The sequence below is a fragment of the Oryctolagus cuniculus genome, chromosome 4 (assembly GCF_964237555.1).
Source record: "Oryctolagus cuniculus chromosome 4, mOryCun1.1, whole genome shotgun sequence".
Classification (NCBI taxonomy): Eukaryota; Metazoa; Chordata; class Mammalia; order Lagomorpha; family Leporidae; genus Oryctolagus; species Oryctolagus cuniculus.
The window spans coordinates 78,293,507-78,362,989 of NC_091435.1; the positions used below are offsets into that span (position 1 = coordinate 78,293,507).

The 69,483-nt window shown below is 45.8% G+C and overlaps 1 protein-coding gene and 1 long non-coding RNA gene across 2 annotated transcripts in view; one reads left to right on the forward strand and one right to left on the reverse strand.

Annotated features, from left to right (window-relative positions):
- Positions 1–8,725, reverse strand: part of LOC103350539 (uncharacterized) — a 9,598-nt gene extending 873 nt beyond the window's left edge. Inside the window, exons 1-3 of the long non-coding RNA XR_518504.4 lie at positions 8,573–8,725; positions 1,051–1,328; positions 1–111 (exon numbers count right to left, since the gene is read on the reverse strand). The exon at positions 1–111 is cut by the window's left edge and continues 873 nt beyond it. This is a non-coding gene — a long non-coding RNA (uncharacterized lncRNA). The remainder of the gene's footprint in view (positions 112–1,050; positions 1,329–8,572) is intronic.
- A 21,012-nt stretch (positions 8,726–29,737) lies between these two features.
- On the forward strand, positions 29,738–60,301 carry CD86 (CD86 molecule; the record flags this gene model as incomplete). The annotated part of the gene is given in 8 exon segments (NM_001082208.1): positions 29,738–29,787; positions 44,256–44,591; positions 47,329–47,631; positions 50,656–50,802; positions 58,727–58,772; positions 60,047–60,072; positions 60,074–60,079; positions 60,082–60,301. Coding segments are annotated over 8 exon segments (976 nt in total), but the record flags the coding sequence as incomplete, so codon positions are not given.
- Between the last annotated feature and the right edge of the window lie 9,182 nt (positions 60,302–69,483).

Consider the following 69,483-nt stretch of genomic DNA (forward strand, 5'->3'; position numbering starts at 1 on the left):
AGCAGAGGGAAGAGGCCCACCGGAGTTAACGTTTCTCAACACCCAGCAGAAACTGCGGCATGTTACAGTCTATACAAGGGCTCATCAAAAAGTTCATGGAAAATGTGTATTCTGAAAAAAAAAAAAAGATACATGAATTTCAAAACTTTTCCCCCAAATGAACACTGTTTAATTCCATTTTCTCCAAACTTTTTGAAGCCCCCTCCTACAACCCCATTTAATCCTCAGCACTGCAGGGGACAGGGGCTGTTACTACTATCCCTGGTTTTCCACACGTGAAAACCAAGCCTTGCCCTGCCACACTGCTGGGAACAGGACCAGGATTCCAAACGCCAATGCGACTGCAGGCTCAAGCCCTGCACACACACACTCCCTATGGTGGGAGATCAGGGAGGGAAAGATCATTTCTAGCAGCAAGAAAGATGCATGGATGGAAAGATTTGTGCTTGCAGAGAGCTGTATTGGGTCAGGCTCTAAAACAAATCCAGGCAACCAACTAAACAATACAGGCGAGAGCCAGGGAGCCCATCTGGGGCAGAGAAAACTAAACTCTGCTGGACTAAACATTGCTGCTGGACAGAGCATAGTCAAAAATGGCACACTCATAATTAGTTGGGTTTCCAGCTCTTCTGGGTGTTTGGTAACAGGGAGCCCACTTTCCCACATAGGAACACCTGGCAAATTTGGCAGAGACCACCCAACTTCAAGTGGGGTAGCAGCTCTCCTCTTCCCATGGGGCCTACTACACTGATTTATAGGACCTACTCGAACCCTGCAGCCATTGGAGCCTGAGAGCCTTGATCTACAAAGCAAGGCAGCCGTAGCTGGGAAGGAGCAATCAACAGAGCAGGCAGGTGGAGCTGCACATCAGAAGCAAATGTGGCCTGGAAGTCTGGACCCTGCCCATCCACCTCTGCCCAGGGGTTCAAAGGAAGGGGCCAGGGAGACAGGCAGGAGCTCGGGAGCAAAGGAGAAGGTGAAAACTGGATGGAAATGGAGAGTTTAGATAGCAAGAAGGAGAAACGGTCATGTGTCCTTCCAGGAGCTTACCCAAGATTCTGCTTCCAGAAGAATTCTCTGGCTTGTTAAGAGTTAGTGGATGCTGGGGGTTGGGGTGGGGTGGTGGGGTGGCATCTATTGGAAGGTTGAATAGTCCCAAACTTTCAGAAAGTTAAAGGTCAAGTGGGCGAGTGATGGTCTATCAAGTCATGGCTCAGAGCAGGATGGAACAAGTGGTTACGGTGATGCCCAGGGACAGGGCTGTCTACTTTCTCTGGGTGTCGTCCATGGATCCTCATAGCAACCGCACAGGTTAGGTATTGTTCTCTCTGTTGAAAAAATCAAGACACTGAGGTTCAGAAAGGGTTAGTAACTCACTCAAGTTTGCACGGTCAGAGTGGACAGACTCAGAAAATGCCAAACTATTCAACATTCAGCCCTAAAAGAGTACTCTGACTTCTGTCTGACAATCTAATCACAGTATTATCATCTAAAATTTAAAACGGATTCAACTCTGTATCCTGCTAACAACCCGATATCACTAGCTGTGTGACTCTGGGCAAGTGGCCTAACCTCTCTGAAACTCAATTTCCTCCATCTGTAAAAGTTTTTAGATTATTGTGAAGATTAAATAAACAAAGGCCTTCGAAGTCCTGAGAATGCCTTAGAGTGTTAGTAGACTGCCTAGCTGATAGCAATCAGTTAACAGTTATTAGCCGTCATAAATGGGGATTTATTGAACCCCTATTCTGCATCTGTTACTACGCTAAGGACCAGAAATGCGATGAGGAGACTGTGGAACAGAAGAATAAGCTATGTGATTTTGGAGTGGGGAAGACAGAGACCCGGTGAACAGAAGAGGGAAGAGTGGTGGGAGTGGTCTGCATTGCACAGGACGGTGGCGGGACAGGCCTTCCGGGCAGAGGGAACAGCTTGGGAAGACATAAGGGGTCTGGAGGCAGGGGAGCAGGGAAGTGCAGACAGTTCACGTGTGACCTCGGTATAAGTTGCGTGAGCTGGGAGATTGAAAAAGAAGAGGAAAATTGGATTCAGGTTGAAAAGGGCCTTGTGAGCCTTGCTAAGTGTGACCACTAGTTCATGAGGAAAGAGCGGTGGATCTTTAAATTATCAGGCTGTTCGCAGCGCAAGACAAAGAGAGGCAGCACGTAGGATGCTTTCATAACAGTGCAGACACGAGGTGACCACGCCACCCCAACCCCAGCCGCCCATGCCTGGGAAGTGCCTGGTAAGGGAGAAAGGGGAGCGACAGCGACATCAACACAAATCGGTGACATCCCAGGTATGAAAATGGCCTGGGCCTTTCGTCCTGACCACAGTCATCCCGAGGGACCAAAACAACAACACAGAAAACCTCTTGTAAAAATAATCTCTCTTGTTTGTATGCAAATAGGCCATGCACAGTGAATATGCAACTCATACCAACCTCTTATATTGTCCAGATGCAATACTTTGTCTCCAGCCCATGATACAGAGGGAACAACCTGGTTTATAAATGGCTGTTCTTCAGAACGCCAGCTCGCACGAAAACTATAGCCCACCAGTGCAATGTCAGCAAAACTCAAATTAAGGCACTTTTGAAAAGAAGCCATCTCTAACAGACCTCATTGAAGGGTAGCAGGAGAGAAACCTTGTTGTTCCAGAAAATTTATTTCAAGTTGCAATGCCTTGGTTTGCTGGTGGAAATTTAGAATCTTTCAGATAAAGATGTGTGAAGGAAATAGTAGGAAGTTGCAAAAATGACGCCTCTGGTTCTGCACCAGCAACTGGAGCCCTCAATCCAGCTGGCTAAATGACCATTTCAAGGGTTCACAGAAGTCTTAGGAGCAATGCTCTTGGTTGCAAAGATGTCACAGGGAGTCTTTGAGAGTACAATGACTTTTCTCACACCGTGTTGGGGAATGGAAGCTTTAAAAAAGTTCAACATTTATTAGTTAACAGGCTTAGTTATATGGGCTGTGTTCTATATGCCACGATCTATTTTATTTTACTTTGCAGTGCACATCTTATTTATACTCTTACATAAATATTTTGCATAAAAAGGTGCTTTCACAGATCACCGAGCTTCCCTAAATCTGAACTATGCTACCGTTTGTTAAAATGTGTTAGTTTTGTTATGTATGACCTCCCTTCCTCTGCACGAATAGGGAAAAAAGAAACATAAAAACTCTTCAAGCAACTTGTAAATATAGAATAGTGCCTCATTTTATTTCTTCTAACTGAGGTTATAAAGGAAATGGCAAATGCTTGGTGGAAGAAATGACAGTTTCTCAGAATACGTGTGCCCTCATGCAAATGGTCCGCTTGGGATTCAGTCTCGGTCTTCGGAATTTATGTTTCACATTCCCAGGTACCACTAAAGAGTGAAAGGATAACACGCTTGGAATCTGATACTTATTTTGAGGTCTGAAAAGGGACATCATGGGTGCTGGTAATTGATTAGCATCCCTTTTTAAACATGTAGTTCTATGTACTTCATGTGTCTTGGAAAGAGTTTTATTCTTTGTTAAATAGTAGGTCGTCTTGTGTTCAAACCATCGGAAGAAGTCCTGGTATGGTAAGACTGTATTGTAAACCCCACCGAATGGCTAGCGTGTAGAATTATTAAATTGGAGGGAGAGCTAAAGGTTGTTTAGCCTACCCATCACCCAGGAGGTTCTCTGTTGTGCTGTTCACGAATGAGAACGCAGATGCCGTGACCATTTAAAATATGAAGTCTTTTATCTCCTGGAGAGGCTTAACCCTGAGACACAGGGCCTGGGGAGGTTTTTCTTTTCTTTCTTTCTTTCCTTTCCTTTTTTTTTTTTTTTTAAAGACTTATTTATTTATCTAAAAGGCAGAGTTACAGAGAGACAGAGAAAGATAGAAAGGTCTTCCATCCACTGGTTCACCACCAGCCCCTGCAGCCTGTCCAGTAGTGACGGCCCTCATGCCACGCTCCTCCAAGAGACTCCTGACTTTGATGCCTACCCTTTTGACAACGTTTCCCCTCCATCTACTTGTTAATATGAGTGACTACAGTCTGTAATCCAAATAAGTGGATTTGCTGCTGCAGTTCAGGTATGTTTTACTAAAACACCATTTCAATTTTGAAAGAGCAGGCAGAGTATTTTGCTATGCGCTTGATAGAATCCTGTAAATCCTGCCTTGAGAACATCAAGGCAGACATGTCTCTGGGTCTGGTTTCCACTTACAGATTTGATCAAACACAAGAAACAATATATGGGCCGGTGTTGTGGCACAATGGGTTAAAGCCCTGACCTGAAGCGCTGGCATCGCATATGGGCGCCGGTTCTAGTCCTGGCTGCTCCTCTTTCAATCCAGCTCTCTGCTATGGCCTGGGAAAGCAGTAGAAGATGGCCCAAGTCCTTGGGCCCCTGCACCTATGTGGGAGACCTGGAAGAAGCTCCTGGCTCCTGGCTTCAGATCAGTGTAGCTCTGGCTGTTGCAGCCATCTGGGAAGTGAACCAGTGGATGGAAGACTTCTCTCTGTCTGTATGTCTCTCTGTAACTCCGTCTTTCAAATAAATAAAATAAATCTAAATATATATATATATATATCACCCCTTTCTAAGTACGCCTGAGTGATGAGTGCGAATTTGCATCATGAGAAAGTGAATAAAAGAAGATACCACAAGGTAGCTGGGAGACAGAAAGAGCCAGCCTGGGGAGAGAGTAGGGTGTGGAGATTGTGAGAATGAGGGTCCCTCTGACCTCAGTGACGCAGCAGCATGCAACATGAATACTGCAGCTAGAACATGTGGATTGCATCAAGAAAAGGCTCCATCTCCTATGTTCAACTTCATAAAATTTGCTTTTAAGATTATAGCCCCCAGCAAAGAGCGAGAAACCCAATACATTTCTAAGAATGTTCCCCCAGAAACCTGGAACTGAAAAGTTTTTTTACAACTTGAGTTGGGCCTAAGAATGCAACTGGGGGGAAGGATCCCATCATGTACCTAAGGAATTGCTGTAAAAATCTATGGTTCTGCACCAAAAAGATGCAGAAAATGTCAAAACAGAGAGCAGAAATACGAAACTGGAGTTTGTTCTCAGTACCACCGTAGGTGTGGCATTTGATTACAAGTGTGCACCAGGGGGAAGTGAATCTTGGGACTGTGAAATTCAGAATGATTTTCTTTCCCACAGTTTAGAAGCCCTCTAAAATGTCACATCATTAATTTAGTCGCTTTGCCAGGAATCAGGGCATGTGGTTAGTATCTGTGTATTTGTTTTTTTTTTTTGTTAATGAACTTTATTTTTAGAACAGTCTTAGATTTCCAAAAAACTTGGGCAGATGCTACAGAGAAGTCCCATCTACTCTCTACTCAGCAGTTCCCCCTGTTATAACCATCTTGCATTGGTGGGCTCTATGTGTTACAATTAATGAATTACTATTGATATATTTTTACAAAATCCTATACTTTATATTGAGATCTCTCTGTGTTGTACAGTTCTGTGAGTTTTGTCAAATGTCTGATGTCACGTGTCCACCCTAAGAGCAGCACACAGGATAATTTCACAACCTGAGAATCTCTCAAGGTCCACCTCTACACACCTGTCACCTCCCTCAGTACCGGGGCAACCACTGATCGTTTTACTGTGTGCACCGTTCTGCCTTTTCCAGAAGGCCATGTCATTGAAATCATACCGTATGTAGTCTTTCCACATTGGCTTCTCGGCACAATGTGCCTCTTGGTTTCCTCCATGTCTTTTTACGCTTTCCTTTCCTCACTGAATGTCATTCTGTTGTGTGGATGCACCACGACATGCCTGCCTGTTCACTCCTTGAAGAGCATCTTTGTTGCTCCAAGTTTTTGGTGATTATAAATATGGCTGCCGGGGCTGGTGTTCTGCCTGTGATGCCAGCGTCCCTTATCAGAGTGCAGGTTTCCGTCCCAGCTACTTCCCATCCAGCTCCCCGCTAAAGTGCTTGTGAAAGCAGCGGAAGATGACCTCATACTTGGACTCCTTGTCACACTTGGGAGACATGGATAGAGTTCCTGGCTCCTGGATTCAGCCTGGCCCAGACCTGGCTATTGTGGCCATTTGGGGAATGAACCAGAGGATGATAGAACATCTCTCTCTCTCTCTCTCTCTCTCTCTCGCTTGCTCTCTCTCACTCTGTCTTTCAAACAAATAACAAACCTTTTTTTTAAAAAAATGTATAACTATTATAAATATATACAGTTTTATTGAGTTTTCAACCAAATTGGATAAATATACACAGAAGCATGGTTGTCAGATTCTAAAGTAAGAGTGTGTTTAGTTTTGCAAGAAACTGCTAACCTCTCCTCCCAACTGGTTTTATCATTTTATTTTGCATTCTTACCAGCAAAGAATGAGAACTGCTGGTGCCCCACATGTGGTATAGGTTTTTGGGTTTTAACCATTCCAAGGGATGTGTCGTGGTATCTCATTGTTGTTTTAGTTTACCATTCTCTGATGACAAATGAGGCTGATCATTTTTTCATGTCATTTGCCACCTGTTCCCCTATGGTGAGCTATATGTTCGGATCTTTTACCCCCTTTTAAAATCAGGTGTGTGTTTTCTTTGAGTTTTGAGTTCTTTGTATATTTTGGATACCAGTCCTTGTTTTTTTTTTTTATTAATTTTTAAAAGATGTGTTTATTAATTTGAAAGGCAGAGTTACAGAGAGGGAGACATAGAGGCAGAGAGAGAAGTCTCCCATCCACTGGTTCACTTCCCAAATGGACGGAATGGCCAGGGCTGGGCCAGGCTGAGGCCAGGAGCCAGGAGCTTCATCCAGGTCTCCCACGTGGGTGCAGGGGCCCAAGGACTTGCTCCATCTTCCGCTGCTTTCCCAGGAGCATTAGCAGGGAGCTGGATTGAAAGTGGAGCAGCTGGGACTTAGACCAGATTCTATAAGGGATGCCGGTACTGCACACGGTGGCTTAACCCGTTATACAACAATGCAGGCCCCGCTTCGTATGTTTTACAAATGTCTTCTTCGCAGTCTGCACTTTGTCTTTTTATTCTTTTTACCAGTGAGCGTGTGCTTATGCTTTAAGGAGGAAGCGGTCTCAAAATACGCTACGGCTACCTCAATGGTGGTGGAAGAAATTCATTGCAACTGTAGGATGCTCTTTCTCAGGTGGTCAGGGAACTATGCACCCCTCAGGGCTCTGCTCAAAGGGGAGAGTCAGGCCCTGGGGACTGTGGCTGCAGACCCTGCTTCATTAGAAGTTGTGCAATGGGCCTTAGAATAAGAGGATGGCCCTGCCCTGAGCTGTGTCACACTCCTGAACTCAGAACAATCCTGCAGCTCAGTTTACACTCACATCCCGGTTCCCCTTGCATGGATTATACTGTCTCAGGTCTGCATTTCTGGCCATGCAGCCCAGCATGTAAGAGAGCCCGCTTTCCTCATTTCCTTTGCGTTCATCCTAACCCTTACATGGAGCCTCCATTCCATTTTGGTCATGCAGGGATCCCCTTCCTGTCCTGCAGCCCAGCCAGATATCAAGACGTCCACCTGGTGCCTGGTCAATGAGGAAAGGGCCCCAAGTGCCTAGCCTGTCCTGGTTACCTGTGGCCCCCTCACTCTCTGATGCCGGGTGGTCTGGGAAGTGTGGCAGCTCCCTGTCCCCGGCCACAGTGGGGAATGAGAATGTCCATGGGTCCAGGCCCCTGAGCTGCAGGCACTGGCTCTCTAGGCCTGAGCCGTCATTCCTGAGATTGTCTTCTTGCTGGGAGCAGGGAGGGAGGGGTGCCTGAGTGCTCCCTGCTCAGAGGAGCCAGATGCCTCTCTCCTGCCTCCCTTCTTACCTCACAAGCACTCTATGGCTTGCTCGCTCACTGCTCGCTCGCTCTCCCTTCACCTTCTAGGCCACCTGCACCCTTTCCTCCATGGGCTCACACAGAAGTCTAGAAAACTCTGACTTTGGATGTTCTCCCTGTCTGTATCAAGAAAGGTCATTAAAAAAAAAAGAACACTAAATAGCATCTCAATAAAAAATGCTGCTGTACTTATCCGTGGAAACTATATTAGCCTCTATTAGAATCACCCAACACTACTGCCTAGAACTCTTTCAGACTGCGTCTCGGCCATTGGTCATGGAGACCATTTGTAGAGAGCAAAGAACACATAGCTGAAAGTGGAGCATCCAGTATTTGGATGTTTGCCTGTGCTTGCAGGTCTCTGGCTTTGCCATCCAGAATGGATCCCGACCACGCAGTCCCCAGGGGCACAATCTCTCAGGCAAAGGCCGGCGAGGGCATCCAGAAAGTACCTGCACCTCACCCCCACCCCTCACCCCCGCAACAGCCATCTGTAGCCGCCACTCTCCCTCCTGCTGCTTTTCCTTGCAGCCTTGGCCTGCTCAGATCAGAGAACATCCGGGAATGAGGCCCTGGAGGAAGCAGCCCCCCCCCCCCCCCCCCGCGCAAATCAGCTTTCTGAGGTTACCAGCAACTTCCTCCTCGCCAAGCACGAGGAACTGCTCTTTTTCGTTGTGCGCAGCCTCCTGCCAGCATTTCACCCCGCGCTCGCCATCGCTGCGCAGCGTCTCCACCCTTGGCTTGATGACATACCTGGAAGTCTGAGGACTCTGGATTGGCTGGGCACTGGCCCCAAATCCTGACACAGGAACCAGAAGGGGGAAGGGGGCAGCGATCTGACGTGACATGCCAAAACAAAGTGGTGGTCAGTCAGCCTCTTGCATCTCTTTAAAGGCTAGTCTGAGCGCTGACTCATGAGCGGAAGTGATGTCACCGCCGCCGGTTCTGCTCTGCTTGCACCGCGAGCCCTCTCTGCTCCCGAGTTATGTTGACCGGCTCAGGGAGAAGGTGCTGGCGGGAGAACTGATTGGGAGGCCTAGAGGAAGAGCTGATGGCACTGATAATATTTAGCTGAGAGGAGAGACCGTAGGGAAATTTATAATATCTGCTTTCAGCTACTTGGAGGGTCTTATAGAAAAGGGTAAAAGAATATATTCCTGCAATTCAAGAAAGCAGGACCGGATCAGCTAGCTAGTACTTATGGAGCTGGGGAGTCAGGGATTAATAGATTTGATGAGATGATTATTTTCAGAGACATTTTTTCTAACTCTGATCAGGCAGTGAGTTTCCTAATAGGACAACTGAGAAAGCAGCGTTAAGACATGAATCTCACAGAGATGACATCAAGGGGGTCCTTGCTAGAGTGAGAGGCCAGCATGGTGATGTGTGAGGCCCCTTATGCCTCACAACTCGCAGTCATGGACTAAGAGAATTCCATGACACTGAGTCACTCCTGGTCTCTGCTGCCGCCCCCCACCCCCACCTTACCATACTTTTGTGGTACAGCACCAAACCAAGATGCTCTAGGCAGAGCTGAAATGAGGAGATAAGAGAAAGGGATATGGGAAAAGGAACACAATAAATCAATCTTTTTCAATAAAATTATCCTATTCCATGCCTGCCAGGATCTGTGCCAGGAATATATATATATATATATATATATATATATATATATATATATATCACCCTATTTAATCTTCATGACAAGCCTATGCGCTATTCAGTGTGGTGCTAGTTTTGTAAGGAAACCGAAGCTCAAATAGATGAAGCAACTTCCCCAAGAACGCACATGTAGTAGTGGAGCAGTGGTTTGAATACAGGTCTTTGATTCCACAGCCCTATGTGATGTGTTATTTTTACTCATCCTTTATTTATGGCAAATGATACTGCTTTCTTAAGTTTTTAGTATTGACACAAAGATTCCTTTTTAAAGAAATTTACTTAAACAAAGTAAGGGAAAAATCTTATATGAATAATAGCAAGAGAAAACTCCTATATAAATAATAGTACAGTCCTTACATGGATATGAAGGGGTCCTAATGGCTAGAATGAAGTTTGGGAAATATTATTCTGAATATTTTAATAGCAGGACTTTCAATTTAGCCTAGCTTATATTTTGACTGCTGAGTACAAGGAAAAGAAGGAATCTTGAAAATTCAGTGAAATATAAATTCATTTCCTGTACTCTACTGGGTAGGTAGTTTCATATTAACAAATACAAAAATGTAGTAGACCACTCAAACAAATATGGTGGGTTACAACTTATCATGTCTACTTTTTCCTTTAAAAATAAAAAGGATTGATTTATTTATTTGAAAAGCAGAGTTAGAGAGAGGCAGAGAGAGAGAGAGAGGTCTTCCATCCACTGGTTCACTCCCAAATGGCTGCAACAGCCAGAGATGGACTGATCCAAAGCCAGGAACCAGGAGCTTCTTCCGGGTCCCCCACAAGGGTGCAAACACCCCAAGCGCTTGCGCCATCTTCTACTGCTTTCCCAGGCCATAGCAGAGGGCTGGCTCAGAAGAGGAGCAGGGGCCGGCGCTGTGGCATAGCAGATGAGGACGCCTCCTGCAGTGCCGGCATCCCATATGGGCGTTGGTTCAAGTCCTGGCTGCTCCACTTTCCATCCAGATCTCTGCTGTGGCCTGGGAAAGCAGTGGAGGATGGCCCAAGTCCTTGGGCTCCTGCACCCACATGGGAGACCAGGAGGAGGCTCCTGGCTCCTGGCTTCAGATTGGCACAGCTCCGACCATTGCGACCAATTGGGGAGTGAACCAGCAGATGGAAGACCTCTCTGTCTCTCTCTCTGTCCCCTCTCTCTCTCTGCCTCTCCTTCTCTCTGTGTGTAACTCTTTAAAATAAATAAATAAATCGTAAAAAGAAGAAGAACAAGAAGAAGAAGAAGAAGAGGAGGAGGAGGAGGAGGAGCAGCCAGGACAGAAACGGGGATGCTGGCGTGACAGGCAGAGGATTAACCTACTGCGCCACAGCACCGGACCCCGGTTGACACTTTCTAAATTAAAAAAAAAAAAAATGTCATTATAAAATCCAGAGGAAAACCCCAGGTGGGACCCCTCCGTGGGAAGGGTGAGGTTTCCAAAATGTGCAAATAGAACAGCTACTGGGAAGGGCTGAGCTGTGTGTCAGGGCCCAGGACCCAGGCAGGAGCCCTAGGGGTTGAGGGACCCTGAATGGAAGGTGCAAGCGTTTACAGATCGGTTTGGGAGGAACTAGAAGGAAGATCTTTGTGGATTTGCTCTGGGACCCCCAGTTTCAAGCCCACTGCGCCTGCTGGACCATATGCCTCCTCAATTCACCATTCAGTCAAGAGCAATTTTAATTTGTCACTTTTAGTTGCTTCCATCCCTGCGGGACAGCTAGCCTTGAGGGAACAGAGGAGGCATGGGACTGCTTCTCTCCTTCTGAACGCAAATGCTACAGATTTCGCAGGCATGTACATATCACTGACACGGAGGAGAGAGCTTTCAGTGCCTGAGCGGCTCAGAAGAGGGTGCTGTGTGCCTGGGGTGGGATCGTGTGAGTTTCTCTGGGAAACTTGCCCCCGTGGAGCGCTAGCTTTGGTGAAATCTAGGGGGCATTCATGTGCCTTTCCCACTTCTGCTGATGACTGGTTCCCAAACGCAAGAGTTCCACTCACTTCCAGGAATCCTGGCTCAAGGTAACAGGAACATTCCGGATTCCTACAGCCAGGACCAGATTAGAATAATCTGCAAATGGGGAAGGCCCGTGTTAATTGCCTCCTGGTAGCACCCACGGAGAGGTGCTTCATGTAGGCCTGGATCTCTCTGCTCTCCCTGGGTGAGGACTGCCCTCCTGCAGCTCTGACTACCTTGGGACATGGCCGCTCAATCAGACCGGCTGCACTGAGCTGAATCTGTAGCCTTGGCTTCGCAGGCTGCAGCCCTTGCTGTCTGTCTGTTAGGGAGGTGTCTTTGCCATGTGTGTGGATGGGGCTGTCTTTGGGGGTTTCCTCAGGGCTTTACAGCCGCTCGCTGTCCGAGGGTGCATTGGTAGTCATTCTCATCAGTGGAAATGCCCACCTGCCAGCAGAAGTTCGCAGGAACCAAGAACACTGCCCCTGTCTGTGGCGGTGGGTCTCTCTAGTCAGTTCCCCTTTCTGTAGCTGAGTTCCAGCCTCAGTCCTGACACTGTTTCTCTTTACTCGGCGCCTCTTGGCGCCTCAGGAGGCACAGGGAGCTGCCGCAGGCTCGCTGTAGCTGATTCTTAAGCCCTTGCTTCTGTGTTCCTTGGGAATGCTGCTGCGCCTCTGTGTCTGGTGTCCCGGAGTTGCAGTGGATGGGCGTCTGTGACAGGTACGTGTTCAGGAAGCTTCTCCACCTGGGGAGCCTGTGCGGCACAAAGCTGCATCTGGGGCAGATGGCCGAGGTGGGGGCTGTTGGCTGCAAGGGAATGGGGAAGAGGGAGGCAGAGTAGGTGCTTAAAACCTTTGCCCAGCAGTGGGCAGTCAGCCTAGTCATTAAGATGCCTGCATGCCTCAGCAGAGTGCCTGCGTTTGATTTCTGGCTCCGGCTCCAGACTCCAGCTTCCCACCAGTGCAAACCTTGGGAGGCTCTAGTGATGGCTCACGTAACTGGGTCCCTGCTACCCACACGGATTCTGTTCCTGAAACACAGGAACCTGGGTTGTGTTCCTGGCTCCCAGCTTCTGCCTGACCCAGCTCTGGCCGTTGTGAGTATTTGGAGAGTGAATCAGCAAACGGGAGTTCTTGCTTTCTCTCTCTGCCTCACGCATATTTTTTTTTTTTAAAGAAAAATAAATCTCTGCCCATGAGGCTTGATTCTCAGACTGACTGTGTTGGATGTGGAACATGACAAACGGTTTCTTCCAGCCAGATTCCTTTATCTGCTTCAGTGAGCTAAGAGGCAGGACAGGAAGGAAATAGAAGGGGCCACTTACCAAATAGCTGCAGCTGCCCTTGGCTTGGGGGTCTCTGGGCGCTGCAAGCAGCTCTGCTCTAGGAGAAACTGTCCAAGGCTGCTGGTCCTGCCTGAGCCATGGTCTCTTCCCATCCAAGTGCCCCATCCTAATGTTAGTCCCTTTTGGCACCAGAGACCAATTGCTCATTTGGAAAGAAATACTCTTAGGTCCAAAAAGAACCCTGGCGGTGGGTTAACGTGTCCTGCACACTGTGAACATATTTGCATTTGCAAATAGGCTTAAAATATCATCCCCACTAATAGAATGTAAGCTTCTGGAGAGACAGGTGAAAAGAATTTTTGGCCCAGGGACCTTCCCAGTCCTCTCAGGTTATCATAACTAGGAGATGACCTGCTCCTCTTACAGAAAACCTCGGTCTTGAGGGCTCTGGCTGCAGACTACATTGAATCTTTCAGCTGCTCAAATTTACCATCCTGGATTATGTCTGCCGTGTGCTGCTGCAAGTATCATTAGTGTTGTTTACGTAAGCTAGTCTATATAGAATGAAGCTTTTATGAGTCTGTCCACTTATGTATTCTGAACACATTCACTGAGTGTTTCCTGTGTGGCACTACTGGGTTTCTAACAGGGAACATGAAAGACACACAGGGAAGCCATCCTCTTGAAGCTTTTCGCCTAGAAGGAAAATCATGTCAGTTAAATAATCACATTAAAAAAGGTTAGCAATAATTGAAGTGAAAGAAAGGTTCGAGGTTAATCGATTAATTACTATGTCTCTATGTCTTTGTGCTTGTTGCCCCACTGTCCATGGATATTGGATGCCCCTTCCTGGATGGAGAATAGGATTAGATTTTGTGGACTGAGGCTGGGGGAGGGGAGAAAATGTGAAAGGTGAAATAAATGGTAAGCCACGCCGGATTCTTCAGGAGAAAAATAGCATGTTTCTAAAACCAGATAGAGGTGGGAGTTGAGGCTGGGGAGTCTTTGGGCCAGGAGAATGAAGCTGTGAGGAGATAGGACCACAGGAAAAAAAAAACAAAAAACAAAAACCAGGTCTGGACGCAGCAAGGCAGACTCCCAGAGTCTGGGCAGGGGCTGGTGATCTACCTTTCACAGCCAGGCCAGGAAGGGTATTTGGGTGGGAGGAAAGATAGGACCATTGTCTGGGCACACAACCCTTTACTGGACCCTTGCCCTCTTACCTAACCTCCTGTAGAAACTTGATCCTGAGCTGTACACTGGAGTATGCCCAGGCTGAGGTTTGGGCACGCTACGCCATTTTGACTCCATGCAAAGGAAGACGAACTTGTCTTTAGCACACTGCACCTCCCCAGCAAGGCCCTGACACCTCAACCCTGGACAGCATCCCATTCCTAACCTGTCCACCTCATTAGGGGCTGTGATTCCTTTCTAGATTCCATTTCCTGTTTAAAAAAATTAACATGAACTTACCTCCTAATGGCTAAACACAACAACAACAAAAAACAGTTCTCCCTTGAAGTTAACATTTGCATTTTAACAGGGGCTTTCAAAAAAAAAATGGCTTAACCCAAGGAATGAGTAATGTGGGAATTCCAAACACCAGCATAGGGCCAGTACATGAAATGGGGAGAAGGGGCTGTCCCTCAACTTGGGCCCTTGAAATACTGACTTTCCTCTCCTTGACCATGATTCTGGTTCTGAGAGAACAGGAACGGGGCTCACGACCAGGATGAGCATGGCTGCCCTTTGGTGAGTTCTGTGGGCCTTATTCCTGGCAGGCAGAGCCCTTGACCAGATGTGCACTGATTTGGAGAGGTACCTCTAAAACTTTGCACGAGACTTACCTCTAGGTGCTTTTTGGCAAGGGGGCTGGGAGCGGGGAAGAGGTGGGGAGGTTTCCAAAACCATCAATCATTTACCAAAGGGGCCGGTCCTTGACTCAGAAAAGGCCTGGTTCTAGATACAAGCGGAATGTTTATGTACAAGAAATATACTGCTGGGGACTGGAGAAGCTAAGGGCTTTCACCAGGCCATCCTCCTTCTGGGCCAATGAGGGAACGAACTCTTAATTTTAGCAACTTTAGCTACCTACATTGTCAGAGGGTGAATCAAAGCATCCTCTGCTATGAATCTGCACAGACATCGCTTCTTTGTACCTGAGCTGTGTTGATGTGGCTCCCCATATTGTGTGTGGAGCACCATATATCTTCACATGTGCGTAAGTGTGTATCAGGAATGTGGTTGCTTGGGCCTGCGTTTGTGGCACAGCTGGTTAAACTGCCCTCTGTGATGCCAGCATCCTATATGTGTGCCAGTTTGAATCCCAGCTGCTCCACTTCTACTCCAGTTCCCTGCTCCTGAGAAAGCACTGGAGGTTGACCCAAGTATGTGGGTACCTGCTACCCATGTGGGAGACACAGAAGGAGTTCTGGGCTCCTGGCTTCAGCCTGTCCCCCCAAGTCCAGGCTATGGTAGCCATCTGGGCAGTGTACCAGTGAATGGAAGCTTTCTGTGTGTGTGTGTGTGTGTGTGTGTGTGTGTCTGACTCTAACTCTCTCTTTTAATGAAATAAATAAAATATTTCAGAAAGTAAAGAAAATGGCTGACTTATTTATCCAATTAAACACAATCAGAGTTTAACAGTGGTTCCTCGGGAGGCACCAGCTTTGAGACACATTAAGCAGATGTCTAGGGTGCAGAGTTGTATGTTATTAGAAATCTGTGGCCGGCACCGTGGCTCACTTGGCTAATCCTCCGCCTGCGGTACTGGCACACCGGGTTCTAGTCCCGGTTGGAGTGCCAGATTCTGTCCGGGTTGCTCCTCTTCCAGTCCAGCTCTGCTGTGGCCCAGGAATGCAGTGGAGGATGGCCCATGTCCTTGGGCCCTGCACCCACATGGGAGACCAGGAGAAGCACCTGACTCCTGGCTTCGGATCAGCGCAGTGCGCTGGCTGTAGCGGCCATTGTGGGGTGAACCAATGGCAAAGGAAGACCTTTCTCTCTGTCTCTCTCTCTCACTGTCTAATTCTGCCTGTCAAAAAAAAAAAAAAATCTGTTCACGACCTGTCTTGGGAAAAACTGTAGAGGCAGGTGGCCATCTTCTAGGGGAAGACAGTAACTCTCTGAGGAAGACTTGAACAGTGCAGTGGCCCAGGCTGCCAACCCTACTGAGTGGAAGTGTGAGTATGAGTGGGCCGAGTTGGAGGCAGTACTGGGTGAGCTGTCCGCTGCTCTAGCAGAAATCCAACCATACAAGCCTGGCGTACTTTGTTTCTGCTACCAAGGTACAGGTCTGAGACCTGGTTTGATCCTGAGCCCACTCCACCTTCTGGGCCACAGCATACTTGCTGTTCTCCATGATTTCTGAGGTTCTGGAGGGCTGTGGTCAGTGCCCACGCCGTGGCGCCTGTAATGCACCACACTGTGGACTGTGGTAACAATGAGAGGGCTGGACTGGGCTGGCGGGAGAGGGAGATGGAGTGTCCAGCTGCTCTCCTTTACCCCCACCCCCACCCCTTCTGAGGAGCACAGTGAGCATCCCAGGAAGGGACTAAAGTTGACAGAGTTTGGGGCGAGCATGTTGCCTAGTGGTTAAGATGCCGCTTAAGACCTGTGTTCCACATCGGGGGTCCTGGATTTGATTCTCAGTTCTGAGTCCTGCTTCCTGTTAATGCAGACCCTGGGAGGATTCCTGCCACCTATGTGGGAGACCTGGATTCCCAAACTCAGCCCAGCCTAGCACTGGCCAATACAGGCATTTGAGCAGTGAACCAGTGAATTAGATCTGTATCTGTCTGTCTGTCTGTCTGTCTCTCTCTGCCTGTTAAAAAAATAGTTTTGAAAAAAAGCAGCAAGGTTCAATCACCCACCAATGTAACAGTTCCTCCTAAGATGTCTGTGTTATCACCCCCACTTTGACTTGAGTAATTCTGGTGACAAGGAGCTTGTTCCTTCACACGAAAGTGCATTTCTTGGTTGTAGCACTCTCTTAAATGTTCATCTTTTGCAGCTGAGCTCTGGTTCCCTATAGCTTCCAGCTATTGCAGCTGCGTTCCCTTTGGTGACAGTGTGCGTGTCCCGCCGTGGAAGGGCCTTTGCATATTTGCCATCATGCACTTGCTGTCCTCTCTTCTTCAGGTTCGTTGCCCCCAGTCCTTGAATTCTTCCTCATTTGACCTAATTTCATTATTCCCTAGTGAATCAAGGTGCCCTTTCACTTGATAAATTCTAATTTGTTGGCGTCATTCAACTATAACCGGCCTCATAGAACGTGACACCACAAGTGATGTGCTCTGATTAGCACAGGGTGCAGTCAACACATTGTGCACTAAGATTGAGTTAATTTTTGGTTAGCCATGCCATGCTAACGTTTGTGCGATGTTTAGAATAAGCTGTCTCTCAAGTGTCACCCATCCCACCCAGTCATTGTTTCAAACTTAAGTACAGGTCTTAGTGCTTGCCCTCACGAGATGCATCATTTCAGTATTAGTCTCTCTTTTCAGGCTTTGTGAATATTAATTGAGCTGCCCAACTTTTTGCTCATTTTTGTGTCACCTGCACATTTGAAAACAGAAGTATGATTTCTATTGCTTTCATTTGTAGTTTTACTAAGTATGTAAATGTGAAAAATTAAACAAAATGGAGACTCCTATAGCACCCGCTGTGGTTATTAGCCTGCTACGCAAGAGTGATTCTTAACACTCAGTTGATGAATGAGTCAAGAGGTCGATTAATCAATGCTTTGTCCTCACACCCATATTTCATCCAGCGCCAGATCCTGCTGACTATAATTGTAAATATTTCTTGATCTAGCCAGAGTCATCTTTTCAAAAGGAAAAGCAGATTAGGGCCGGCGCCGCGGCTCACTAGGCTAATCCTCCGCCTAGCGGCGCCGGCAGACCGGGTTCTAGTCCCGGTTGGGGCGCCGGATTCTGTCCCGGTTGCCCCTCTTCCAGGCCAGCCCTCTGCTGTGGCCAGGGAGTGCAGTGGAGGATGGCCCAGGTGCTTGGGCCCTGCACCCCATGGGAGACCAGGAAAAGCACCTGGCTCCTGGCTCCTGCCATCGGATCAGCGCGGTGCGCCGGCCGCAGCGCGCCGGCCGCGGCGGCCATTGGAGGGTGAACCAACGGCAAAGGAAGACCTTTCTCTCTGTCTCTCTCTCTCACTGTCCACTCTGCCTGTCAAAAAAAAAAAAAAAAAAAAAGAAAAGCAGATTAGATTAGTCCTCTGCTTTAACCTTGTCGGTGGTTCATGGTGCTCTCAGAATAAAGATCAAAATGCTTAACTAACCCACAAGACAAATGTGGCTTGGCCCTGCTGGCCTCTCCGACCCTGTCTCCCATCGCTCTTCGTCTTAGCCACGTTGACCTTCCCATACGTTCCTTTGTGCTTCTTCCTGCCTCAGTGTCTTTGCAAATGCTATTCCCTGAGCTAGAGTCTTTCCCAGCCACCCTCCCAACTTCACCTACTTAGCACCTATTCAATCTCCTCTGTTTAGCTATTGGTGCATTATAAGCTGCCCCCACATTTAGCAGCTTAAAACAATGAATATTCTATTCTCTCAAGGTGTTGCCAGCCAAGAATATAAGCAGGCCTAAGAGTGATTCTTTTGTTCCTTGCGGCATCAGCTGATACCACTTGATGGTACTAAGCTGTTGGAAGAGCTGGCCCAGACATGCACTGTACAGTTTAGTAGCCACTAGCTAGTCTCACGTGGCTACCGATCGCTTGAAACGTCGCTAGGCCTAATTAAGATGTGCTGTAATACTCCTAGGTGTTTTCAAAATTTGGTGCAGAAAAATAATGTATCCCTTAATTTTTTTATTGATTACATGTTGAAGTAATATTTGAGATATATTAGATTAAATAAAGTACATTTAAAAAAACTAATGCCACCTATTTCTTTTTAAATTTTGTTTCATTGATTTGAAAGGTAGAGAGACAGAGATTTCCCATCCACTGGCTCACTCCCCAAATGCCCGCAAGAGCCAGGGCTGGGCCAAGCTGGAGCCAGGCACTGGGAACTCCAGTCAGGTTTCCCATAGGGGTGGCAGGGACCCAATTACTTGACTCATCAGCACCTGCGGCCTCCCAGACTGTGCATTAGCAGGAGCTGGAAATCCAAGGCAAAGCGGGGACTTGAACACAGACGCTCCACCAAGAGATGCGCACCTCTGAAACAATGATGTAGTTGCTATGCCAAATGCCCACCCCTCCTTATCATTTTTTAATGTGGCTTTAAGACATTTTCAAATCCCACTGTGGCTTGCCTTGGATTCTTATTGGCTAGTGCTGATTTAGAACACGAATCCAGTAACTTTATTTATTTATTTATTTTTTAAGATTTATCAGGGCCAGCGCTGTGGTGCAGGGGGTTAAGGCCCTGGCCTGAAGCGCTGGCATCCCTATGGGCGCCGGTTCGAGTCCCGGATGCTCCACTTCCCATCCAGCTCTCTGCTATGGCCTGGGAAAGCAGTAGAAGATGGCCCAAGTCACTGGGCCCCTGCACCCATGTGGGAGACCTGGAAGAAGCTCCTGGCTCCTGGCTTCGGATTGGCGCAACTCCGGCTGTCGCAGCCAACTGGGGAGTGAACCAACGGAAGGAAGACCTCTCTCCCTCTCCCTTTCCCTCTCCCTCTCCATCTCTTAAAAAAAAAGGGTACTTTGGGTCCTTTAAAAAAGATTTATTTATTTATTTGAAAGTCAGAGTTACACAGAGAGAGGAGAAGAAGAAGAAGAAGAAGAAGAAGAAGAAGAAGAAGAAGAAGAAGAAGAAAGAGAGAGAGAGAGAGAGAGAGAGAGAGAGGTCTTCCATCCATTGTTTCACTCCCAAGTTGGCTACAACAGCCGGAGCTGTGCTGATCAGAAGCCATGAGCCCGGGGCTTATTCCAGGTCTCTCACATGGGTGCAGGGGCCCAAGGACTTGGGCCATCTTCTACTGCTTTCCCAGGCCACAGCAGAGAGCTGGATCAGAAGTGGAGCAGCCGGGTCTCGAACCGGCGCTCATATGGGATGCTGGCACTTCAGGCCAGGGCATTAACCTGCTGCACCACAGGCCAGCCCCAAGTTTTATATTTTTAATATACTGTTTTATAATTTCATTTTCTATTAAATTTTAATCTATTTAATCTGTCTATCAGAGAGACTGAGAGAGACAGACACAGATCTTCCATCCGCTGGTTCACTCCCCAAATGCCTGCAACAGCCAGGGTGAGGCCAGGCCCAAACCAGGAGCTGGGAAATCAGTCTGGGTTTCCGATGCCAGTGGCAAAGACCCAACTACTTGTGACATCATCTGTTGCATCCCAGAGTGCACATTAGCAGACAGATGGTAGGAAGCAGGAGTAGACATGCAATGCTGGTGTCCTAAGCAACTTCTTCATTCTTTTTTTTTTTTTTAAAGATTCATTTATTGATTTTGAAAGGCAGAGTTACAGAGAGAGAGGGAGAGACAGAGGCAGGAAATTCCCTTCTGCTGGTTCACTCCCCAAATGGTCACACAGGCCAGGGGTGGGCCAGGCTGAAGCCAGGAGCCAGGAGGTTCATTCAGGTCTTCCACTTGTGTGCTGGCAGCCCAAATACTTGGGCTATCTTCTGCTGCTTCTCCAGGTCATTAGCAGGAAGTCAGATCAGAAGTGGAGCAGCCGGGACTCAAACCAGCTCCCATAAGGGATGCCTGCATCACAGGTGATGGCTTTACCTGCTACACCTCAATGCTGGCCCCCAAGCAACATCTTAACCATTGTACCAAATGCCTGCCCCTCCCTCCCAAATAGCTTGTACTATAAAAGACCAGGTAAAAATTGTTACCACCTTTGCAGACCCTGTGGTCTCTGCCACTGCTGCTCAACTCTGCCAATGTGATGTGAAAGCAACAAAAGACAATAATTAAATAAATAGATCTACATTTCAATAATACTATTTATAAAAATAAATGGGAGCCAGATTTTGTCTGCAGGGTATAAGCTGCCAGCCCCTGTGGCCGCTGACTTGGCGGAGATGGCTGGAAGGCTGAGTTGAGCTGAGACAGTTGACCCCGACGCTTCTACTCAGCATCTGCTGCCTGGTGACCTCAGGGTAGGGGAAGAACATGATAGAACAAGGAAGAAGCCACAAAGCTTCCTATGACCTAGTGTCAGAAGTCCCAGAACTTCCGTGTTACTGCATTTTAGGGGGCAAACATGTTAGTAGGGCTAACCCAGACTCAAGGATAAGACTCCACCTCTTCGGGGGAACAGTGGCGAAGAATATGTGTCCTTCATTCTTGATATCTCAGGGTAGACTGATGCTACCACAGGCTCTCAAAGTGCCAGACACCTCTTTTGTAGTACTTATCATAGTTATAATTTCACTTTTATTTGTATGGTTATTTGATGGTTGTCTTGCTCCTCTACTAAGCTGTGAGCAAGCTCATGAAGAGGAGATGTTCTGGTTTTGCTCATCATTCTATTCCTAGCACCAAACACAATCACTGCCTCAGTAAATATGTATTGAATGAATGGAAATGAATAAATGAACCAAATAACTGTACCAATATTGAGTCCACATTTCTCCATTTGCTCTCAAGCCTATCAAGAGATACTATCTGAAATCTTGTTAAAATTCAGCTGTACTCAATTTCCAGCAATGTTCTTTCTTTTTAAAAAAATAATTTATTTTATTTATTTGAAATAGTTACAAAGAGAAAGGGAGAGACAGAGAACGAGATCTTCCATTTGCTAGTTCACATCCAGATGGCCTGGCTGGGCCAGACTGAAGCTAGGAGCATGGAACTCCATCCAGGTCTCCCATATGGGGGGCAGAGGCCCAGATATCTTCTGCGGCTTTCTCAAGCACATGAACAGGGAGCTGGATCGGAAGTGGAGCAGCTGCGACTCTAGCACTCACTCTGATATGGGATGCTGGTGTCACAACCAGCAGTTTAACTCACTCTGCCACAGTCCTGTCCCCTCTCTCCCCAACAACCTTCTTATTTTGTAGATCATAAGAAATGAAGTAAGTTGGGGCTGGTGTTGTAGCATAGTGGGGAAAACTGCCACCTGTGATGCCAGCATCCTATGTGGGTGCTGGTTCAAGTCCCAACTGCTCCACTTCCCAGTCAGCTCCCTGCTAATGTGCCTGGGAAAGCAGTGGAAGGTGGCCTAAGTGTTTGGGCCCCTGCTACCCACATGGGAGACCCGGATGAAGCTCCTGTCTCCTGGCTTCCACCTGGCCCAGTGCGGGCTGATGCAAGATCTCTCTCTCTCTCTCTCTCTCTCTGTAACTCTGACTTTCAAAATAAATCCTTTTTTTTTTTTTTTAAAGATTTCATTTATTTATTTGAGAGGTAGAGTTACAGAGAGAGGAAGAGACAGAGAAAGGTCTTTCATCTGCTGGTTCACTCCCCAGATGGCCACAACATCCAGAGCTAGGCCAATCTAAAGCTAAGAGCCAGGAGCTTCTTCATGGTCTCCCACGCAGGTGCAGGGGCCCAAGGACTTGGGCCATCTTCTGCTGCTTTCCCAAGCCATAGCAGAGAGCTGGATTAGAAGAGCAGCTGGGACTTGAACCAGCACTGATACGGGTGCCACAGGCAGAGGCTTAGCCCACTACACCATAGCGCTGGCCCCAATAAGTAAGTCTTTAAGAAAAAAAAAGGGAAGTCAGTTACCCTATTCCTCCCAGTACTTCAAAGGTACTAATAGCTGCTGTAAAGACAGAGCTGCAGCTTCTGGTGCTCTGAGAGTGGCTCAGGGCAGCATGTCACCCACTGGCAAGACCCCTGGCAGTTGGTGCTTCTCCAGGACACTGCTCTCCCAGCTGCTGGGCCAGTCCAGCGAGTCTGGCTTGTCCAGCCACTGGCTGCACCCTGAATGCTAGATGGAGGCAAACTCAGTCCCTCCTCCACGGAGGTTGTAGCAGCTTTGCATCAAGGACTCACACATCCCTGGGAGAAGCTAAGTGTTGCTGCCTTCCACTGTGGTCCTAGAGCTTGGATTGGAACTCTTTGTGGACAGTCTGTCTTTCTTTTTAGTACTGTGTGAGGGACGAGGCTTACACAGCTTTGCAACTCCCAAAGCCTTTAGAACCATGCTGATGTCCAGTAAATTCAGCAACTGTTGGCTTGAAAGACTGTGTCAATCAGTCACCTTCCTGGAACACCAGGAAAGGCCAAGCATCACTCCTGGTACCCTGAGTACCACTAATATTCTAGACAAAGTAGTGAGATAGGAACTCTTGTTCTTTGCTGCTCTCTGACTTCTACTTTGGAGACTTTCTCTCCCTTCCTGTTTTATTATCTCTGCACTCCACCATGTCATTCCATTCCATTTCTTTTCTTTCAAGATTTTATTTATTTATCTGAGAGTTAGAGTCCCAGGCAGAGGGAAAGACAGAGAGAAAGGTTTTCCATTTGCTGGTTCACTCCCCAAATGGCTGCAAGGGCCAGAGCTGTGCTGATCCAAGGCTAGGAGCCAGGAGCTTCTTCTGGGTCTCCCACACTGGTACAGGGGTCCAAGCACTTGGGCCATCTTCCACTGCTTTCCCAGGCCATAGCAGAGAGCTGGATTGGAAGATGAGCAGCTGGGACTTGAGCTGGTGCCCATATGGGATGCTGACGCTGCAGGCAGAGGCTTAGCCCACTACACCACAGTGCTGGTCCCAATCCCAACTCCATTTCTGGCCCACGTCCCCTCATCCTGCCTTTGTCCTGCACTAGACCTCACAAGCTCCCCCAGGCCTGAGCTGTGAAAGATATTCCTTCCTTATGCCTCCCTTTGCTGCCCAGATAACTCCTGTTTCCCCAGGGCACTTCCAGGTGTACCTGCAGCTAACCCCATGCCAGGAAGTGGATTGCCTGTCAGGTTAAGCACAGTAGAGCCCTCTCCGTGCCTGGCATGTAGGTGCTCAGGCACCCCTGGGGAATGAATGGCTGCTCAGGACAGAAACTCCCTTGAGGCAGAGGGATACTTTCAGCCCCTCTCCTCCATCTCAGCCTGTCTCTCTGAGTGTCCTACCTTTGGTTCGAGAACTGCTGCTACACCTGGCCCTGGGATGTGTTCTCTCCCTGTTACAACTGAAGCTGGCTGGGAATGTTAAAGAAGGTACGCCAGTGTTAAAGAGAATACAATAAGGCCACATGAGTTTATTTTTTTTTAAGATTTATTTATTTGAAAGTCAGAGTTACACAGAGAGAAGGAGAGGCAGAGAAATAGAGAGAGAGAGAGAGAGAGAGAGAGAGAGAGAGAGGTCTTCCATCTGCTGGTTCACTCCCCAGTTGGCCACAATGGCCGTAACTGTGCCGATCTGAAGCTGGAAGCCAGAAGCCTCTTCCAGGTCTTCTATATAGGTGCTGGGGCCCAAGGACTTGAACCATCTTCCATTGCTTTCCCAGGCCACAGCAGAGAGCTGGATGGGAAGTGGAGCAGCCAGGACTCGAACCAGTGCCGGCCTCATGGCTACATGAGTTTAAATCTCACTCTTCTAATTACTAGTTGGGTGGCCTAGGGCAAGTGTCTTAGTCTCTCTGGAACTTGATTCCTGCATCTATGATACAGGGATGAATAATGTCACCATATTGTAGTGAGTAATAGTGTGGTTAATCATTCACCCAACTCTTACTCCTGTTCTGTGATGGACCAGAACCATAAAGTGAGAGCGATATATGGCAGGTAGTCTTCTTGTAAACATTTGTTTGAGAGAGAGAGAGAGAGAGAGCATGCTCCCATCCACTGATTCACTGTCCCAAATGCCTGCAACAGCCAGGCCCAGTACCAGGAGCCAAGAACTCAGTCAGGTCTCCCACGTGGGTTCACCTTAGCAGGAAGCTGGAACCAGGAGCAGGATCTGGGAATCCAACCCAAGTACTCCAATACTGGGATGCGAGTGTCTTAACCAGAGTCGTCGTCGTCTTCTTCTTCTTCTTCTTCTTCTTCTTCTTCTTCTTCTTTTTGAAACCTTTTATTTAATGAGTACAAATTTCATAGGTATAACTTTTGGATTATAGTGGTTCTTCCCCCCATATCCGCCTTCCCACCCCCAAACCATCCCACCTCCTGCTCCCTCTCCCATCCCTTTCTTCATTAAGATTTGTTTTTAATTAACTTTATATATAGAAGACCAACTCTATACTAAGTAAAGATTTCAACAATTTGCACACACACACATACATAATATAAAGTACTGTTTGAGAATAAGTTTTACAGTTAATTCTCATAGTACAACTCATTGAGGACAGAGGTACTACATGGGGAGTAAGTACACAGTGATTCCTGTTGTTAATTTAACAATTAACACTCTTTTGTATGATGGCAGTGATTACTCAATGCTCTTGACATAAGCTGCCAAGGCTTTTTAGTTCACAATATCCGTCAGTATTTAGACAAGGCCATGAGCAAAGTGGAAGCTTTCTCCTCCCTTTGGAGAAATTCTTTGATGGCCCCTTCTTTCCCCTGGGGTCTCACTCACAGAGATCAGAGATTCTTCATGTAGGTGATGGTGTTGTTGTGTGTGTGTGTGTGTTTTGTTTTGTTTTTGTTTTTTTTTTTGCCACAAGGTCTTGGCTTTCCATGCCTGAAATGCTCTTATGGGCTTTTCAGAATGCCTTAAGGGATGATTCTGAGGTCAGAGTGCTGTTTAGGGCATTTGTCATTCTATAATTAATCAGAGTCTTAACTGCTGTCCAGAACACCCACTCCCAGGGGCTCCTGGAAGCTTCTGGAGTGGGCCTCTAGTCACACGGATGCTACTCGTGCTAGGTTTTTGAACAGTTCACTCACCTCACAGACCTTATTCTGCTCACAGCTTACAGAAGTCTCCTCTCAGAGAATCCTCCTGTAAATTCCTAATTTCTTTCCTCTCCCATTCCCCTTTTCGCGCTCTCCCTTCAAAAGCAAGAGGTTGCGCTCCAGAGTCAAGCAGGACTTGTGGGTGTGGATGTGGATTCAGTCCTCAGGGAGCGTGGCATTTCTGCTCTTCTTCAGAGCCAGCACCACCGGAGGAACTGGGACCTGATCCAGTCCCCCATCCTCACGCACACATGCACCATGGCTGGAGTTGACAGAAATCCTTAACCCGCTGCATTTAGACTTCAAGAAAGAGGATGGTGTTTGTTGTGAGGATGTTAGCACATTTCAGTAGGATCACTGGCAAATTCAGTGTCCGCAGGGTGTCCCAGGCTGGTGTGCTGTTTGCACCTTCATGTCCCCGAAATTTACTGGAAGGACTGTCACTCCTGGGCCAGCCTGGGATTGCGAGGCGGAATGTGACTGTTTGTAAATCCTGGAAGGGCTTTGGCAGAACGGTGTGAGGCTTTCTTGGGAGAGTTGCAGAGGACAAAATCAGCAGCAAGGACAGTAAGCAAAGGAGACGCAGTTTCTAAGCTGGGGGAAGAAAGAGTTTCCAAATAGAGGAGTCAAAAATGGCAGTGACTTCCTGGTCAGGGCCAGTGCTCCTCCCCACTGTGTGAAGTACAGGGACCATTTGTCCAGGATTTCCCTTGGTCATACAGATTTCAAGTACTTGTTTGAATTAAAGGTGGCCTGCAAATTTTTTTTTTTTTTTTTGGACAGGCAGAGTGGACAGTGAGAGAGAGAGACAGAGAGAGAAAGGTCTTCCTTTGCCGTTGGTTCACCCTCCAATGGCCGCCGCTGCAGCCGGCGCACCGCGCTGATCCGATGGCAGGAGCCAGGAGCCAGGTGCTTTTCCTGGTCTCCCATGGGGTGCAGGGCCCAAGCACCTGGGCCATCCTCCACTGCACTCCCTGGCCATAGCAGAGAGCTGGCCTGGAAGAGGGGCAACCGGGACAGAATCCGGCGCCCCGACCGGGACTAGAACCCGGTGTGCCGGCGCCGCTAGGCGGAGGATTAGCCTATTGAGCCACGGCGCCGGCCTTGGCCTGCAAAATTTATAGCAAAATGCAATTTGATTTTGTGTTCCTGTTGAGTATGTCACCCTAGGGGAAAAGAAAAATGCTGTCTTTGGTTTGGTCAAGCACGCTGAGTTTTGGTTTGCAAATAATGAGAGGTGTCTAGATTAGATGGGAGTTCAGACTCAAGGGCTCATGGTCCTTGGCATCTAGGGTGAATAAGATGTTGGGGATTTAGTGTGAGGAAATGTGCAGGATTCAAATGGGGAACTCTGTTCTTGGGCTGTGTCCTTCAATGATGTCAGCTTTGGTCCCACAGATAATACCTAAACTCTGCAACCTATTACAATCACGGGAAGGGGTGGGGGAAAGAACAAATAGGAGCCAGTCATATAGTTCATAGACTGAACGCCTACTGGGCACTTCAGCAACTGAATACATTTTCAACTAGTCACAAAGTGCTGCTTCGTAATACTATAAAAAAAATTGTTCAGAAAAGGCCAAAGACTCAAAATAAAAATAGATGGAAGAAATGCACAGATAGTACATGCAGCAGGAAATACCACCTCTTATACATTTGAAAAGACGCTCATATGCACAGTGAGAGAAATTCATTTGTAAGTGACAGTGAGAAGCCTCTCACACCCATTAGGATGACTATTGTTTAAAAACCAAGATAGAAAATCAAAGTTTTGGCAAGAATGTGGAGAAGTTACAACTGTTGTGCAGTGTTGATGAGAATGTAAAGTGGTGTCAGTGTAGAGAAAACAGTTAACACTTCCTCAAAAACCTAAAAATAGAATTTCCATATGATCCAGAAATTTCACTTCTGGGTATATACCCAAAGGAAGTGAAAGCAGGGTCTCACAGGGGTATCTGTGAGCGCATTTTCATTGCTGTGTTATTCACCAAGAGCTCAAGTGTGGGTGCAGCTCAGGTATCGATCAACAGGTGAATGGATCAACAAAATGTGGAAGAGTGTTCTCCTCAAATAGGTGAAGTCCTGACACATGCTCCAGCATGGATGAACCGTAAAGACATTATGCTGAAGGAACAAAGACAGATAGTCAACTTCATGGAGATATAAGGTCGAATAGTGGTTCCCAGGACCTGGGAGACAAGAACAGGGAGTTGTTTAATGAGCATAAAGTTTTCGTTGTCCAAGATGAAGAGTTGTGCAGATGTGGTGATGGTAGCAAAAAGGATGTAGATGTATTTAATAACACTGCTTACTTAAAAAGGAAGAGAGAACAACTAAAAGTAATTTTAATTAAAATAAAACACATTTTAGCCTTTCCTATTTATAAACATACTATGTTGTAAAAGGAGAAAAATAAGCACTCTCTTGCTGATAGAAGCATAAACACGTAATCTCATGGAAGGACAATTTTTCAATATTGGTGAAAACTGAAATTGCAATTACTGCATTTCATGGAATCAACCTACATATCCTTTAATAGGGACTGGAAAAATAAGCAGTGGCTATCCAATGGAATGGAATGAATAATTTGCAATGACCATCTTGGGGATACTCATGCCTTAACATAGAATATTCACCTCATTGCACAGCATGCTCCCATTGGTGTTTAGGGATACAGTGAAAAACAATTATGGATTGGTGTTTTCATTTTGTTTTGCATAAAATAACTGCAAGCAGAAGCAAGAAATTGGTTAACAGGTAGCAAGGACCACTCGTTATGTTTATGGAGAAAACTAGGTTTGGGGGAGAGACTTGCATTCCACAATTTACCACTTTTACCTGTTAAATTTTGTGTGCCAGTAGGATCTATTTTAAAAACATACTTTCAAATAGAAGGGTTATGGTCTGGAAGGGAAGAACCTAATCTTTTAGTCCAATGCCCCGTGCTGTGGGAGCAGAGAGGAAGGAAAAGAATGGCCTCTAGACAACCTCAGATCCCCCCCACCCCCGACCTGTCCCAGGAAAGGGATTTCCGCTATTGGATAAAGCACAGTTGTGCATCTTCTCCTGAGCCTTGGTTTGTTTCTATCAATGAACCTGGGAATTAGTAGATAGGTTTGGGGATTAATCCATTGGTTAGGCTTTTCCTTTTCACATTGGCTGTTAAAAAACTAGAAGCCAAACTTGTGCCCTGTCCAAAGCAAGGTAAGCATCTAGCAGTCACCTTATGCTTGGTTCTATTTTATATTCCTGTGTTTGATTTTCATTCTTTTTTTTTTTCCCACCTGTTTCTAGGTTGGTTGTCTTTCCTTATGTTGTGCTTCCCTGTACGCCAGCCTATAGCATTTTTGGTCTATGTTGGGTTAAGAAGGAGCGTAAAGGAAGAGAAAAAAGGGAGATGAGGAAGTTGAGGACAGAGGTTACAAAGCCATGCATGTCATTTTCTGTGACTCCCCTGTGTGGATTAAGTGCCGTGGTTTTCCAAGTGGACCAACAGCATTGTCCTCCCCTCTGAGTTTGCTGGCCATAAAAATTAATGCACTTCACCCCAACCTCATAATCAGACAGTCTGTGGATGAGGGCCAGGAGGCTGCTTCACATGATCTCCCAGGTTTTTATGCACAGGAAAATGTAAAACCAACAGGGAAACCAAAGAAAGGCTGATTTCTAAACATAAATACTGTCCATGTGTCCCACCACACCTAGAGTATTGATCAGAATAGCTCATGCTACTGCAATAAACAACCCCCAAATGTCTTTAGCATAACACCATAAAAGTTGCTTTTTGGCTCATGTCACTGTCCACTGTGAATCAGTGACTTGGTGGTGAGGGATGGGGTGCTGTTTTACTCACTTACTCAGCAAATCAGCTCGCCTCCGTTGCGAGCCCTTTTCATCTTGTGAGCCCTTGGACTTTCCCTCTGCACCCCCTGCATCTGAAGAAGCAGAAGGGAAAGCAGAGGGAGGGGGCTTCAGCGTCCATGTCTGGAAGCAACACACATCTTTCTCGCTCTCAATCCATTGATCAGAACCTGGTCACGTGGCTGCCGAACTGTAGGGGAGGCTGGGAAACATAGCCTCTTTGTGGCGCTGAGAGGAGAAGCAGATGGTTTCAGTGAGCACATAGCTTTGTCTCTGCCACACCCAGGCACCCGAGTGACTCCTGAACTCCATTTCTAGGTCACATTTTGGTGGATGTTGGTTTTCAGTTTCATTTTCTAATCAAGCTTTATCTTTTCTTTGTAACTCTAGCACAATGGGACTGAGTGTCACGGTCTTTGTGATGGCCCTCCTGCTCTCTGGTAAGAATCTTTGCACTTTATCAAATCCTAGATCCTTTTACTGTCTCCTGATGGGTCTGCCCACCACCAGCCAGACCTGAGACCTGGCAGGTTTCACTCCCCTTTGACTCTGCGCTGCACACTGTAATAAACCAAAGAGCTCCTGTAGAAGAGAGAAGCGTCAGGCCTGAGAGGCAGGCCCAGCTGGCATGCAGCCCATGACACTGCCCTTGTCCTCTGCTGCCTGCTCACCCCCAGCAGATTGGATGCCCAGAGCAGGGGCAGGCTGGCCTGCCTGGGGAGCGGGGGAGGCTGTTTCGCCAGGGGACTGTGAAGTGATCCTTTTGCTCCACATGCACTCCCTCTGGTCTCCTCTGTTCCACATCTGTCATCATCAGGTTCTTGGAAAACAGCTAATGGGCTTCTCAAAGTCTCTTTCTGTTAAAGCGCACCGATTTCCACATGTTTGGCCTTCCTTTTCCTGTCTCCCTTGCGCATCACCCAGTGCCCATGGGCCACCGTTGTCACCATGTACCGATTTCTGGCAGCTGTGTGCCTTAGGCTAACTGCCTCAAGCAATTTACTGTGAAATTAATGAAGCGGAAACTTTAGGCTTCCCCACTCACCTTTTCCACATCCCCAAGGCCTCAGGAGGGTCCCCAGCAGTGTGGTCACATCTTATACTTGGGTAACTGGGGTAAGCTATATTAACCACAGTAAGTTAAGACCACTGTAACTTGTCCTGCCATCACATTCTCTTCCTGCCAGATGCTATCATAGTGGCCATATGCATTTTGTATTTGGGTTCTGAAATCATTTATACATTCATTCATTCATTCATTTGAGAGTAAGAGGGATAGAGAGAGACAGAGAGAGAACCTATCTGATGGTTCACTCCCCAGATGCCTGCAACAGGTGGGTCTGGACTAGAGCTGAGAATTTAATCAAGGTCAGCCTCATAGGTGGCAGGGACCAGTTGCCTGAGCCATTATTGCTGCCTCTCAGGTTCTGCATTAGCAAGAAGCTGTATTCAGGAACCACAGGTGGGGACCTGGGCACTCAGATGGGAGAATGCAGGTTTCTTAACCGGCACCTTTTTCTCTTTAAGATTTATTTATTTATTTGAAAGGTAGAATGTCAGTAGATAGGGAGAGAGAGAGAGAGGTCTTCCATCACTCCCCAGATGGCCACAACAGCCAAGGCTGGGCCAGGTCAAAGCCAGGAGCCAGGAACTCCATCTGGGTCTCCTATGTGGGAGGCAGATTCCCAAGTACTTGAACCATCTTCTTTTGCTTTCCCAGGCACATTAGCAGGGATCTGGATTGGAAGCAAATGAGCCAGAATTGGCATTCTGATATGGGACGCTGGGGTCTCAGGCAGCCCAACCCACTGCACCACAAGGCTGGCCCCTTAACCAGCAACTTAACCACTAGGCTAAAACATCTGCCCCTTCAATCTTGCCTTAATGATATCCCCAACAAAACATTTAAAAGAATCAGTCCTCTGAAAACTCAAGACATTCCCTGTTTCTTGCTCCTCTCTGTTTCAGTTTCTCTCTGTGTAAACTGGGCTTGGCTCAGGTCCTTGCCATGTATCCCATGCCTTTCAGTTTGTCCTGGCCCACTCCTTCCTGTTGCTCCTTCTCAGTGGCCCCAAGAGGGAAGCCATTCCAGTTATGGTTTGAGACAGGCAAGGAAGTGACCTGAGCCTGCAGTTTGGCTACAACACCACTCAGGCCACTCCTGACAAACAGGCCCAGCCATGAGGTCACCTCCTTCAGATTGCCATACACCATGCCCTTGGCCATGATCGCCTTACCTGCTATGGGGAATGAGGAATTGGGGTACTAGGCAGAGATACTCCCTTACATCTATGCTGGCGGGAATGATCTTTTGTGATTTGTGTTTTGCTTAGCACCATGGATCTTGCTGAGCTCATGGGTGTGAAGTCTGTAGATATACTAAGTGATCATTCACTAGCTTAGCTAATAACAGTAGCTTCCAACTCCCAGGGCCAGTGACCTGCTACCGAGGCTGCTGGGGAGGTGGAAGGTATGTGTGTGTGTGTTTGTGTGTAAGAATAAGAGAGAGTGAGGCGAGAAAGGGCATAAGATCCTTTCCTCATCCCACTTCTTGATTTACTTATTTGACACACATATGTATACACAATCTCACTTGCTTTGTGTCCAGTACTGTCCCAAGCATTTTATAAATAGCAATTCATTTAAGCATAACAATGATTTTCTTTCTTGTGTCTTGTTATTAGTCCCTACTTTAAGGTGTGGACACTAAAGCCCAGGGAAGATACATAATTTACCCAAGATCAACTTAGCTTCTAAGTTGAGAGCTTGGGTTCACACCTGCCAGTGTAGATTCTGCGTCTCTCCATTGGATCATGGCATTATGTGGCATCTCTGTGCTCTTGCTTGTGAACCATCCATAGTGATAAGATTTATTCCTTCAGGACAGCTTTAGTGGAAAATGTTGCTTCTGTTCTTCCACCTTTCTTGTAACTGTCACCTCGGCTGTCCCTAAGGCTTGGGCCCCGGCCTTCTCACCTCAGTGACCAGCCCAGCTCTTATGACATGAAAGAGAAGGAAGAAAACTGCTCTGGCAATAAAATTTTCAAAAAGGTTGGCCAGAGATACCACTTCCCACTCCCCACCCCGCAAAACCTTCTGACTGTTCTACACGCTGGAAGTGAGAAAGTAAAGCCAAGAAACCCTATCAAAACCAAGTCTGGGTGTCACTTTTGCCCTGTCCTTGCCTTTGAAACTACTTCTTAGCCTTGAAAAAAATGATCTGCATTGAAACCTTAAAAATAACTCTTGCAAAAGGCAACTGTTTAAGCTTTGTAGTAGCCAGAGAATAAGTGATTATATTTCTGGCAGTGCAAATTTAAAGGGGGATAGGAAAACAGTGACACCCAAAGAGAAGATGACATTGCCAATACCTCACCCACTACCAAAAACAACAGCAAAAAGAGATCCCATTCTTTAATAAAGAATGGAAAAAATCTGTTGGAATTGTATCTTTCTATTCAGGACACATATCTGCTTATTGGGCTGGTGAACAGTGAGTGACCCGGCAATGGGGGCAGGCATCCAAAGAGAGAAAGGAGATGCAATTGGCCCAGATAATCCACAGCCAAACCACAGGGCTGAATAATTCATTTGGCAGCAGAAGTAAAACAGTCGGGTGAAATAATTGTGTCCCCAACACTCCCCCGCCACCCCACCGCATTATCCATTGTGTCTCCCTTTGTCAGGGAAATGAGGCACCACAGTGGACACCCAGGCTCTTCAAGCTAAAACTGGATGAGCAAGTAGGACTGAAAGGAGGCTAGAGGAGGCGCTCTGGCTTTGAAGACAGAGGTTATGATTTGAACTTGGCATTTGCCAAGCTGGGGGACGTCTAAGTGCCGTTGTCAGCTCTGTAGCACTTTTAGGCTGTAGCCAGAGTGGTTTGAAGAGAAGAAGTAGGTCCCACATCAGGAGGAATTCTTTCCAGTCCAACTCTTGACCATTGTTCTTTTTCTCTCTGAGGGTTTCTGGGCCCCACGGCTTCTCATTTCCTCTTGAATAACTCCTTTGGTTCAATTCATGTATCCAGAATAGTAGCCTGAAGTCTTTCTTCATTTTAAAATTTATGTAAAATTGGCTCAAACTTTCATGCTATATCCTGTGGAAAAGTCCACTTTTTATTTTTTAAAGATTTATTTAGTTGAAAGGCAGAGTTGGGGTGGAGGGAGTGGGAAAGCTCCATCTTCCATCTACTCATTCACTCCCCAAAGGCCCACCACAACTGTACCAGGCTGAAGCCAGGAGCCTGGAGCTTCATCCAGGTCTCCCACATGAGGAGCAGGGGCCCAAGCCCGTGGGCCATCTTCTATTGCCTTCTCAACCTTCTGATCCAGCTTCCTGCTAATGCGCATCCTGGGAGGCATTAGCTGATGGGTGCAAGGACTTAGGCACCTGCCACCCACATGGGAGACCTAGATTTTTATTTCTGGCTCCTGGATGCAGCTTGGTCCAGCCCCAGTAGTTGCCGGCATTTGGGGAATGAACCAACAGATGGAGGACTCTTGCTCTCGCTCTGTAGCTCTGCCTTTAAAACAATAAAATAAATAACAATTCAAGAAAACCCAGACTTGTAGCCCTTCCTTTGTAGCCAAAATTTCGCCTCTAGATCTGTTCCACATTTCCAGGCTATAAGGCCAGGTTCTAGGACCTCAAAATATACCTTCTAAAACCACTTATTTATGGTTTTCAATTTCACTCTTTCTTTCCTTCTCTCCAGACAGGTAGATGTCTTTATTAAAAATATTCAACTCTTCCAACTATTTAAAAGTCACTTTTCTGATCTTTATTATAAAGGAACAAGTAGAAGAGTAAAAATGGCTATATAAAATTGTGATCACAATATATATGCAAATCTCTGAATATGTTTATTGAGTATGGTTCCTACATACTTCCTTAAGTTTTTAAACTTAAAAGTTGCATTTTTATACTTTGAAACTATAATAATCCTTTGAGTTTAAATACTGTAATTTGTTTCCTTCTTCTTATTGTGCATCATTCATTTATATATATTGGCCCTTTGTCTTTGTCTTATGATTACTGAGGGGCTTCCAGTTTAATGGTCTTTGTTTTGTAAGGACTCTTTCTTCATTCCTTAAAGAATGAAGAGTCAGGGTGGACATTTGGCCCAGCAGTCAAGACAATGGTTAGGATGCCTGTGTCCCATACTGGAGTACCTGGGTTTGAGCCCTGACTCCAGTTCCTGAACCCAATTTCAATGCTGATGTGGATCCTGGAAGACAGCAGTATTGGCTCAAGTATGTGGATTCCTGGCACCCACATGGGAAACTTTGGATTGAGTTTCTGGCTCCCGGCTTCAGCCCTAGCCCAGGCCCAGCCCAGCCCCAGCCTGTGGGCATTTGGGAATCTCTGTCTGTATCTCTGTCTCTGTCTCCATCTCTGGCTCTGGCTCTGGCTCCCTCTGCCTCTCAAGTTCATAAATAAATAAAAATTTAAAAGATTAAAATAATCAATTTGATTCTTCTTTATAAATATGAAAAATGATATTTTATGTTGAGTAGTTTATCTTGCTAAGTATTTAAAATGCACTTTTGATCTGAGGAGTCATGTCTTTCTTCAGTTTTGGAGACTCGCAACTTCTCTTTCTTCAAATATTGATTTTATCTACCATTTCTTCCATTCTCTTCTGAAAAATATGAGAGCTTCTCAGCCTCTTACAATTCATCTTTCTTTCTGTAACTGTGTTTAACCTAGACTTTATTCTACCTATTTGCTTTTTTTCACCTTAATCTATATTTTTAATTTCTAAATTGACCAACACATTCACAAACTTACTGTTTTGTTTCATTTCCTCTATTTTTATGTTTCATAGTCTTTTGTACTTTGTACTATTACTTCTTTTTGAGGATCCTAAGGATACTTATTTTTAAACCTCCTTTTCAGAGTAAATTAATTCATAAATTATTGATTTTATGTTTCTAGACATTGTGACCTATCAGTATTAAAGATGAGAAAAAATAAATTAAAAGCTAGAAATAATCTCTTAGAAAATTTTTAATTGACACATGAAAAATTTGTACACATTTGTGATGTTTCAATACATGTACACATTGTATAAAGTTCAAATCGGCATAAGCATATATGTCTAGTCAAATATCGACCTGTTTGTAGTAAAAAACATCCAGTGTCCTTTACTCCAGCTTTTTTGAAATATACGGTATATTAGCATTGTCTATAGTCCACCTGCTGTGCAGTAGAACAGTAGAACTTGTTTGTCCTTGGGGTAGGCGTCAGCCTCCGCAGTTAAAGCACCATTCGGAACACCTGCAGCCCATGTTGGAGTCCCTGGTTTGAGTCTGGTTCCTGTCCTCCCAATTCGAGGTCCTGCTGATATACACTGTGGGAGGCAGCAGGTGATGATTCGAGTCCTTGGGTCCCTGCCATGCACATGGGAAGCCTGTATTGCATTTCAGGCTCCTGGCCCAGCCCCAGATGTTTCAAGCATTTGGGGAGTGAAGTAGAGGATGGAAGACCTGTCTCTCTGTCTCTGTATCTTTGCCTTTCAATTAAAATGGAGGCGGGAGGGGAGAAAAGGACTTTTTTCTTGTGTCTAGCTCTTAGTACTCATTGACCAAATGTTCTCCATCCCTCCTTCCTCTACTCTCTCCAGCCTTGGTGAGCACTAGTCTACTCTCCACTTCCGTGAGATGAGCTCTAAAAATGTGTGACTCTTGGTGAATGTTTACACTGGGCCAGTGTTAACTCAAATAAAAGCTTTAATATCACCACATTTAATCCTCGCAACAACAATGTGCTGCAGATACCATTATTGTTCCTATTGTTTGCAAAAGGAAATTGAGATACAGAGGAATTAAGTAATTTGCCCACAGTGGCAACCAGATAGTCAGTGGTGGAGCTGAGACTGAATGCATGATGTCCAAAGTGCACACTGCTGACTTGTTCGAATGTATCGTGATTCATAAAGCCGTTTAACTTATTTCTAGTGTGGTGTTCCCATGAACGATGGGACAACATGCACATGCAATTTGATGTACATGTATCTTTCTATAGAATGAATTCCTAGAAATTGAATTTCTAAGTCAAGCTTTAAACCTATATTAATGTTATTACATCTTACCAATTGTCCTCCAAAAAGTTTGTACCAATTTAGAATTTCACCAGCAATGCGTAAGAGACCCATTTCCCCATCCTCTCACAGGCACCAGGTAACTCCAGTATTTTGTTAGTATCTGCTAATCAGACCGTCCAAAAGATGGCCTCCCTTCGGGATTTAAATTAAATCTCCTTGATTATCATTGAGATTCTGTCATTCATTTCTTCAATAAGTATTTACAGAGTGGCTTCATATTTATGAGGGACAGTTGAAGGTACCCAACATGGCACAGCTGAGAAAAAAGCTAAAACCCTGTTGTCACAATGCCGATTGTAATGCGAGACGCCAGGTGCTTGGCTGAGCCGGGGAACATGCAGCCGAAGGGTGAGGTGTCAGGTAGCTGATAACGGCCACAAGACGAGAGTGAGAGTTAAGCTTTTAATTTCTTCTTGCGTGCCGTAAACAGGAGGCTAACGCGGGAGGAAGGGCCACCTTCCTCGGTTCCTGTGCCTCCGTGGAAGGGCACACCCGTCAGGGGCCGGGGAATCCGCGCAGACACGTGGCCCGGCCCTCTGTTGAGGAAGCCAAGAACACAAGGCTCTGGCAGCTTTATGGACGCAAGAAGAAGGGGACCCAAAGCAGGGGAAGACTAGGAGAGGAAGATGAGGGAGCAGGAGGGCTGGCAGTGGGAAAGGCCTAGCTACTGAGTCGGAGTGCGGAAAGCCTCTTCCAGGTTGCCCCTGCTCCCCCACCGAGAGGACGCGTGGGGCCTGGCACCCGCAGACGACCTCTGCCCTAGGCCCAGGAGGAAGAGCGCTAGGAGTGAAAGTGCCTGGGCTAGGAATGCAAATGTGTGAAAGAGCATGACTGGCTGGGGTGACACCGTGACTGCAGCCCCCTCCAGAGACTGCCCACAGCGGCTGCGCGCCAGGCCTGCGCGGGGGAGGCAGCTTCCCCCATGAGGCCTTTGTAATTGCCAACCGCCAGGCCTGAAAAAAGTCCCATGCAGGTTTTTACCCAGGAGCTAAGCTCCCCGAGACGGGAGGACAGCACTCAAACAGCCCGTATCACGTCAGGGCACTGTAACAGGTGGATGGTGAAAAGCGAGGCAGCAGCATGGCCGCAGCGCGGACGATGCTGCCTTCGGTAGGACGGCCAGAAACGTCTCCCTGGGAGGACGCTTTGTGTGAGGAGCCTACGTGGGGTGGATGGAACGGCCCTCTTCTGGACAGAGGGGCGAGACGCAAAGAAGGCTCGAGATAGAGAGCGTCTGGCCTTTTGGAAGAATTTGCAAACAGTGGGGGAAGGGGTCTGCAGGGGAGCAGGGCCCAGATGGTGTGAGGCCTGCAGGGCTGTTGGGGGTGGGGCATCGGCTGTCGTTCTCAGGGCAGTGGGAGTCATCGCGGCCTTTGGCACAGGAGAAATACGGGACCAGAGATAAACTTGGGAAGGATCCTTTTGGCTTGAGGGACTAGACTTGGGGGAGGGGGGCAAGGATGGAGGAAGATGCATCAGTTAGGAGACAACCGCAGGATCCGATCAAGAAGTGATGTCCTGGCCTAGGATCGTATCTGTAGACACACTGAGAAGCGTTCCGATTCACAATGAATGAGGAGAGGGCGGCAAATTCCTGGGGTGGTGATGGTAGCAGGAATGAAAGGAAAAGAGCAGAGGTGGGCATCTCAAGGTGAGGACGCTTCAAACTGAGACTGTTTGGGGGTTGTCATGGTAACAGCAGCGTCTGGGCTTTGATCCAGAAAGGAGATAGCTGGGGGAGAGAAGATGACAAAGAGAGGCCTCCGTGTGCATGAGGATGTGGAATGGCAAGCCAGGGCTCAGACCTTCAGTGAGGAAGGGGGCACCCAGAGGATGATGGGTAACAATGACAGCAAGGGGTGGAGGTGGGACGGTCTACAGTGTTTGCTTCATGGGGCTGGATTTCCAAGCACTTAATCATGTGTTCTGCATATGACATTATGCCGCATAGTTCAGCACATCATTTTTCATGCAACAGTTACGTTCTACATTTCACTAAATATGTACAGCAATTATGATCTATACTATGTAAATATATATGATTATATACATTTGGACACTTCAAAGCCTTCATGGTAATGTGCAATTAAAAGAGAAGTTTATTTTGATGCAAAGAAGTTTTTCCTGTTTTTAAAGATTCATTTATTTATTTGAGAGGCAGAGTGACAGAGAAAGGGGAAGTGGCAGAGAATGATCTTCCATCCACAGGTTCACTCTCCAAATAGCTGCAGCAGCCAGGAACTCCATCCAGGTCTCCCACATGGTTGGGGGTACTTGGGCCATCCCAGGCACGTTAGCAAGAAACCAGATTGGAAGCAGAATAGCCAGCACCTAAACCAGCACTCTGATATGGATGCTGACATTGTAGTTGGTGGCTTAACCTGCTGTGCCACAACAGTGACCCCTGCAAAAGAAATCTTGAAATTCATTCAAGAAATTTTTTCACAATACTTATTTCCTCGAACTTTTTGAAGACTCCTTATATAATATATTTGTCTATATAATAGAATGCATGTGAGCATGAATCAAACCAAAGTTAGTCCTAACAGAAATAGCAATAGCTATGAGAACTTCTAGAACCATCCCTCCCCCCTAATAGAGACTCTCTCTGGTAGCCTAAAAGATAAAAGTGCCCATGGTCTCTGGATCCATACAAAATTCTTTTTGTCTGATTGGCCCTTCTTTTTGCTTCAAATGGAGTCCTCGCCCTTCTCTTAACATTCTCAGCTGTGGCTGTAAGTAGTTCCAGCCCTTGGCTGCTGCACCTGGGTATTCCCCCACGGATGACTCAGAGGACTGCAGATGGCAGTGGGTGGGGAAGCATTCACTGAGGTAGTGGAGAAGACTGGAGGGCAGGAAGACAGCACCTGTCACTGTCCAGATGCAGGCCTCCAGTAGGCAGGTGGATAGGGGGATCCAGAGCCCTAGCGAAAGTATGGGGGCAGTGGAAGCCGCTGTGACTTAATCGCTGCTAGTCAGCAGTTGAATCCATGGGCCAAAGACAACAGGAGAGGGTATGGGGAGTAAGAAGACCAAGGACAGGCATTTGAGGTCATCAGCATTTAAGGGAGTGATCAGAAGTGTCTGGCCAGGAAGTCGGACACAGGGAAAGAACAGAAGAACTTTTCAGGATGGAGAGATGCCAACAGCATTAGATGTGACTGAGCGGTCCAGTGAGCTGAGGTCTGACCGGAGTGCTGGGCTTTGCAGCGGTGGGACGTCCCTGACAGCCCTCTGGCGGGACAGTTTTGGTGGAGAAGTGGGGGTGGGCAGTGGGAGGGAGGGCAACATCAGTTGCTGACTCCTTTAGGGAGTTTGACTGTAAAGGAAAGAGAAAGTTAAAGTGATGATAGGGGGTGGGTGTGCAGTGACTGCTGTGAGGAGAGGGCGAGGTCGGGGAGGGTGTGAGCAGGGCGAGTAGCAGAAAGGCCAGGGGAAGTGAGAGGACACTGCCCAGTGGGAATGTCATCAGTCTGTCTGCACAACCGAACGCTTTCCTCAGGAGTGCTCAGCCGCTCAGTTCTAGGAAAAGATGTGAGGGTACATCAAAAGTTCATGGAAGATGAAATTGAAAGAGAAGTTAATTTTGGCAGAAAAAAATTTTGATATTTCAGAAATGTCATAGACAGTGTATATTATGGAAAAACTGCATGAATTTAGAAATCTTTGCACCCAAATAAGCTTATCTTTTTATTTAATTTTCCATGAACTTTTTGAAGTATCCTCATACATAGATTGAAAGTAGAATGTCCCCAGGATGAATTCTAGAGACACAGGGGCACACTGATTGAAGCTCCTGGCAAGGAATTATTAAAAAGACATGCTGTTTCTGTGTTGTTCAATATGATAGCCACACTATGTGACCATTTACATTTCAATTAATTAAAAATTAAATAAGATAAAAATTACATTTCTTTGTCACTTTAGCCATATATCAGATGCTCACTAGCCACCTTGACTGGTGACTGGTTCAGCAAAGACATAGAACATTTCCAGCGTCACAGAGTTCATTGGCGACCACTACACTATAGGGTCGCTCAAGTTGAGGTCTTGATCAAGTTGAAGAACAGCTGTCGATGCAATAAGCAAGAGCAAAATCTGGAGGGATGGGAGGTTGTGGACAGGGATGAGTGTACTGAGATTGAAATTCTGGGAACTGAGGTGTTCAGGCGACACAGTGGAGGGTTATGTCACTGGAGGGAGGCAGCTGAAGTGGTCCGTGGACGAAAACCCCTGGGGCTGAAGACGTCAAAGAACTCGGAGGCAAGGCGGCTGAAGGACTCACTTGCGATGAACTCACCCAAACTGATGCTAAGAATTGGTTAGAAAGAAGACCTTGTGTTGAATGCCAGAATCCTCAGGGAGCCAGGGGGTAGAGAGCACTGATTAGCAGTCGAGAATAATAGGAGAGGGGATACTTCCTGAGGGAAAAGTGCTGCTCAGGATCTCTGGGTTGGGCCAGAGTTCAGTAAAGAGCGACCTTGGTGGGGAGCACTGAATGGAGACGCTGGGGCCTAGGGGAGTGTACTGCAGTGGGGTGAGGCTGCCAGAGGGCCTAGTGACGCTTTGGAGGAAGCCTAGTAGCGGCAGGACATCCCCGAGCACAGATGAGTGTGGTCACGTGAAGAAGAGGTAGATGATCCTTGCATAGATGAGCTATGCATTTGGGGTGGTGGCCCAGAAACACTGAAGTCCTCATGAGATCAGACGCCTCACAAGGCCAGGTGTGTCGCAGGACTCTCGCGTGCTTAACCCCTGAGGTCATCGTACAATGGTGACTACTAGACTGAGACCAACTCTCTTACCCACGTGCTGGGCAGGGGAGAGATTCTCCATGCTTCCCCATCACTGAGGTCTCAGGGAGACTGCGTGTTAGGTGCACTAACGTCTGGGGAAGTGACAGGAGGAGAGAAGGTACCTGGGGAAAACAGGTCTTGCGCTAAATCTTCCCCCACATAGTCAGAGAGGGTAATTAGCTGGATCTCCCCTGCCTGCCCTGAGTGATATCATGAAAGCCAGTGGTGGGGGAGGCGCTCCCGAGTGTAAGTTGTGAAATACTCTCAGTTCCACTCAGAATGGACTTCAGAGTGATTTCCACCCCGCCGGGGGTGGGGGGATGGGGAGTTGGGGGAGGGCTTTGGGGAAGGATAGTTGGAAACACATTTTCCTGTCATTTTCTCTGATCCACGCTGTGGATAGAGCAAAGCAGCTTCTCAAACTGGAAGTGCTGGTTCCATGGGCCTCGGCTGGGGCAGATTCTGCATTCCCGGCCAGCCCCTCACGCAGCCCAGGCCGCTGGCCCGCACAGCACACTTTGGGTTGTAGATGAGGAGGGGAGCAGTTAGAGGGGTGGAAGAGGAACCCCCTTGCAATTTTTGGGAATCGGATCAGAGAATTTAGACCAGTCTGTAGGTAGAGAGAGTAGGTGGAAATGGGAGGGGGAAAACCCACATAAATCAAGAAGAGAGGAAAAATAAGGGTAAAGTCATTTCCAACTTCAGAAGGTACAATGAATGGCGGAGTACTAACATAATATTGGTCATTACCGGGCAGAATTTTCTTTTTTTTTTTTTTTTTTTTTCCAAAAGGCAGAGTTAGACAGTGAGAGAGAGAGCGCATGCGTGAAAGGTCTTCCTTTTTCCGTTGGTTCACCCCCCACAAGTGGTTCACCGCCCCCCCCCCCCAAGTGGCCACTACGGCCAGCGCGCTGCGCAGATCCGAAGCCAGGAGCCAGGTGCTTCTCCTGGTCTCCCATGCGGGTGCAGAGCCCAAGCACTTGGGCCATCCTCCACTGCCTTCCTGGGCCACAGCAGAGAGCTGGACTGGGAGAGGAGCAACCGGGACAGAATCCGGTGCCCCAACCGGGACTAGAACCCGGGGTGCTGGCACCACAGGCGGAGGATTAGCCTAGTGAGCCACAGCACCAGCCACCGGGCAGAATTTTCAACTGGTTTGCTTTCTCCAGTAGATCCCTTTCCCTATCACAGAGTGTATTAGGCGCCAACCAGTGTTCCCCCAGAGCAGCGCGCCAAGTGTTTACAGCAGGTGGCACTGTTGTGTTGTCATTAAGTTTAGCAAAGGTGCAGCCGAAACCCCAGGTTTGCCTTGTGAGATAACTACCACATGCAGTAAATCTTCCTTGCAACCCCCTTTTATTGTTCTGGCTTCCCACATAGGGCTTTTCTCCTCCTTCCCATATAGACAGACATCCTATACAAACGATGGGTTTTGTGTTTCAAGTGCCTCACGAAGTTCTGGTGAGTGTAATGCACTATAATAGGCAGTGAGTCCAACTGGGGCCAACTCTCCCTGAAGCCTCTTCCCCTGGAGTTCAAGCCCAGCGCCAAGCCCCCTTGGTTGTGTGCTCTCATGGGTTCAGTTTTCCGAAGTTCACGTCGCTGTTCCTTGCTCTCCTCTTCCTTCTTTGAAGAGGAACCCTTGATCAGATCAATTTCATTTCTCTCCCTTGCAGGGCACTTCAAAAGAAGCTCTCTCATCCCTCCCCACCAACCAGCCCCCTGCCACCCCCACCCCCCACCCCACCCCCCGTGCGCCGGTTTCTCCTTCAAGACAACAGCCCTTTGCTTGAAATCCTGAATCATGAAACTTTGTTTAGAACCTACTCCAATTTCCTCCCCAAGGCGATATCTAACTTCAAATTAACTAAGGCACTCCTGCCTCCCTACCCTGCACTTCTCACGCACCACTACTTGCTTTTTTGATCAAGTCTCTCGTGGTTCTGTGACCCGGAAAAGGCCCCCCAAATCCCCAAATAGGTGATCAATCACATTTAAGGAAGTGGGTGACCCAAATCCCACCCCCCACAAACCTCAGTAAGCTGTTGGGGACCAAAGCCTTTCTCTGAACTCTTCCAGCATGTTCTCTAGGGATTGGAAAAGTTCCCAAGGGCTGTGCATCCTGGGAGAAGCAAGTTTGTGGTGCCTGTGGCTTCCCCAGTCCTCCCAGACACATCCTCACCTTCCTGTCTATGACTCACTGCCAGCATTTCATTCATGCGTCTTAAGTGGCCTCTGACAGTCCCAAGACAACCCTTCTATTTGCCTAGTTCTCTTTCTGATCCCTGAAAGAGCTTAGAGAGGCCGTCAAGAATAGCAGCCGTGGTGGCCTCTTCAAGTCATTTCCAAACTGTTTCATGTCCATGAGGGAGCTGGGAAAGGAGGCTTTTAGGGAGAAGTATTTGGATTTCAAAGATACTACCTCTGTGACCACCAACCAATGAGGCATAATAAAAAGGGTGGCATCGAATGTATTGCTGTTATTGTCAACAATCTTTTCACCATAGCAGACCAAGAAATAAGGGGTTAAGGAGGTAAAGGCAGAGCTTTGGGTGATGGTATACAAGTTAGAGGGTTGGAACAAGTGCTGCAGGGAGAATCAAGATCCAGGTTATAGACGACGGTGGCTGAATGGGTTTCTAATTCTGCTGGTTTTCCCTTTCCTAAGATTTCAATTTGTAGAACCATAGTACTAGAAAGACCCTTTGAACATTTAATCCACACTTTCATTAAACACATGAGCAAGCTGAGGCTTGTAATGATTGTGGTGTTCACAAGTCTACACATTTAGTTAACCGTGAACTTGAACTTCAGCCCTACCCTCCAGGTGCCCAGCATCTATGGCACACTTCCAGAGCTTCATCTGTACTTCTTCACTGCCATAACTGACAAGACGGCATCTGGGGGTTGGTAGAAAGAGAAATGGAATTTTGCTTTTTATGTGTTTTTTTTTTTTTTCTTTCCTCTTGTTCCTCGTTCTCTAATCCCCATCTTTCTTTCTTAGGTGCTGCTTCCCTTAGGATACAGGCTTATTTCAACAAGACTGCAGACCTGCCATGCCAGTTTACAAACTCTCAAAGCAGAAGCCTAAGTGAGCTGGTAGTATTTTGGCAGGACCAGGAGAGGTTGGTTCTGTACGAGCTCTTCTTAGGCAGAGAGAAACCTGACAATGTGGATCCTAAGTACATTGGCCGCACAAGCTTTGACCAGGAAAGTTGGAACCTACAACTTCACAACGTTCAGATCAAGGACAAGGGCGTGTATCAATGTTTTGTCCATCACAGAGGGGCCAAAGGGCTGGTTCCCATCTACCAGATGAATTCTGAGCTGTCAGTGCTTGGTATGTGGTGTGTTCAGACCCTTGACCTTCTCAGATGAGATTACAAGTGGGTAGTGAAATGGAGGGGTGGGCGTAAGGGACGAGGGGAGGGGGCCAAGCGAGAGCAGGCAGAGGACAACCACTTCTGGGAAGTACGTTTGAAAGGAATTCAGGGGTATGGGAGCAGGGAACTGAAAGTCCTCACACTTTTGATAGTTTGCTTCTGAAGGATCCATAAGAATCTACTCTGGGGACAAAATAGAGCTGATTGAACAAAGGTAATGTGGTTAAGTGAAAACCATGGGTATTTTGGTCATAGACAAGTTTATGTAACCACAGAGGCCTCAAATCTTTTACATTCATTTTCTGCTATGGTCCAAGATTTCTCACCCACTAAATCTTTGCCTAGAGCACCTAGCAAGGGAGACAGCTGACTGATCTGGGTTTTCCCCTTCAGCCTCCTAGAGGTTGCTTATGAGTGGTTTGCTGATGAGCCCACTAGACAGAAGGGAAATGACCTGACAAACAACCCATGAGCTGACCAACCAGCTCCTCTGCTCACCAGGTCTTCACAAGCCCAATGGTCACTACAGATTACTATTATTTGAAAGGCAGAGAGATGGTGAGAGAGGGAGAGAGACAGAGACAGACAGAGACAGAGACAGAGATAGATTCCCCTATACATTGGTCATTCCCCAATGTTTCTAACAGCCAAGGTTGGGCTAGGCTAAAGCTAGGAACCAGAACTCCATCCAGTTCTCCTATGTGGGTGGCAGGGACTCAACCACTTGAGCCATCCTTTGCTGTTTTCCAAGGTATGCATTAGCAGGAAGCTGGGATCAGGAGTGGAGCTTGGATTTGAACCTAGGCATTCCGATATGGGAAGCAGGTGTCCCAAGTAGCAGCTTAACTGTGCCAAATGCTAGGCCCCAGATTTTTTGTTGCTGTTGTTATCATCATACAGTAGAATTAGTATTTTAGTTTTAATGTAAAGTCATTCATTTTATAGATTATATGTAGATTTATCTAACCACCACCATAAAGAGAATACAGAACATCCCACTACCCTAAAATATTCCCTCTTGTTATGCCTTTATAAAATCATATTCTCTCTGCAGGCATAGCTCTTCTTTTGCATCCTATTGTTTTGAGAATGTCAGGTAATTGGAACCATAGAGTATGTAACCTTCTGAGGACTGCTGCTTTCATTCAAACACCTTTGAGTTTCATCCAAGCTGTTACATGTATCAGAAGTTTGTTCTTTTTTTATTGCCAAGTAGCATTCTATGGTCTGTCCCTTCAACCCATTGAAAGACAATGGGTTGCTTCCAGGTTGGGGATATTAGGCATAGAGTCACGGTAAGCATTCACGTACAGGTTTGTGTATGAACTTCAGTCCTCATATCTCTAGGGCGGCTACTCAGATGCGGTATTACTGAATCCAGATTAACTTTTCATAGAACCCGGTAAGACAGGTCAATACCTATTGCAAAACCACAGAGTAAAGCAGAAGCAAAAGTAGAAACAGACTGGAGGGCTGCCCTCACCGTGTTATTCAAACTGGGTTACAGGGCTTTCCAGACATTTAACCCACTGCTAATCAGTGCTTTCCAGTGTGGCCAGGTACCTTTGGTTCCTGGAAGAACACACTGTGAACATATTGTGCAACATAAACAAGCAGGTTTTTTTTTTTAAAGTTTTCTATTTCTTTTTAATATGTATTAGAAAAACTATAAATAATTTATCCAAACTGATTTCACCGATATTACTAGTAAGTCTAAATAATCCACTTCTACAGTCCATATGAAGTCTAAACGGAGTGCTCAGTGGAATATTGATACAGGAGAACTTGGAAAGATGACAAGCAAATGACTAACATGTTAGGAACAGTCTACCATATTATAAATGAATATGTAGAGCCTGAAAACTATTCAGTAACTACAGAAGAAGAGCAAGGATTTGACTGGCAAGGGCTATGTGGTTACTTCAAAATGTTCACAGGATTAAAAGATATGTTTATGTTAGTGCAAAAGATTTTTGAAACCATGCATGTTTTCTCCATGGCATACATCTTCCATGGGCTTTTTGAAGCAGCCTCATGATAGGCATTAGATGCCAGTTACAGCCACAAAAATATAATTGGCAAACAGGCACTGAGGTTTTCAAAATCAGTTTGTTCCCTAAATAGATGGATTTGGCCTTCTTCTTACACAGAATGTGGTGAAAACACCTGGACAGTCAGGCCCCAAAACGGATTTTGAACTTCCAAATCCAAAATCTCTACCCACCCACCCAGCACCATCCTGCTTGGGTTTCTGAAAGATAAGACCCGGAGCGTTCCACGACTATGAACTCTGCTCCTGGTGGGACTTCAGCTCTGTTCCCCTCTGCTCTGGTGAGCTGGAAGTTTTCCCATAGTATACTTGGATCCCAGGCTTGGATCACTTCTTCCAGTGGCTCCCTAGCCTGGAATAGTGGCTTCATTGTACGTCTTTGTTAACTTCATTCCAGCACCCTCTTAACTTTGATAAGCAGGAAGTGAGCATAACTCAAAACTCCATTACTGGAAAAATAAATGTGGAGTCATTATTATGTGGCTCTCACTGTGGGCTGAGGCCCATGATTCAGAAACCATGAGGCTCCCAGGTGTCCCGCAATGAGTTCCCAGTTCAGGTACTTAGTTACTCTCTGTTCTAAACAGATCTGAATTTAGACTGAGTTTTGTTTTGTTTTGTCTTGATCTCTATTCTTATTTCAGCTAATTTCACTCAACCGGAAATAACATTAATTTCCAATATAACAAGAAATTCTGCCATAAATTTGACCTGCTCGTCTGTACAAGGCTACCCAGAACCTAAGAAGATGTTCTTTGTGCTAAAAACTGAGAATGCAACCACTGAGTATGATGGTGTCATGCAGAAATCTCAAGATAATGTCACAGGACTGTACAACATTTCCATCAGCGGATCTATCACATTCTCAGATGATATAAGAAACGCAACCATTTACTGTGTCCTGCAAACTGAGTCCACAGAGACATACTCCCAGCATTTCCCTATAGGTAAAGCTGGTTTCTTTTTACCAGGTGTCATACCAAATGCTTAAGGCAGATCATGCAGTGTGTCCTGCTTAGTAGAAGGCTCTACCTGGGCCATTTGGTGATGCTGTAAGGCAATACCTAGACCAAGGGCACCTAATGCATCCGAATCACACAGGCAGGAGGCTGAGAAGCTCTGCACCTGAAGAAACAAGCGTTTAGCCCTGAAACTGACTCAGTCTTTTGGGTTACCTTTGGATGAAGTATTCTGAAGCTTTGGTCAAAAACTGCAGGTTTCCTCTAGGCTACAGTACTTCCATTGATTAACGTACCCACCCACATGCACCATGCAAGCATATGTACATACAGATGGGTAGTACTTTTATGAATACAGAACCATCCTTAGGAAGTTGTTGGTTCAGGAATGAAAACTAAAAGGTAAAAGACATCTTCACTGCCGTAGAAGATCTTCTGGTAGAATGAGAACTCTATGATGCATGCACATGGAGATTAGTTTTCAAAAAATCTAAATTCTATTCCTTGGAATATGGGGCTAAATTTCAAACAAAAGTGGTTGATAGCTTTATTTATTTAATTAATTTATTTACTTAAGAAGGAGAGAGAGAGAGAGTGAGAGAGAGAGACAGAGGCCTCCCATCTACTAGTTTTCACGCCCTAAATGTCTTCAATGGCTGGGCCTGGGCCAAGCCAAAGCTAGGAGCTGGGAACTCAATCCAGGTCTCCCATGTGGGTGGCAGGAAACCAAGTAGTTGAGCAATCATGCTGCCTTCCAGGGTTCTTCATTAGCAGGAAACTGGAGTCAGGAGCTGGAGTCAGGTATGAAACCCAGTCACTCCAATGTGGGTTCCAGGTGATCCAACTGCTAGGCTCACCACCACTCTTGATAGTTAGTTTCATGGGTGTTCAGAGGCAAGCAAATTCTTGAAGGTTAGAGAAGGCTTCCTAAAGGTAGTGGGAACCCTGTCACAGCCTGAAAGAAATTATTTGGCTTCATGAGTGTGGTGAACAGAGGAAGGGCATTCTGCATGACAGGTTCTGTAGTGACTTGCTGAATGGAAAAGCTGGGATGTTGCAAAGACTCAGCTGGTGAGGGACCCACAGCGGATGGGCCACATCGCACCCCAGTGCAGGGAGTGTGTCACAGTCAGAGCCCGACAGGCCTGTGGCAGGTTCACAAGGGGCTACAGTCCAGCTGAAGGAAAGGGTTGAGACCAGGGGCGCACATCTTCACAATGGACCTTTTAAAAGTTCATGAAACTGTGTATTATGCAAAACTACACACGAATTTCAAAAATTGCTGGTACTAAAATAAATGTATCCTTTAATTCTATTTTTTCATGGAGTTTTTGAGATAGTTTTGAAGGAGCAGTACCTGCAGGATTCCCTCCTGGAGTGCCCTCTGTGCCCACACTGCCCATCCCCTCCTGTCCCCCCCCCCCCCCACCAACTCAACTGCTTTGTGCTTTCCCTGGCCCCTTCTCCAGCTCTGGTTCTTTGTTTTGCCCTCTCCTGGGACATCCATCCAATCCTTTGCCCCAACCTGGTCTTGTTGCTTCCCTACTACTGCCATCTCATTGTTCACACTTCACTTGGCCTTTGGATATACTCCTAGGAACAGGCCCTGGGCCAGTTCTTGCCAACCAGTTTTACACCTGGGCCAATCCCCTCCCCTGATACTGATTTCCTTTCCACCCAGACACTTCAGCCTCTGAGAGTCAGGTATATGGTGGAGTCACGCAGCCTGTCCTGGCTGTTCTGCTGCGGCCTCTCCTGGCCCGGATAGAAGCCTCTCAAAGCTACAGCTGAAGTTCAGTGCCTTCTTGTAGCCACCAGCATCGCTACATCACTACCCATGACATGCCCTGGGGCCCTCCATTTGACTGCAGTGACGGACAGTTGCACGGGGGCCTGCCAAGACTCTGGCCTCATCAAAGCTCTCCTTTCTCCTGCTCCTCCACTGCTGCTGGCAAACCTCCCCAGGCGCCACCACCTTCAGAAATGTTTCTGTTCTAACTACCTCGGAGAGATGGGGCTTGCCCATGTGTGTCCCTCTGCCTGATCAGAGATAAGTTAGACTCGCAGTTGACGCCCCTTGTTGGATGTCAAGGGTACCAGTCTCCATGTAACCAGTATAAACTCCCTTTATAGGCAATGCCAAACAGGCTCAAGAGGGAGCCCCCACTGGTATTAAATATGGTCTACAATGCCGACAACTCCTTTTCTTAAAGTCCTAGGTACAGGGTGTGAGGCCACAAATTGTAGCTAAGCTGACAGGAAGTCAGCAGCTCCTATTTGTCCTGTTTAGGACCTGTTCCCAAGGATGTCTGTAAAGTGGATCACTCAGTTCTAAGTTTTCCCCACAAAGGCTGATTTTCAGCTTCCCAGAAGCTTAGGACTTCCCATGCATGGAAGTGACCTTGACCTCCAGGGAGCTGATTCTGACCCTGATACCTAAGGGCCTGAAGAAATATCAAAGCAGTTCTCATAGGTGAGACATGGTGAAAGCAATGCTGAGGAAGCTGGTAGTGACCTCAGTGACAAACAGCAACAGTAACCAAACAAGCAAACAAAACCTGGAGACAGGAGCTTCCAAGGAGGCTGTTCCGTGTGTCTGGAGCCTGATCTGGAGGTGAGGGTGGATGGAGGCGTCTGGGCCTGGAGACCGACTACACATGGGGCAGGATTAGTGGGGTGTCGTCCTGGTGACTGTTCATTGAAAGCCCCAGCACAGACACCTGCCCCAGCTCCCAGAGCCGCAGGCCAGGCTGACTCTCTCCTTCCAAGTCATGGTCAGTGTCATTTCCCCTGGGGAGACGGGAAGGCAGCTCAGGTCAGGCGTTTGGTCAGAGGCACTGGCTTCGTTCTTAGCTGCCGAGGCCCTGTGATGGAGACTTTCTGTGACCTCATATTGTGGATTTCAGTTTCTTCTGGCCCCAGAACTCCAGGGGCCAGAGTTGGGGTTGGGATGGGGTGGTGCGGGAATGGAAAAGTCCTTCTGGGCTGATTGAAGCCTGTGGTCATTTCTAGTGCCTGCGGACCCCGTGCCAGTGGAAAAACCAAGGCTCTGGATTGCAGCTGTGGCTCTCACCCTGATCGTTGTGTGTGGGATTGTGTTGTTTCTAACACTGTGGAAGAGGAAGAAGGAGCAGCAGCCTGGTGTCGTCTGTGAGTGTGGTGAGTCAGGCTTTGTGCTGTCTGCACACTGTCGCTTTCAGCTGCTCCTCCATTGGCTGCCTTCGGAGTCCTTTGCCTGAGCCCAGGCTGGCAAGAAGTCAGCAGGTTGCTGGAGAAAAGGGTTTCCCTCGGGGTTGGGGGCCTCTGCAGGCAGCACCCAGCAGGTGTTCTTCTGGGCTTCTAAGCAAGACAGCCTTTCAGACCCAGGGTTTACAGACGGACTTCCGGTTTCCAGGCTGAGCTGACCCCTCCCTTGCTGTGCCGACCTCACTTCCTGAGGTTCCTGTGACAGCTGGGTTAAGGGAAACGTGAAGATACTTCTTGTTAGCCATTACGGACCTGGAAGTGTCCGGGCAGGGTTGCTTGCGGAGGACCACCAAGTTCACCTTCTCATCTCTAGGGTTTCCTGCGAAGTGAGTTAGATGTATTGTTCCCTATTGGCTTACAGAAAAATGACACTAACTCTCCCTGGTTACCACGTACCATTTATCCATTATCAAATATACCAAAAATAAAAATCACCTATAATTTTTTCTAGTACAAGCACCACAATTATGCAGACAATATTTTTGGTATATCTTTTCCAGATTTTTCTATGTATAAAGCTATGTTATTTTTCCATAATTTGGATAATAGTACAAGGTTTATTTTTCACGACTTGGAGAATTATGTGAGCTGGCCTTTAACTTTGTTATACTGAACATAGTGGGACAATTTTCAATTTCATAAATGTCAATCAGCAACATCATGTTAAATGTCCACAAGACATTGCATTAGGTGAACACACTTGATTGATTGATTTAACCAACCTTAGTGTTGGACGCTTGGTCCTGATGGTTTTGCTGTTACACACAGCATTGCATTGAACAGACTGCCTGCTGACTTCTGTTGTAAAGGTGTGTGATTAGGACAAAGTAGTTCCTATAATAATCCCATGCTTATCTGTGGCTTGGGCTAATTTAGGTAAAGTTCTAGGATAAGATTGCCCCCAGCAGTGGTGAGTTTGGTTGATGTGACTAATTAAGGTCATGTTCTCAGTCACTTGTGGTGGAAAGCGTGGATGAGTAACAGTTTCGGTCAGAGCTCGTCTAAGGCTGCAGTGGATTCACTTTAGGAGCTATTTAGAAAATCAGTGGATAACACTAGCAGTCACTTTTCATCATGCTATGTTTTAAAAGCAGGACATTGGAGAACAACTAACAAATTTTAATAAATTGTTTCAGGCCGGCGCCGCGGCTCACTAGGCTAATCCTCCGCCTAGCGGCGCCGGCACACCAGGTTCTAGTCCCGGTTGGGGTGCCGGATTCTGTCCCGGTTGCCCCTCTTCCAGGCCAGCTCTCTGCTGTGGCCAGGGAGTGCAGTGGAGGATGGCCCAGGTGCTTGGGCCCTGCACCCCATGGGAGACCAGGAAAAGCACCTGGCTCCTGGCTCCTGCCATCAGATCAGCGCGGTGCGCCGGCCGCAGCGTGCTGGCCGCGGCAGCCATTGGAGGGTGAACCAACAGCAAAGGAAGACCTTTCTCTCTGTCTCTCTCTCTCTCACTGTCCACTCTGCCTGTCAAAAAATAAAAATAAATAAATAAATTGTTTCAAAAACCAAAACATGACAGAGTCATTTGAACTGCCAACGTCTGGAGTAAGCAGAGGGATTTCTAGGATGTAAAAGCACAGACATTGAGAGCACAGGTTCAGATGTGGAGACACTTCCTCAGGGGAGGAGTTCTGAGCTTCTCTTTCTTTTAATCTCACCGCCATTTGAAATGAGTCAGGTTTGCAGAAGTAGCTTTCAACTTGGAGGTAAACTGTTTCCTGAATTTGCTTTCATCTGAGAAGGATCAGTTAATAATTGAAACAAAGAAAAAAAAAAGATCCGGAAAAGGGAAAAGGAGTAAGAATGTTTCTTCTCCCACAAGGCAATCGGAAAAAAAATTGGGATTTTAGTTGAGTGAACTAAAGGAGCTGTGTCTGAGAGAAGTTGAAAGGGAAATAAAGAAGCTATGTTTGTACGTGTACATGAGGTGGTCAGATGAAGCTATAAGTCTTAGAAGTCAGAAGACAACAGAGAAAATAGCACATAAGAGATTACTTCAAAACATTTATGGAGAAATGGAATTAAAAGATAAGTTTATCCAGCTACAAGGAAATTTTGAAACCATGTCTAGTTTTACATTTTTATTTATTTACTTATTTTCACTTTATTTGAAAGGCAGAGACAGACACAGAGAGATCTTCCATTTACTGGTTCACCCCCAAATGCCCCCAACTGCAGAGCTTGGGCAGGCAAAGGCAGGAGTCTGAAACTCAGTCCAGGTCTCCTATGTGAGTGGCAGGGACCCATGAACTTGATCCATTATCCACTGCTTCCCAGGGTGCACATTAGCAGGAAGCTGAATCAGGAATGGAGTAGCCAAGACTCAAACCAGGCACTCCAGTATGAGATGTGGGCATCCCAAGCAGTGTCTGAACTGCTGAAGCAAATGCCTATCCTGTGTAGTATTTTTTTTTTTTTTTGACAGGCAGAGTGGACAGTGAGAGAGAGAGACAGAGAGAAAGGTCTTCCTTTTGCCGTTGGTTCACCCTCCAATGGCTGCCGCGGCTGGCGCGCCGCGCTGATCCGATGGCAGGAGCCAGGAGCCAGGTGCTTTTCCTGGTCTCCCATGGGGTGCAGGGCCCAAGCACTTGGCCCATCCTCCACTGCACTCCCTGGCCACAGCAGAGAGCTGGACTGGAAGAGGGGCAACCAGGACAGAATCCGGTGCCCCGACCGGGACTAGAACCCAGTGTGCCGGCGCCGCTAGGCGGAGGATTAGCCTAGTGAGCCGCGGCGCCGGCCTCTGTGTAGTATTTTTATAACATGCATTTTCCTCGAACTTCTTGAACACTCCATGCATTCCATGAGCTGGAAGAAGTAGGAGAGGCCTGTAGCTTGGCTGGCTTTGGAGAAGGAGGAGGGAGGCCATGAGCCGAGACAAGTAGGCAGCCTCAGAAGCTGGGGATGGCACCCTACTGACAACCACCCCGCCGCCCAGCTGGGAGCTGGGATCTCAGGACCACAACCACCAGAACTGAATTCTGCCAACAGACAGATATGGAAGCAGTCACAGCCCAGCCACAGAGACAAAGCTTGCCGATAACCACTTGGAATTTCCCCCAAACTAGAACTTCCTCCTAATCCAACATTAGCCTTTTTCTCAGAGGAGCTAGCCCTCAAACTAACTAATGTGACATCAAAAGTCCTGCCCAGTGTTTGCTCGTTAATTATAGTTTTTCTTTTTTTATGTCTCAACTCCTCCTAAACAGATTTGCCTTAATTAGGCTTTTTAAATTTTTAAATGAAGAACAATGTCATGGTTATTCTAGATGGTTTCTAATTTCTCTTCTCTCTCTTTTTTTTTTTTTTTTTTTTGTAATCAAATAGGACAGATAAGGCAAAGATATCATAACTATGAATTGTTTGCTTTGGTCCAATCAGAAGGTACCCCATTAGTTTACCCAGTGGGGAGGAAGACTAAAATAGCTCCTTCTAAAATTTTATTTCCCCATTTGGTCCATGTGTGACTAAAATCTGAACTTTTTTTAAAAAAAGATTTATTTATTTATGTTTTATAAGGCAGAATTACAGAGACAGAAGGAGAGACAAAGAGACTACTGGTTCACTCCACAAATGGTTGCCAACAACCAGAGCTGCTCCAGGCAAAAGCCAGGAGCTGGGAACTCCATCCAAGTCCTCCACATGAGTGGCAGGGGCCATCCACTGCTTTCCCAGGCTGCACTGCTTTCCCAGGCATACTAGCAGGGAGCTGGATCTGACATGGAACAATTGGGATTCAAACCAGTATTTATATGGGATGCTGGTGTCACAGGTTGCTAGCATAGCAACCAGCATTTTTACAAGTTGCCTCCCTAGAGCAAGCCTGGAAGAGTCTCAGCTCTTTCAGATAAGACTTCTTTTCCAATACAAATCTCATTAAATCAACATTTAAACAGAAAATGTCCTGGGGTTTAAAAACTGAAACTTGGTGATTTCACCACATTTTCCCTTTAAAATGCTAAATTTGGAACCAAACCCAAACATTTAGAATCTGCTTTCATTTTTAAATAGAAAGTTTTTTTTAATAGTGGTGATTTTGTCATGCATATAGAAGATAATTTCATTATTCTATGTTGGTTAAAGATATCTGTAATATTGAATCCAGTTCTAAGTGCTATCATTTTTAGAAAAAAATTTGACAAAAATGAAACCTAACCAGATTTATAAAGTGTCAGGGAGCTCAGACAAATAAGAAATGGCTCTAGGATCCTAATCTGTTTTGCGTTGCACTAATAAAATATCTGAGAATGGGTACTTTTGAAGGAAAAGACTTTTATTTTGGCTCAAGTTTTGGAGACTGAAAAGTCTAAGCGCAGGTGGCCAACTCTGGTAAGGGCCTCATGCTGCACCATAGCATGCCAGATAGCAGCACGTGTCAGAAGGATGCCATCAATGGCATTACATGTTGGAAGGATGGCACTGCATGTCACAAAGATGGCATCATGTGTCAGAAGGATGGCATGGCATGTCAGAAGGGTGATACATATGTCAGAAGAATGGCATCATGGGTTGGAAGGATAGCGTCTCATGGTGGCAACACACATGAGTGCCTCTGTATGTGGAAGAGCACATGTGAAAGAGAGAGCCTGAGGAGAGGTGTCAGGCTATATAACAACTCACTCTTGTGATCAGTCCAGTCCTGGGAGACCTAACTCACCCCCTTTCTGAAGGTGATGCCCCATAGCCTAATTACCATGCATACCATAAAATTGTGTGGAAGCAATAGAGTTCTGCTTCCTCCCACGGAGGATTAACTGCTACAGGAATTTCTCTTTTACCATGAACAGCTAGAAACTGACAAAATACATGAAACAACCCTTTCCTGACCCTGAATATCAAGCATGAAAAATCTTGGTCCCTGACAGAAGCAGGGAAAATGAGGTGAGCAATATGATTGTCTCTAAATCACTGTCTGGAGTCAATGTCCAGGCTACTGGAAGGTAGAAGGAGCTCTGATACCAAAATTAGAGAAAGACATTACAAGAAAACGACAAATGTCCTTGGATGAACAGAGGTACAAAATCCTTAACAAAATTAACCACTGAAAATGGACTTACTCCAGGAACATGGATAAATCCAATATTCAAACAAGCATAAAATTCACCATATTAACAACTAAAAAGAATACCATAGTATCATGTCCAAAAAAATTTCATGAAAGTAGGAATACAGGGAGCTCTCCTTAGCCTGTTAAAGGACAGCTACCAAAACTCTTTCATTAGCATCATATTTAATGATGAAAGATCACTTTCCCCCAGACTGGGAATAAAGCAAGATGTCCATTCTCATTGCTTTTGCTTAGTGTTTTACTGCAGGCCCCAGCCAATGCAACAAGAAGAGAAAAAGAAATAAAAGGTAGACAAATTGGAAAGGAAAAAGTAAAACTCTTTTTTTTTTCACAGTTAAGAAAACTTTGGGAACTAATAAGTGAATGTAACAAAATCACAGGACACAGGTCAAAACACACAATGAAGATCAACTGTATTTCTACATACTAACAACAAGCAATTAGACAATGAAAATATGTTTAAACACTATTTACAGTAGCATCGAAGAACACTAGAGCCTTATGAGTAAATGTAACAAAATGAGACCTGAATACTGAAAACTACCTAATATTACTACTGACAGAAATTAAAGTAGACTTAAATAAATAGATATATATGCCATGTTCATGGGTCAGATGACAAAATACTGTGAAGATGTCAATTCTCCCCAAATTTGCCTGTGAATTCAAAGCAATCCCAGTCAAAATCTAGCAGGATCATTAATAGGAATTTAAAAATTAATTCTAAAAGTTATGTGGAAATGCAAAGAACTTACAATTGCAGAGAAATTCTGAAAAATAACAGTAAAAACGAAAGACTGACATTACCCAACTCCATGATTTACGTTACACTTAGAGTGTAACTGGGATATTGGTGAAGGGACAGATAGAACAGTGAAAGCAACTCACATGATTAACTGACTGTGGAAAAGGCACCAAGGTAATTCTATACAGAAAGGATAGTTTTTTTCAATAAATGATAAAAGTCAGATATTTACCATTAGATATCCTCAAGGAAAAACATGAACCTACACACAGAAACAAAAAATAATTAAAGTGGGTTCTAGGTCTATTACTAGCTAGAATCAAAAGACTCTGAAGAAAAGATAGTAGAAGATCTTTGTGACTTCAGATTGGGCAAATTTTTGAGGACACAGAAAGCATAAACCATTTTCTAAAAAGATAATAGTGTATTTAGATTTCATTAAGAAAATGATGTCAAGCCACAGACTTGAAGAAAATGCTTTCAAAAGTTATATGAGATAATGGACATGTATCCAGAATATATAATTATTAATGTAACACTCCTTATTAATAAGAATTCAATCCATTTAACAAAAGGCAGGAAGTAAAAGACTTGCACATATGGTTTTCAAAAAAAAAAAAAAAAAGGTATATAAATGGCCAGTAAGCACAGTCACAACATCATTAGTCATTAGGGAAGTACAAATTAAAACTATATTGAGATCCCACTACACACTCACTAGAATAGCCAAAATCGAAAGTGCTGGAGAAGATGTAATGCAACTGAAACTCTTAGGCATTAAGACATAACTCAGCAATCCCAGACATTTACCCAGGAGAAATAAAGCCATGTGTCTACATACAGACAGATATACACATGTTAATTGCAACTTTCTTCCTAATAATAATACTAAATTTTCCCCAGCTAACAGATGAACAAATGGAGGTATAGTTTATACAACAAAATACTGCTAAGTTGTAGAAAGGAAAGGATCATATGCAACCCAGAAGAATTTCAGGAACATTATTCTAAGTGAAAGAAGCCAGACACCAGACTACTCATTATATGATCACATTTATGTGAAAATTGAGTGAAAGCAAAACTGTCATAACATTAAGCAGATGGTTAGGAAATGGGGTAGGGGAAAGGGGCTGATTGAAAGGGGGCAAAGGGAAATTTGGAGGCTTATATAAATTTTCTGTCTTGACTGTGGTGTTATTTTAACAAATGTATACATTTTTTAAAGTTACCAAACTAAACTGAAAATGATTAAATTTTATTATTTGTTAATTATATCTCCATAAAGCTGATTGTTTTTAAATATAACACATTCATAAAAGAGAACCACCATTGATAAGAAGAGTTCAAGAAGAGTTTATTTAGTAAGGATTGAATCACAAAACCATCATGGGGGTGTCGTTGAGGGTGCCTGTTGCCCCTAAATGGACATCCAGGTTAAAACCCTCATGGATGCTCTGAGACAATAACACAAACACAACAGTTAACCTAAAGAAACTTATACCCCTCATATCAGTCATAAACCAATGCTAATAGCAACTTGGGGTTTGGGAGGTCTAGCTTGCTAGAGATTTCCCACTTGGGGCACACCTGCAGCAGTGGGTAGTACTTGGTAACACTGTCTTGCTAACCCATTTAGGCGTTTGAATCTTTAAGATTTCCTTTCCTCCCCCTCCTCAACTATGCTTCCAAAGACTCTTTTTCAATCACTAAATAATTGCTGAAACTAAATACTTTATATCTCCCAGTAGTATTTTTATTTTAGCAAGGATAGAGCCATAAGTGAAAAATTTATTTATAACATTGGAACTTAAGGTACAGTGAGCAAGAGATGGTCTTTACATTTGGATGCAAGGAACTCCCTCTGCATCACCCTGAAGTTCCACTTCAGTAACCATCTCTTCCATAAATAAGGTCACAACAGTTTCTCCCTGAGTCCTAGGACTTCAGACTCTCTTCAAACTTTCCCTCCTTTAGTGTCAATGGAGAATACATTCTCTGAGATTGCTTTTGGTCTCTTTCAGAAACCATCAAAATGGATAAGGCAGAGAATGAGCATGTGGAGGAAAGGTGAGTCCAGCCCCTGCGACATTTTGAGAGGTTTGATGCCCCAGAGTGTCTAGAAGTTGAATAGGCTGGAGCTGGAGGAATGCTGAGACCTCAGCAAATATCAGCTAATAGGGAGGGAAAGGAAAGTGAGGCCAGATAGGGTCTGGAGGGAAAAGGCCTGTTCATAAATGGGTGGCAGAATATCCAATGCACAATACCCAGAGACCATGGTTAAGCTAAGTCATGGTCAAGTAAACACCAATACTGAAGGGTTCTGATGTGGTGAGCATCACCGTCATTGCCCCAGTCCCTGGCACAGTGTGCATCCTACATGTGTGGGCAGCCTATGTGTGTGGAATGAATAAACCAAAGGAGGTAGAATGGCGATATGTTCCCTTCAGTCCTGGTGTCTTCTGCTTGAAATGTTCTTCTGCCTCTTCCTCACCTCACTCTGCAAACCTCACCTCAACTAGAGCTTTCTTTAAAATGCTTCCCCAAACTTGATCTTGCCCTCTTGGTTCAGTGTCAAATACATCCCTGGACTTTTGCTTCATAACAGTAGACTACACTTGAGATTTGTGTAGTTACCTTATTAAATTCTATTAACTAGTCTAAACTAAGCTGCATGGAAGGCAGTAGGCTCATCATTGTGCTTCCAGCACAAAGCATAGTGCCTGACCTGTGGTTGGCATTCTGTAAATATTTGTTAAAAGAATGAATGTATGCATGAAAGATACACAAAGGCTCCTGAGGCTCAGTCCTTTCATAATGTGATACAACCAGATTGCCTGTGCTTCCATCTCCTCTGAGAATCTGGATTTACAAGAATATCAAGGCTCTGAGCACATAGTCTTGGGATCAAAGCAATCCTTAGTCAGAAACCTGGTCACAGAGACAGAGTGACAACCCCAAGGTACACAGGCCATCAGAGTCTCCTGCACTTACCTGAAGACACCAGCTACTGTGACTAATTCAGAATTTCTGCTTGGCGAGCCAGGATGGTAAATTCATAGCCATTCTGTGAGATTCAGCTCTGAAATGATCTGGAAGAATCTGCAGAGGGAAGGCTGCTGGAATCAGCACAGGACTGGGGCAAGACCAGGATCGCTGTGTGGGTGACAGCGTAGACCAAAATTCTTTTATCCTACCTTCTCCATCTCTTTCAATGATTGGTTTCTCTTCCTTCCTATTACAATGGCCTTCTATCTTCTGCTATATTACTGAAATCTAGGAAAAGAAAGTGGCTGTCCTCTGAAATCTGACACAATCCTTTGTTTTTGTTTTTTAATTTTCAGAGTAAAAATCCATGAACCTGAAAAATTCGGCAAAGCAGCCAAGTGTGTTCATCGTTTGAAGACGCCCTCAAGTGACAAAAGTGCTGCACATTTTTAATTAAAGAGTAAAATCTATATTCATATCCACTTTTTATACACTTTCTTCTGCAAGTTTTTGGTCAGCCTTTTATATTTCTCCCAGAAGGCAAGAAAATATTACCACTGGTAGTAGTGGGAGCTCCAGGACTCTAAGTGACACAGTCTCGCTGTAGTGCTAGCTCTGTTCCTTATGCCCAGAGCAGATCTTACTTGTCCAACTGCTTCTTATAATTTCTGAGCACACTGTGGGCCGAGCTCCCCTAGGTCAGTCCTGGTCTTGGGAAAATGGTTAGGACCAATGCCTTCTGCTTCATATTGGGTTCCTCTCTTAATTGTATGTCATGTTTTCATAGAGAACTCCCAGTCCCTAGAATTCTGGCTTTTATCTACTTTGAATTCTAAGGTGGTGCCTCATTTCATCTTGTCTGCCTGAGACTGAGCAACTACCTCTTCAGTCAGGGGGGAGTTACATACTATGACTTTATAGTGTTAGTATTAATATTTTGGTATAATATAATCATGTGATTACTATGCTCTAGAAGTCTACTCCTGTTATGGAGTACTTTTCCCTCTGTTTCAAGGTCAGTAAGGGAAATAGTAGCCTTCTATACAGGCAAGAATGAGCAGCCAACCATAATTGTGGGAAATTAGGCACCTCGGCGATGGAACCAACCTGGATCCTAGAACCACTCCCATCTGGGCTGTTGCTACTATTGAGGAAAATCCACCTGCCCATTAAGCTCTGAATAAGCCTTACCAGAGAGCACTGAGTACAGCAGGAAAGTGCTGGACTGTGTCAGGGGAGCCCCCAGTCTATTCTTGAAAAACTGACTCAGATGATGAGTCAAATACTCAGAGGGAAAAAAAGAAAGATCTCAACCAACAGACACACATGCAATGTCTGGTCTGTCTGGTCCTTCTACAAGCCTTGGAACAAGCAATGGAGACCATCTGCCCAAATGGACTTAGATAGCAGTTTCGCTGGTGACTGGTGAAGGGTTTTGATGAAACCCAAGCTTCATGATGATGTTTCACCTGGCTGGAAGCACAGCTGTGAAGGCACAGCTGTCATTTTGACAATGGGATGACCTGAAGGAGACTGAGGACCCTTTCCACTCCCAGTTGAGAGAAAGATCTGGATTACAAGAGCAGGACACTAATCACCCCGAAGCTTTCTTGGCATGCAGATGTCCCAAGCGGATATGGAATGGTCCAGAATAAGGTCAGTGCACTTGAATTTGAGACTGTGTATGTTCAAGACAATGACACAGAAACCATATACAAGAGAGGAATAGTCTGGTAGAGACAAATTAGCAACCTTAACTCCGAGGTGGCATCAGTAAAAGATGGAACAGCCTCATTCCAAACCTAAAGAAAACTTTGAGAGGCCCGGGCCACAGAATTGGTTCTTTATATTTTACATAAAGGACCTCTGAGGGCTGTAGACAGCTGCGCTAGTCATGTGCACCCTTGTAAAATCACTGTTGTGCTCCCTGCCCCTGCCTTCATTGGACTCCTAGCACCTGGCTGGTTTCTAACTTGCTCTGTACATAGATGTTCTCAATAAATTTTCAGGAAATGTGTTTAATAGCCTGTACTTTCTTTTTCAGCAATACTTATTATTATCATTAATACTTATTATTGACTCCTTCAGTCCAATTCCTCCTGGTCCCATCCCCTTCATGCACACCCTTTTCTCTAGACATCTCTGAGGCTGGAAGCCTCTGATTTGTCCCGCATCTTCTCATTCTCTCTTTCCCCTCATCATTGTGTAAGGCTGGGAAGCTTAGATGTCTTCCATATATTTATCTCAGTAGTGAGACATTAAACAAATCAAGTATGTATAGTCATTTCGTGAGGATAACTAGGACATTCCAAATAAGGAAAGGACCTGCTTTTTTAGGGGGTGACACTTTATGCTGTGTAATTTTAAATTATATGCTAATATGTATATTCAACAAAGGTGTAATATACAAATATTCCTTGAAGATACATTGATTATAAAATAGATCATACAGTAGAAGATGCAGGAAAATTCTAGAAAAGAGAAAAGTAGACTGCGTGAGGGCAGTGATGAGTCTAACTTCTTCACCAGTGGATCCCAGGCACCCAGGATAATGTCTCAAAACGCATTTGTTGGAAGATTGAATGACACATGAACATGCCCTCTGGTGAAAACATCTCTTCGTTCTATTAAGTTGTCTGTCCCTCTGTATGCCAAGTCTAGGGACAGGGAAATGAAGAAAAACAGGCAAAAAAAAAAAAAAGTCACAAGGCATAGTAATAGTACTAGCTAACATTACTCTTCTAAGCCTTTAAACTCATTATGCCTTGTAATCCTTGCTGATGAGATGATATGAGCAAAGAGATGTCAAATAATTTACTCAATAGTGTTCACTTTGGAGGTGGCAGTGTTGGGGAACGCATTGCAAAGCATCACCCCCTCCGTCCCTTTACTCCCTAGCCTCATGCTTTCTGGCTGTAGCACAGACACATTTTGGCTGGTTGCCGGTTGAGTGCTCATACCACATCTTGCACTACACTCTATCATCCCTTTGCCTCCCCCCACCTCGAGGTGACTCCAAGGACTTGTTGTTGAATTTTCTTTAGCCATCCCATCATCTCAAAAGGTCAGAAGCTGTGGGTAGCAAGACACATGATAGAACAGCGCAGCTGTGGTTTGAATCAAAGGGAAAGCAAAACATATTTGCTGCCTCCAGCCCGTCAACCTCTGCCCCGATTGTGCATGGTTCTTTTGCAGACCCATGCCATGATGGAACCAGTTTCCGTTTCATCTATTAAGTGTCTTCCTTTTTACTAATGCAGGCTTGACAGCAAAAAGTCCTTTCTGACGACTGCCCTCCCACCTTCCCCCCATCACCCACTCTCCTGACACAGCTAGTCATCACCAGGCAGAACAGGTATTCTTTTTTTGTTTATTTTAAGATTTATTTATTCGAAAGGCAGAGTTACAGAGAGGCAGAGGCAGAGAGAGAGAAAGAGAAGAGAGAGTCTTCCATTCCATCCACTGGTTCCCTCAGATGGCTACAAAGACTGGAGCTGGGGCAATCCGAAACCAGGAGCCAGGAGCCTCCTCTGGGTCTCCCACCTGGGCACAGGGGGCCAAGGATTTGAGCCATTCTCTACTGCTTTCCCAGGCCATAGCAGAGAGCCAGATCAGAAATGGAGCAGCGGGGACACAAATCGGCACCCATGTGGGATGCTGGCACTGCAGGCAGCGGCTTTACCTGCTACAACACAGCGCCGGCCCCAAAAAGTATTCTTGTAGCTCTAGCTCACACCCCTTCTTTTCCCATTCAGATCCTAATTTATTCATTCCCAGAACATGACAGCGAATACCCAAGGACACCGATCTCCTATGTCTTTTATCCTGCATTCCGTCCCAAACCCCAGTAGGAGCAAGAAGTACAAAGAAGGTCTCCTCACTTTCCTTTATCTCGGTCATGCTGCCCTGATCTCCAGTTTCCTATGTAACTTTCTACAGATGGGCTATGCCTACATCAAAGTGTGTGTACCACACATTATTTATGAGAGTATTTCAAGAAGTTTGTGGAAAATGGAATTAAAAGATAGTGATAATGTGCATTTTCCATGAACTCTTTAAAGATCACTTGTACATGGTGCACACTTGTATGTGTGTGCATAATAGTATATATATGTATGTGTGTATATGTATATATACATGCATATGTATATGTATACGTATATGTATGAATATATATATATATTCCCCTTTTTCAGGTTGACTTAGTTTTATTCTAAACCACAGTGTAAGGAGATTAGCAGACTGTTGCAAAGACAGTAGTCCTTTATATTAAAAACATATGTCTTGGGGCCAGCGCTGTGGCATAGCGGGTAAAGCTGCCGCCTGCAGTGCCAGCATTCCATATGGGTGCTGATTTGTGTCCCTGCTGCTCCATTTCTGATCTGGCTTTCTACTATGGCCTGGGAAAGCAGTAGAAAATGGCTCAAGTCCTTGGGACCCTGCACCCGTGGAAGACCCAGAAGAAGCTCCTGGCTCCTGGCTTCGTATCAGCCCAGCTCTGGCCATTGTGGCCACTTCAGTGATGGAAGACTTCTCTCTCTCTCTCTCTGCCTCTGCCTCTCTGTAACTCCATCTTTCAAATAAATAAATAAATCTTTAAAAAATATGTTTTCATCACATTAGTCATCAGTCTCACCCCTTCACTGTATCGTTATTATGGATCTTACAATAAAAGTAAAGTTCCACTGGCTTTCATTTGGTCTACAGGTTTACTCCAGAAGGAAAGAGACTTACAGATATGGAGTCCTCCGGTGTCTTGAGACACACGTTTTTGAATCTGCTCCAGTCTGAAAAAGACACTAGGTGTGGTGATCAGCAGCCATCCGAGCTGGATCTCTTGTCTCCTGTGCTCCACAGGTGTTGCTTCTTTAATTTGTTGTACCTGAGCGAGTGCAAACAGAGGAGCACCACACACTGATAGAATTGGATGGTCCTTTATTGCCAGCGGTGGAGAACAGGCTCATGCCCTAAAGAACTCTCAACCCCGAAGCTCAAAGCAACAGGGTTTATAAAGGCAAAAACCACAAGGAGGGGAGGAGGAATACATGATTGTTAGGATCAGGAGTTACTAGGGGCAAGCTGACCTAAGGCCTATGCAAAAGTAATAGCAATTATAATCTTGACAATAGACAAATTACTATTGTAACATTAATCCAGGTGCAGCCTATCTGTTTTAAGCATGAATGATCATGCTAGGGAGTTTCTGTGCTCTGCCAAATGGGATGCAGTGGACTGTTAATGTATGAGTGCTGTTATTGTCTGAGTTTTAGATCATCATTTCAGACCAGAATCTCACGGTGGTGGTACATGTCTTCCGCCTAGAATTCAAAGTCATCAACAACGTGACTCCAAACTTACTCAACTATTTCCGAGCCTTATATTTATCCCTTTTATGACATTGGAAAAGCATGACCTTGGCAGATTTAGCTACTAATCACTCCCAACATGTAACTGATAGTATCTGAGTTTTCTGTATGTATGCTATTCAGCGTCCCCGCACTATTTCTCTCCCTCACTGTTAATTGGAAACATGCTCATCTCTAAAGCACAGCTCCTACATCTGCGTCCATTGGAGCACATACCTCACCACTCCCCAGACTGCTGACAGCTGACATCACACCCTTGCACCACAGACTATCCTTCCTGAAGAATGAGTAGTTTTTGTCACAACACTTTTCTTCACTATCTAGCACCATGACCTTGGCCACTGGTCAATAGCGAGCTGAGCTTCAGTTTCCCCAGGGGGAACTTGAAGAAACCATTGAACAAGCAAGATTTCTTGTATAATGCACAGACTTAGTCCCAAGTCTCTTGGTCAGTAGAGTTACATGTTCTGCACACCAACTACCCCAACTATTCCAGCTTTTGACCACACGGAATTGCCACCTGTCCTTGCTGTACCACTTAAATCTGATAATCAGCCTCTCCTCCCGAGTTAGGACCTTTGGGTTCTCACTTAAGTATGACTTAGGTTTATTCCTGCCGCTGGCCACCCAGGGTAACAATTCCCTCACCCATCCCAGCATCGAGGAGCACTCACACCATACCAGCTCCTCCAGTCAACAGGAAGCAGGATTACAGAGTGCACGGCCCTCTAGACAGGAGGTAAAGGTGTGTGGTGCTTCTACCCCTCAATTTTAGTAGACATCCTTATTAACTAAAGCAAACCCTCTCATTTCAGAGTATCATATATTTTAGGACTTAAAAGAAGTCCTGAAAGATGAGAACTGGGTACTGCAGGAATTTGGACATAGGGTCTAGAGAAATGGGAAATGCAAAACAAAGACTCACTCCGAGGTGGGCATGCACAATGAAGTGGGGAGTGTTGGCGTGGTTAACACAGAACACAAAAGGAAAAACATCCCTTCACGGAGAATTTTCCAACCTTGCTACACATTAAGTTTGCCTGCATGTAGCAAAATGCTTCTCATCACGTAGACAGTTATTTCTGTCTATTGCTTACACAGTGCTCAAGAAAACGTTTTCCTGCAAACAGTGTATGAAGAAGCCTTAAGGCCAAAAGGCATAGATTATGAAGGAACAGAAAAGAAGTCAGAATCCATTCTTTTCACATAAGATATCCTACTGCTCAAGTTGTATCCTACTAATGTACACTCAATTACAGTCATTCACAAATACTCTTTAGTGGCTGAAGAAAGAGAAACATATCTCAGTAGGACTCCCTATATATATGTAGGGGTTAAATCAGAATCATAGATACTGTCTACTACTGATAGTTTCAGAGAAAACCAACTACTTTTGTCTTCCTCATCCTAGTACCCCTTATGCTGTTCCTTAATCATATATATATATATATATATACACACACACACACACCCTCAGTAAAATACTTCTATAAGCAAATATAATGACAAATATTAGGGGGCTCATACTTCTCAAATGTTTCTATTTGAGAAACATTGAAGAGATGCCCTATTTTTAAATATATACAGGGGTGGATGTTAGGCCTGGCAGTTAAGATCTGTAACCCAAGGCTGGCATTGTAGTGTAGAGGGTAAAGCTGCCACCTGTGATGCCAGCATCCCATACAGATGCTTGTTCAACTCCCAGCTGCCCCACTTTTGCTCCAGCTCTCTACTAATGGCCTAGGAAAGCAGCATAAGATGGCCAAAGAGCTTGGGCCCCTGCCACCCACCTGAGAGACCCAGTTGAAGCTCCTGGCTCCTAGCTTTGGCCTGGCTCAGTCCTGGCCATTGTGGAGCGAAGCCAGTGGAGCGAAGATCAATCTTCCCCCCCAACTCTATCAAATAAACCAATAAATAAATCTTTTTTTAAAAAAAGATCTGGGGGCAGTGCTGTGGTACAGTAGGTTAATCCTCCTCCTGCAGAGCTGACAATCCCATATGGGTGTCAGTTCTAGTCCCAGCTGCTCCACTTCCGATCCAGCTCTCTGCTGTGGCTTGGGAAAGCAGTGGAAGATGGCCCAAGCACTTGGGTCTCTGCACCCACATGGGAGACCAGGAAGAAGCTCCTGGCTCCTGGCTTCATATCAGCACAGCTGTTGTGGTCATTTGGGGAATGAACCAGCAGATGGAAGACCTTTCTCTCTGTCTTCCCTCTCCCAATGTCTGTCCCCTCTCCCAATGAACCTTTGAAATATGTATGCATGAAGTTATTTCAGAATGTGGCTCTCCACCCTGGAAGAAGGGCCATCTCAACACAGCTTGTCGTGTGTGGCAAAGTGATTTCTCTTCTCATGGGCTGATTATATTCTAAGATCAAACACGGTAAACTCATGGTTTTCCTAAATATACAGATTACAGAGTAAAAGTCAGTAAATTGTCCTAACAGTCCACCAGAAGTGGAAGAAATGTTGAAAGCACCCTAGAGAACCCTTCCCTTGCCCCCCCCTCCTTTTTTTTGGCAGATGAGGACAGCAAGAAGAGTGATTCAGTAAATACCAAATTAACACATTAGTCGAGACAACCAAATTCCACATCAAATCCCCCATATTCAAGTCCAGATGCTGCTCCCTATTCCAGCTTTCTGCTAATGCAGACCTTGGGCAGTGGCAGGTAATGGCTCAAGTAGTTGAATCCTTGACGCACATGTGGGAGACTTACTGAGTTCCTGGCTCCCAGGTCTTATGGGAGTAAACCAGCAGAAAGGACATCTCTCTCTCTCTCTCTCTCTCTCTCTCTCTCTCTGCCGTTCAAATAAATACAAGAGCTAAACAATTTTTTAAAAAAAGAGAGGAACCCCAAACCAAGAGCTGAGCTCCACATCTTCAGTTCGGGGTGCTTGCCCATGTCTCTATTCCTCCACATGTCCTGTTAGCTGGGAGAGCTGTAAATGATCATCAAGAGAGAACCATGCACAAAGAGCATGAACTTGGGGTCAGCTAGATCTGATACTGCTATGCTTGGCTCTGCAACCTTGGGCAAATTATTCATCTCTCTGATTCTCAGCTTCCTTATTTGTAAAATAGGATTAATCATACTAATCTATTTTATGAGACCCAAAAGGTGTGAGGATTGTACAGCTTTTTTCTAAAAGAAAAGAGAGTACTAGTCAACTAGCAATTGAGTAGCTGGTTCCTGTGGAGGAAGGTGGGATGAAGAAGCACTAGTGGCAGGAGAATGGAAATGGGGGCATGGATTCTTCCATACATGAAAGAGTGCTATAGCATCCGCCGGAAGTGCCTCCCACACTGCTGAGTCAGCAAGGCTCCGACAATGCTTTCTGTATCTGCCTCACGTGAAGTCCTCTCACACCATCTCACCCCAGGGACTTAGATGATTCATGTCCTCACCTTATGTTCCTTCTGTTAAGATTATCTGCAGACATTCAATAATATCTCATCTCCATCAAGGTGGCAGGAAGCTCTATCCTTACTCTATAGCACATGAAATTCTAAACAATCACGCAGAAGGAGCAAGAGACTTTCTGAAAAGCCAGGGGAAATCAGCCAGGACTTTGGCAGAGTGATGTTTGAGGGAGGGGATTTGCAACTTGGAGGCTGGGAATCTGGTACAACTGATCCCAACAAATCTGACATTTCTAAGGATCTGAACTAGAAAAAGCCTCTGGAAGTTTCTGGATTGGATCCTGGTACCCAAGTTTATTGACCAGGAGCAAGCTAGGTGGACTCCAAGATAAAGGCACCCAAATGAGAGGGAAACAGAAGCTTAGAGGAGCAGCATTAGAGGAGATGGCCCACAGGGGCTTTTGCACTCACTCGGGGAAGAAGAACTCCTAGCACACGATTCTGGCAAAGCTAGGTAATCCAGGCACAGCCAGCAGACTGGAGATGGTATTAGAAATCCCTGCAACTGACTATCACCAAGGAAAAGAGCTTTCTCTCTATCATAGCCCCAGTATAGGGTTAGGACAGGGGTTAATCTCGGGCCTCAGAGCGATCTCACAGAGGCACCCAGCTCAGAGCAGGAAGCAGAGGTGAGTGCTTCCCGATCATTGGCTGCCAAGTAATTAAAACTCTCTCTTAAATTTATATTTTGCAGCTCAGAGCATATACCCAATGCTTATTAAAAGAACACGTTAGGCTGTAGTTACCACACTAACTGGGAATGCAAACTAGTTACATGCTGTTTCCACCAGTCCACCTGCCACTTTTTAACTGTACACATCAAGCATTTGCCCTTGGGCCGCAGGCCTGGCAAGCTCTGCAAGAAAAGCTGAGCTGTGTCTTCTTGATGGGAAAATGTCAGGTCCATTTTAGTACCAAAAATAAGCCAACTCCAAAAGCCACATGAACTCTTTCATACTTTTTCACCAGTTAGCTAATTTTTCTTTCAATTTCAATGTATATATG